At 36.8% G+C, this 72089-nt stretch overlaps 1 protein-coding gene and 1 non-coding gene across 2 annotated transcripts; both read left to right on the top strand.

Annotated features, from left to right (window-relative positions):
- Positions 1–18115: 18115 nt before the first annotated feature.
- On the top strand, positions 18116–18222 carry LOC141710310 (small nucleolar RNA R71). Its single transcript, XR_012570837.1, has one exon. It is a non-coding gene; the product is annotated as a small nucleolar RNA R71 (small nucleolar RNA).
- Positions 18223–39254: 21032 nt separating this feature from the next.
- LOC141708108 (E3 ubiquitin-protein ligase PUB23-like) lies at positions 39255–40789 on the top strand. Its single transcript, XM_074511591.1, has one exon. The coding sequence runs from the start codon at positions 39413–39415 to the stop codon at positions 40649–40651; it is 1239 nt and encodes a 412-aa protein (XP_074367692.1). The 5' UTR covers positions 39255–39412; the 3' UTR covers positions 40652–40789.
- Positions 40790–72089: the final 31300 nt, after the last annotated feature.

Here is a 72089-nt window from a genome sequence, read left to right as displayed (position 1 = left end):
TGGGAAGCTGCAGCTGCTCATGTGCGGGCCAATGAACACCAACTTCCACGCACAACTTCATCACAAAGGACGCATAGGGTATAGCACCCGTAGTACCTCCTCTCAAGAATCTCAAAATCCCTTGATAAATCACCATCCCCAAATCAACGGAATCGCCTTGAAGAATACCCCAAAGCAGACGAGAACGATCCACAGTAATCTTATGCACATGCGAAGATGGCATGATGTTAGCACAAATAAACGAGTTCCAAGCCCATGCAAACCTGTTCATGCACGACGCAGGGAACGTGGAGTAATCAGTAGTGCCCCTCTTAAACTTCCAGTGAGTCTTAGGCACACACAGAGTCACAATGATCAGATCCAAGTTGAAGTCCTCGGGAGTCTTATCGTTCCAAGTATCCTGACCGGGCTTCTTTGCAGGCTACTCAATCACCCTCCTAATCGCATCAGCACTGTACTCTACAGTCATCCCCCTAACCACCGTGAAGCCATTCTTCTCCACCTTAGCGTTAGCATAGAACTCCCAAAAACACTCATGAGCACAGCAGCGGGAGCCTCACAAAAATGAACCCAGCCCATCTCAAGAATCATCTCCAACAACTTACCATCCTTCCCTGATGGCAAAAAACCTCGCTCCTTGCAATAGGCTTCGAGAGAAACCTCGTGTATTCCTCTTCAGCCTCAGGAGTGGAAAACCATGGCCTCACACCACTCGTAGATGAAGAATCGGTGGTGCTGCTGCCTACTTGCCTTCTTTGTCTCTTCGTTGCCATTGGGATTGAATAAGAGAAAATAAAAACTAAGTGTTTGAAAAGGAATTAATGTTTAAGAATTTGTGAAGTGGTGGAGAAGTTTGTGTATAAGTGTATGTATTTATAGGTGGAGAGGTGAGAAATACATAAGTAATAGAAGTGGGAATTGATTATGGGAATCGTGGGAATAATGGTTTTGATTGGGAGAGGGAAATTTGGGATGTGGAAGAGTAAAAATCAGGTGGGAATTGATTTTGGAGTAAAAGTCCCGATTTTTCTCTTTATTCTATTGTTATTAATTTTTTTTTCGAACAGAGACCCGGCGCGGGCGCGCGCTTGGACACCGCGGGTGCGCTCACATTCTGGAAAACTGGCGCGGCCGCGCGCTAGATCAGCACGGGCGTGCTTAGCTATTGGAAAAATAGCATGGCCACGCGCTTGATCAGTGCGGGTGCGCTTAGCTACTGAAGTTGGCCCTGAATTTTTTCTTTTTCTGATTTTTTTGTGTTTTTCTCCTTTCTTCTTGCTTCCTCTACCTACTAATGTACAACAAAATTGGGTTGCCTCCCAAGAAGAACTTCTTTTACGTCGCTAGCTCGACATAGAACCTCGAGCTCAAATGGACAATGGAACGGCAGTAACCCCCTCTCGGTTTCCCGTGTCACCATAGTAATGCTTCGACCTCTGACCATTTACCTTGAATGCTTGGCCCGGATCATTCTCAAAAATTTCCACCACTCCATGTGGGAACACAGTTTTGATTATGAAGGGCCCTGACCACCTTGACTTCAACTTTCCAGGAAAAAAACGGAGACGAGAGTTGAACAAAAGAACTTATCGCCCCTGCACAAATGATTTGAGCACTAGACCCCGATCATGCCACCTCTTGACTTTCTCCTTGTACATTTTGTTGTTCTCATAAGCTTGAAGTTGAAACTCATCGAGTTCATTCAATTGAAGCATCCTCTTCTTTCCCGTCGCATCCAAGTCAAGATTCAATTTCTTCAAAGCCCAAAATGCCTTATGCTCGAGCTCCACAGGCAAATGAAACCCCTTACCATCAACCAACTGAAACGGCGACATTCCCAATGGAGTCTTAAATGTTGTTCTATACGCCCAAACAGCTTTATCAAGCTTTAAAGACCAATCATTCCTCGATGGACACACTACTTTCTCAAAAATGCGCTTGATCTCTTTGTTAGAAACCTCAGCTTGACCATTTGTCTGAGGATGATAAGCCGTGGCAATGTGATGATTCACATTATACCTTTGCATCATAGCAGTGAACTTGCGATTGCAAAAATACGACCCCTCATCACTGATTATGACTCTTGGAGTTCCAAACCTTGTGAATATCTACTTCAGAAGAAAATTAAGCACCACTTTCGCATCGTTCATTGGCAACGCCTTAACTTCAACCTATTTCGACACATAATCAACCGCCAACAATATATACTGATTGTTACATGATGAGACAAATGGCCCCATAAAGTCAATTTCCCAAACATCGAAGATCTCAACCTCTAGAAGCACATTAAGAGACATATCATCCCTCTTAGACATATTACCCACATGTTGACATCGATCATATTTCAAAACGAACTGGGGAGCATCTTTAAACAAGGTCGTCCAAAAGAAACCTGCTTGAAGAATACAAGATGTTGTCTTTTCTCCACCGTAACTGTAATAACCTCAATTTTTGGAAATTTTTGAAACCCTGATGAATAGTAACTTTTGGTGACTATGCTGATTAAGGAAAATTATCAGACCACGCTATATAGGAGTATTGTTATAAAAATTCTAAGATCGTATTAGTATTCCATAAAGTAAATGAGCGTATGTAAATCTACCAAATACCGAAAGAATTGAGTATAAGGTAACATGATTAAAAGGATTTAAATTCAAGGATTATAAGAGAGGATCATAAAAGGAATATAAAATATTGAGAAAGGTTTAGGGGAACCCAAGTAATAAGATCCCGGATATGATCCCTCAAACGACGAACAAAAATGAAAGTTAAGCGAACCGTATAACAGATAAACGGTCATTAGCCAAGTAATTAAGCACTAATCAAGGAATTAGCACAAGATGAGATCATCAAGACTTAGGGAATTGACATGTGGAAAATTGATGACATAAGGAAGGTGATGTAAGCATGGTTAATAGATATTTGTGCAAGTTCGCAAGTAACCAAGCTAAACACCACACAAATCACCAAGACAAATCAAAGAAGCATTCTACTTCATTCTTCTTCTCTTGCTCACGGTTTTTCTTCAAAAAACCAAGGAGAAATTTCCAAAGTTCATCATCCAAGCAAGCATAAATTCTTAGGTTGGTTTGGTTGGATTTTATAATTATAAACTTAGTTATACCATAAATCTAAGCTCTTGATTTCAAGGATTTCATGGCTAATCAATTCTCTAAAGTTTTGAGTGAATAATGATTTCAAGTATGAGTTTTAAAACTTCTACTTCAATTATTTTTATAAATAATATCCTTTATGGGATATTAAATATTTTTTATTTGCATTCACGACTTTTGGAAAGAGCTGCTATTAAATAATAATATTTAGATATTTTCTAATATATCGAGACTGATTTATTTTATTAAATCATCATTACTCAAAACATTCATTAAAATGTTTTCGAGCCTTCAAAATGATTTTAAAAGTTAGAGCGGATCCCAAAACTCGTTTTCAAATTTAAGATCTCCCTTTCGAAGGGGACTTGAATTCTCGCTCAAAAATCTAAGGGATCCGGCTCTGTGGTTATTTTATATTCACAACGAGGTTGCTGTTTTGAGAAAACAATTTGATTACTTGCCCAATGTTCGGGAAGTAAGTCCATCTAATTGAGTCGGCATAAGCGAAAGGTCGGAGTACGGTCAATGAAGGTGTAAGAGGCTGGGTGACAGTCCATTCACGCGTGAGTGGCCGGGTAACGGTCTAGCACGAGGTCCAAATACGGCCAGGGTGCTGATTGGCGAGGAATTCATCCATCTACAGTAGAAAAGGTTACCTAATGGGTATCTTTTCCTGATCAGCAAGATATCGGGTTTATGCCAAAGTTTTCTTCTTTCCAAATTCATTGGGTAATATAGCTCTGTTTATACTTTTCATAACAGAGGGTTTCAAGGAATGTATGAGATATATATAGGTGTATATATATATCGGGAATTATTGAAGTATCTAGTAACTTTATTTCTTTAAATGATATTTCAAAGATTGAATCTATTCAAGTCTTATATTGTAGTCTCATCTATGTGATGAACTTATGAAAATGATTATACCTTGAACGGTGATAGTTCAAGTAGTATTCAGAAAAGATATAAGTATATTGGAGTATCTTGTAACTTCATCTTTTCAACTTATATCTAGTAAATGATTATCTTATGCATGACAAAGATTTTCAGAAAAAACATTGAGACAAGATTAGATATATGAGATCACCTTGTAACGATATTTTTATATAGTTATAAACTGGAACTCTGTGTATATTATGCATGGAAGATGACTTCCGAGATTTTGAAAAGTATATATACATATATACTGAATATTTTGCGACTTGGTCGCGTTAAGATATCAAACTTGGTTCATTTCTGCTTGACCAAGACTTTCATGAGTACCATGAAGATGCTCTTATATTGTTAATTATTATACATGTTATTTCGGTGGGCTTGTTGCTCATCCTTTCTTTATTCTTTCATCACACAACAACAGCTAGACAAGATGAACAGGACCAAGCTCCCAATTCGCGAGCGGATAGGAAATGTTCTGCAGTTTCTTATAGGCATTGATGCCGCTGTAGCTGAGGTAGGAACTACCAATAGGCTAGGTTTTCAACTGTTCATGTACCAAACTTATGTGTATTTATGAACTGTAATAATGGCAAAGAAAATGTAAATTTAATTAGAAACCCTTTTAAGGTGTAATGGTTTATAATTGTGGAATAAAATGACTTGTGTTATTTTTGGTATTCATCTCTGAGAGTATCACTTGTGGTGTGTGTATATTGTGGGGTCACAGTACACAGTAGTTGGTTGTTTATTAAGATTGAGTGTTATTAAGGGAAATGGAACTCGTGACAACCGGGATCCCCGACCCTAGATTTGGGGATGTTACAGAAATGGTATCAGAGCTAAGAGTTATAAACCTCAGAGATGATGCGTCATTAAAATGATATGTTCACTAAGATAATAAGAACTCTTGCCAAGTTTATAGTCAGACTACCTAACATAGTACTGACAATTAAAACCCTTATGGGAACCCTTATAAATATCTTGATAGTAACATAGTTCATTATCGTATAGGGAAGTGGGGCACCGAACCCTGAGGTTCAGGAGCATCAGCATGAGGATATTGTACTACATGTTGGAGATCAGATTGTGAATCCGATAGAGCACCCTAACGAGGGACCGGATGAGATTCATATTGAGAATGTTGCGGTTGAGGATGTTATCCCAGAAGGGATTGTTGTTGAGGAGGATCTCGTAGAGGATCCTGATAAGACTGAAGAGATGATCGTTGAGGAATTGAGGACCGTAGTCAGGGCAACTACCAGAGCTAGGATGGTCGCAAGGGTGGCACGAGAGGATGGAGAGTTACCAAGGGCACAATGAATACTGAGGGCAGATGGAGCAGGGCCTTCCATGGCACCAGTTATGCCACTATCTGAACCTCTCCAGGAGGTTCCTGTAGACATCCATGAGGTTCCACTAATTCCTGTTTTCTCCCTTATACAGAGCCCATCACGTATTGAGGAAATGCCATATTTATCTCCTGCACCATTGTCACCTGATACCGTGCTTGGTTATCCATTTGGATCTCCTGGGTCTGCACCTCCTGCACCCCATGGAATGCTAGATGCTACCGTTCAGGCTTCTCTTATCGCTGATTATCATATGACTTTGGGTGGCCTATCTGAGGCCCGTAATGTTATGAGTGATCTGTTGGATCAACTTACTACTCCAAGGATTGAGGGCGGGGTACTTCCGATAGGATTAGCTTATAGCATGGAAAGGATTGAGGCTACTACCCGAATTACAGCTAGAGGCCATCTTGAGGGTTAGATTGATCCAGCTCTACTTGCGACTATCTTAGACCTCATCACCTCTTTGATGGAGCAGGTTAGGGATGTCGTGCATGCCCGCATTTCTTGATCCATAGTAGTGTGTAGAGCCAGAGCGATCAGACAAGAATTTTCATGCAACCCCACTTTTGGAGGATTAGCCTAAGTTATGAATGATTAGTTTTTAATGACTAGATGATTATCTGTGGTAGTACTTTTGGGATAGAAGCGATCAGATCAAATGATGTAATTCTCTTTCATGTGTTTAGTTATTGTACCGTTGAACAAATGGTTATGTATATATTCACTCCTTTTAGTTCAGATCAGTTTTCTTGTGATAAGTTCATATTGTTAATTGAACTCTTAACACTTAAAGAATGTTATGAAGTTTATAGAACTTGAGAATTCATAATTTACGATCACGTAAGAACTGTACGAGGGAAAGACTTAAGCAAAGTAAGTAAGACAAATATAAAGAGATTCTCAATTTTTTTACCAAGCATTATGCCCCTACGAGGAATAAGATTTGGGGCAAACCCTGAATGTGATAATCAGGGAGGTCGCAATCAAGATGTAAGGAATCTAGAACATAATGAAGTGGAAAATGAGTATTTTAACGTATAAGATAACCCCAATTATGGGAAAAGGATGAAACATTTAATACTGAGAAAACAGAAATCGAGCAAGTTAGGGAGAACCAGGACGGTACTCCTATGGGGAAATTCATGGACCTGCCTAAACAAAACTTATACTTTTACCCCCAACCACCACCTTGAGGAAACAATGTGGTGGGAAATTCTTTCAGGACCTTTAAGTCGCTAAGCTCTCAGAGTTCCAAGGAACAAGTTGACCCAGTCGAGGCAAGAGCCTGGCTAAAATAAATAGAGGAATCATTTGAGATTCTAAATGATTGACGAAGTATAAAAGAGTATTTTTGCCACTTACCTTCCTAAGAGAGAGGCAACCCGCTGGTGGAAGGATAAGGAAGATATAGAGATAGTGTAGAAGTTTTAAAACCAGGCCAGAGGCGGACAAGTATGATGAATCATGAATCTAGGTTGTGAAAGTCGTCAAGGTTCATCTGAATGACATGAATCCAGAATGACGGGATGTTTGAAATCAATGCTTATGTTGTGTTGGTTCATGAAATGGTTGTAATAGAAACGAAAATAAAAGACTGAAATGGGGAGGAGTATGAAGGGATATAAAGAAAATAGAGTTGAGAAGTGATAAGGGAGTTAGGTATGGGAAATCCTAAGAAACCCTTGCAATAAATATAGAGAAGTGTGTCATCATCAGCGCGATGGTGACTGATCATGAGATAAATTCAAGGTTCAAGGCGTAAGCGATACATATAATTAATCACCTTTAAGTTGAGAGTATTTGATGAAACTTTGAGATAGAGCGATGGATTAATAAGGAAACACAGATGGGGTGAGGAGACAGGATAACAAGATATTAGGAAATTGGGATGAAGAAAGTGACCTTCAAGAATGGGAAGTGTATGTAAGACCTGTGACTTGATGCACGAAAAGGGAGACACCAAGTATAGAAGATATCTCAACATTGAGATGACTATTGAGATAAACAACAAAAGTAAATGAGGTTTTAGTAAAAAGAAGTTCACGTTGAACACGACCAATATCTTCCAAAACATCCCTATTATCATTACCAAATCAGGCAAGAAAAGTGGATAACAGTTGTTATCTTTTGGAGGCCATATGGATTGACCTCATTTTGGATAAGGATATTATTGTGAAATCAGGCATAGACTATCGAGGTGAGAATGATTGAATAAAATACCCTTATCAGGGATATATGACTTGATTTACCTATGAAAGGATACAAGTACCTTTTTAAATGTAGAATTAAGGATGGAACCACAATAACTTGAGATGAACCATGGGGGAATGCATATAGGTTAGCTTTTCACCCTTAATATGGATAATATGAGTTTTGGCAGTATGAAGTGGAAAGGATTAAGGTAACACCAACCTTTAAGGATCAGTGGAGAAATTTTTCAGAAGTATATTGACAATGGTTCTAGTATCAGTAAATGGTGTCTTGATATGCCCTGTACCTAGGGAGTACATGAGAAATGATTTAAGAATAACCTTGGAGAAGTTACAAAAAGAGTGGTGATATTTAAGTTTTTACAAATAGAAACTTTAGTAAAGGAAATATGACGTAATAATAATAATGCCAAGTGGGGCACGTGTTAAACCATGAGAAAGTATGGATCGAACTAGTAAAGGTCGAAATTGTTTAAGGCAATTGGGACCTAAGATAAAAGATTTCCTAAGTATGACCGAGAGTCAGTCGTGACAATGTTAACCTCTAAAGACCGAGGCAATAACTTTTGGAAAAATGGTGATATTTTTTTCTCACCAAAGCGTAAGGAAAAGCATTTTTGCATAAGCGGTGATTGGAAATGAGGTAGAAAATTTAGTTGGAGATCCTTCAAAAGACATTGATTATAAGGAACTATTACTAACAGGAAAGGCCAATGAGGTGGCCGACACTCTAAGTGTACGAGAGCAATTATAGGCGCTCATGCCATAGGAATACAGTGATAATGGTTAATGTCGTGAAGGTTGTATTATGGTGCGAAAGATTGATATTCCTTTTGATGATTGTGCGATACTCAACCGTAATAGTAGTTTGGTAAAGATTTAATTCATGTAATCACCGTGAGTGGGCTATCTATCTTAGAAGGTCCTATCTTGAGAATAAGCCAGGACCATGTTTCAAAAAGGACTAAACAAACATTTGAGTTAAGTCTTCTATTCAAGGCATATGATTAAGAATGGTATTAACCTACTATCGTTGCTTTGATTGAAACTCTTCTGCAATTTTATCTGCTTCATGTCATGAATGTACGTCAGGATCTGGAGTGTTCTTCTTGAATCATGAATGGTGATTATATTACCTCCTTCAAAGATTTTGATACGGCATGTATGGACTCTGTATGATTAGATATTAAGATTCCGAGGAAAACGAATGACTATAGTAGGTCATCGATGGACCATAGTAATGCAGCAATGATTTTGCGAGTAATGAGCTGATTACAACCGTAAGAGTTGTATTAGAATGGATATTGAGATTGAATACCACTAATCGGGTCGTGGTGATGTATAAGTTATTATTGATAGACCAACTAAGCCGAACATTTACCTATGATATATTTATTCCTTCTTATCGATAAAGAGTAGTATTACTATACGAAGAAGGTTACGGTATAGCAATGGATTCTAGTAACTATGATGTCTAGAATAAAATCTGAGATTCGATTTTCGCTGTCGAGGGAGTTTCAATGGTGATTGTTTATAAGCTCGAGCAAGAGCATGGGCCCATAGAATGATGGACGGAATAGCAAGAATTTTTAGGCATGTGAAATACGATGCGATAATACTTGATATTGAGATATATACATATATATATTTTGTTCTCCTGTGATAAACCTCTATAGTTCAGGGGTAGACTCCAAGCCAGATGTTTTGTGGCAATATTTTTTTATATAATTCTCTTAAATTCTTTCTTTTCTCTTCTTTTCATTTTCGTGTAAATTGAGAAGAACAACCCTTCCAGAAGGGGAGGTATTGCCAAACGACTATCTATCTGTGTGATAGAAGCCTAGTAGGATACCACATGTTGTTTAATTGCTTGTCAAGTACTAAAGGCTGACCACCTTCTGTACTAACTATGCAATAGAACAAGTGTTCATGATCATAGTGATCTCTCAATAAATTCTTTTACTTCTATATGATTGATCAAACTTTGGAAGATGGAAGCAGCTAGAGATGAAGTGGTATTTGTACGGTGGTATTCCAAATCTAACGCGTTCGTGATACTAAGGTTGATACGGTTATTAAAAGGTTATAAAACGCTAACGAGCAAAAGTGTAACCAGTATAATATTAGGTACAGAAGATAGTAACGATTACGAACTAGAAAAGAGTGGGTATTGAGAAGCAAAAGCTATAATGCTAGAAGCTATGATGAGAGTCTGTGCAATAGACTTGAAAGAATTTGGAATGATCACTTAACGCGGATTGAGTTTTCTTACGATAATAGATTGTATGTCAGTATCGAGATGTCGCCTTATGAGATCCTTGAGGGAAGACAATGTCGATCTCCCTTATGTTAGGATGAAGTTGTAAAGCGCAAGATGCTCGGACCAGCAGTGGTCTAAAGGACCAAGGATATAGTAGATCTAATCAGAGGACGACCGGTAGTAGCCCAAGATGGACATAAGAAGTATGCTGATTTGACAACGAAAGGACAAAGAGTATGAAGTAGGGGAGCTAGTGCTGTTAAAGGTATCCCCTTGGAAAGCCTTGGAGGTTCGGAAAGAAAGGAAAGCTAAGTCCATGATTTGTTGGACCCTTGGATATATTAAGATGTATTGGGAAGTTATCAAATGAACTAGCCCTACCCCGAACCTGCAACAAGTTCGCAATAAGTTCCAAGTATCAATGTTAAGGAAGTATGATCCAGAGGCGAGACACATAGGGGAATATGAACACGTAAACATGCGACCAGACTTAACCTATGTGGAGCAACCAATGAGGGTTATGAATCAAAAAGGAACAAGTACGTAGGAACATGTTTATCAAACTAGTTAGAGTTTGGTGGTAGAACCACCATGTGGGAAAATTGACTTGCGAGTTAGAAAGTGCAATGCTAGAAAAGTATCCCCAACTATTTTCTATCTGATTCCGGGACGGAATCCTTTTAAGAAGGGGAGACTATAATAACCCCAATTTTTGGAAATTTTTGAAACCCTGATGAATAGTAACTTTTGCTAACTATGCTGATTAAGGAAAATTATCAGACCACGCTATATAGGAGTACTGTTATGAAAATTCTAAGACCATATTAGTATTCCATAAAGTAAATGAGTGTATGTAAAGGTCGTTATAATTCGAATCCGGACACTTTGATTTTTCCCGAAAATCCACCAGATACCGAAAGAATTGAGTATAAGGTAACATAATTAAAAGAATTTAAATTCAAGGATTATAAGAGAGGATCATAAAAGGAATATAAAATATTGAGAAAGGTTAAGGGGAACCCAAGTAATAAGATCCCGGATATGATCCCTCAAACGACGAACAAAAATGAAAGTTAAGCGAACCGTATAACAGATAAGCGGTCATTAGTCAAGTAATTAAGCACTAATCAAGGAATTAGAAGAAGATGAGATCATCAAGCCTTAGGGAATTGACATGTGGCAAGTTGATGACATAAGGAAGGTGATGTAAGCATGGTTAATAGATATTTGTGCAAGTTGACAAGTAACCAAGCTAAACACCACAAAAATCACCAAGACAAATCAAAGAAGCATTCTCCTTCATTCTTCTTCTCTTGCTCACGGTTTTTCTTCAAAAAAGCAAGGAGAAATTTCCAAAGTTCATCATCCATGAAAGCATAAATTCCTAGGTTGGTTTGGTTGGATTTTATAATTATAAACTTCGTTATACCATGAATCTAAGCTCTTGATTTCAAGGATTTCATGGCTAATCAATTCTCTAATGTTTTGAGTGAATAGTGATTTCAAAACTTTAACTTTGTGTTCTTGAATTCTTTTACAAGATCAAGCTTGTAGGAGGTTAGATCAGGGCTCGCTAAGGCTTCCTAACAACTTATCACCCACCAAGGAAGGTATAGACTTCAAACCCTAGCCTTTACTTTATTTGATTATTAAGTTTAATGGTTGGTTTTTTTGAATGAGAAGCATGGATTATGATTATTAATAGTTTGGTTTGATTTGGAAGTGATTTGGTTATTGAATCTTGGTTTTTGGTTAATGAATCTTGATTATAGTTCATAGGTCTTGTTTGTGGTTGAATGAGTTGGAAAACTTGGGATTAGGGACTAACTTTCCCTTGATCTAAGTTGTGTTTGATGTATTGTTGATGGTTGGGTGGTTGTAGTGAATTGGTAAGGAATTGGAGTAGTATAATGATTGGTAATCGCGTAAACATAGTCATCGTAATGCCCATTTTCATTCAACTTCTTATACTTAGTGTTTGGGACAGAAAGCTCCCTGACCAATCTGTAACTTTGCCATGTTTATCTAGATCATGTCGTAAGCTTCGTTTAGGTATGTGGTTCGCTTAGATCCGATGTACGGTTTAGGAGAAACGACCATTTTAAGTAACGGCGTTTCGCAAGCGAACCATTACCCCTCGCTTAACTTTGAAACCTTGTTTAAGGCCCTTAAACGACTAATTGGATTACGAAACAATTATGTAGGATTAATTGGTCAGTTAGTAGAGTATTCGCGAATGAGTCGCCTTAAGATTCGTAACGATTAATTTATTAAAATTAGTGGAGCCAAGGGTACGCGAGCGAGTAACGCAAATCGTCAAGCGTATAAGCGACCGTCAGGGTATGAGTGAGTTTTGACTAGTTTCTTAAGCGGCCATGGTCTAACGTGATCTAGGAAGAAGCCTGGTTGTCTTTGCGATGGCGGACGATGTTTTTAGTTTAAACACCCTGAACGTTCTGGCTTATGTTGTTGTTCATAGGTTACCGGACTCACTCTAAGCTTAAGTCTACCCCGGAACGCTCATGCAAGTTTTCTACCCGTTATACTGTTGTTGTGATGTAAATATATTGATGCATTATCTTGAGATAAGTGCATGACTGTTATCAGCAAATCGTGCGATATATTGAAGCATGTTGATATGGTATATATATGCATGTTGTGAAATCTTGATATTCTATTATCAATTCAAATTCTTATAAACTGCATAACACATATGCTAGAGATAAGCAGTAGTTGCGTATACCCTTAGTATAGGGGACCCAAAGGTGAACATTTTTCTAAACCGGGAGTCGATGTTCCCGAGTATAATATATGTATATTTATATATATATATAGTTTTCTATAAATATTAATCGAATAAGGTATATTCGATGATTTTGAATAATAATCAAACTTATTTTTGATTATTCAAATAAGGATCGTAATTTCGTATAAGTATATCTTTTGTTATTTATTATTCGTTTCAAGTATGAGTTTTAAAAATTCTACTTCAATTATTTTTATAAATATTATCCTTTATGGGAATATTATTTAAATAATAATATTCAGATATTTTCTAATATATCAGTACTGATTTATTTTATTAAATCATCATTACTCTAAACATTCATTAAAATATTTCCGAGTCTTCAAAATGATTTTAAAATTAAGAGCGGATCCCAAAACTCGTTTTCAAATTTAAGATCTCCCTTTCGAAGGGGACTTGAATACTCGCTCAAAAATCTAAGAGATTCGGCTCTATGGTGTATTTTATATTCGCAACGTGGTTGCTGTTTTGAGAAAACAATTTGATTATTTGCCCAATGTTCGGGAAGTAAGTTCATCTAATTGAGTCGGCATAAACGATAGACCGGGGTACGGTCTATGAAGGTGTAAGAGGCTGGTTGACAATCCATCCATGCGTGAGTGGCCGGGTAACGGTCTAGCGCGAGGTCCTAATACGGCCAGGGTGATGACCGGCGAGGAATTCATCCATCTACCGTAGAAAAGGTTACTTAATGGGTATCTTTTCCTGATTAGCAAGATATGGGGTTTATGCCAAAGTTTTCTTCTTTCCAAATTCATTGGGTATTATAACTCTGTTTATACTTTTCATAACAGAGGGTTTCAAGGAATGTATGAGATATATATATTGGGAATTAATGAAGTATCTAGTAACTTCATTTCTTTAAATGATATTTCAATATTGAATTTATTCAAGTCTTATCTTGTAGTCTCATCTATGTGATGAACTTTTGAAACTGATTATACCGTGAACGGTGGTAGTTCAAGTAGTATTCGGAAAAGATATAAGTATATTGGAGTATCTTGTAACTTCATCTTTTCAACTTATATCTAGTAAATGATTATCTTATGCATGACAAAGATTTTCAGAAAAATGTTGAGACAAAGTTAGATATACGAGATCACCTTGCAACGATATTTTTATACAGTTATAAACTGGAACTCTGTGTATATTATGCATGGAAGAGGACTTCCAAGATTTTGAAAAGTATATATACATATATACTGAATATTTTGCGACTTGGTCGCGTTAAGATATCAAACTTGGTTCATTTCTACTTGACCAAGACTTTCATGAGTACCATATGAAGATGCTCATATATTGTTAATTATTATACATGTTATTTCGTGGGCTTGTTGCTCAACCTTACTTTATTCTTTCATCACACAACAACAGCTAGACAAGATGAACAGGACCAAGCTCCCAATTCGCGAGCAGATAGGAAATGATCCGCAGTTTCCTGTAGGCGTTGATGCCGCTATAGCCGAGGTAGGAACTACCAATAGGCTAGGTTTTCAACTGTTGATGTACCAGACATATATATATATATTTATGAACTGTAATAGTGGCAAAGAAAATGTAAATTTATTCAGAATCCCTTTTAAGGTGTAATGGTTTATAATTGTGTAATAATGACTTGTGTTATTTTTGGTATTCATCTCTGAGACTATAACTTGTGGTGTGTGTGTATATTGTGGGGTCACAGTACGTAGTAGTTGGTTTTTTATTAAGATTGAGTGTTATTAAGGTAAATGGAATTCGTGACAACCCGGATCCCCGACCCCGAATTTGGGGGTGTTACAATAATGTCCTCCATAATTCGTTGGTGGAAATCTCGCAAGATCCCCCCTATTTCGCTATAAGGAATACATCTCCTGATGATTTGGTCAGCTCCTTATCGAAAAAAATGGCTCATCCCACATATACCACTTTACTTCATGTAGAAACTTCTTCCTTTGAGCATAAGATAAGTCGGGAGGCATGATATTACTCACAAGGTAGTTCACAATGTCTACAAACCACGATTCTTCTTCTTGCACTCCAAACAACTGCTCGTCGGGAAAAGACTCATTTATCAATGTCTTATTTAATGAAGTAGCATTAGGATTCTCTAAACGCGAGAGATGATCATCGACTTGATTTTAAATCCCCTTTCTGTCCTTGATCTCTAGTTCAAATTCTTGAAGCTAAAGAACCCATCTAATCAATCTAGGCTTCGAGTCCTTCTTTGAGACGATATAATGAATTACAGCGTGATCAGTGAAAACTATCACCTTAGTCCCAAGTAGATAAGATCAAAATTTCTCAAAACCATAGACAATAGCCAAAAGTTCTTTCTCCGTAGTAGTATAATTCAGTTGAGCACCATTTAGGGTCTTGCTAGCATAGTAGACCACATGAAATATGTTGTTGTTCCTCTGCCCAAGAACTGCTCCAACTGCATAGTCACTTCCATCGCACATCATCTCAAAAGGTTCATTCCAATCAAGTGCAGTTATGACCGGTGCCGTGATTAAACTCTTCTTTATTATCTCAAAATCTGCAAGGCACTCGTCATCAAACTTGAAAGGGACATCTTTTTCTAGCAAACTGCATAATGGCTTTGAAATCTTAGAGAAGTCTTTGATGAAACGCCTATAGAAACCCGCATGACCAAGAAAACTGTGAATTCCCTTAACAGAATAGGTGGAGGAAGATTCTCAATACCCCCACCTTGGCTTTGTCCACCTCAAGACCCTTACTAGAAACCTTTTGCCCGAGAATAATGCTCTGTCGCACCATAAAGTGACATTTATCCCAATTGAGAACCAGATTGGTCTCAACACACCTTTTGAGAACATGTCCAAGATTTTGCAAGCATTCATCAAAAGAATCGCCGAATACAGAGAAGTCATCCATGAACACCTCCACATTCTGGCCAATCATATCAGAAAAGATGGCCATCATACATATCTGAAATATGGCTGGTGCACCAACAGACCAAAAGAAACTAGTCCGAAGGCAAAAGTACCAAATGGACAAGTGAAGGTAGTTTCCTTCTAATCTTCAGGAGCGATGGAAATCGGATTGTAACCCAAATAGCCGTCCAGAAGATAGTAGTACCCATGACCGGCCAATCTGTCAAGCATCTAATCAATGAAGGGCAAAGGAAAGTGATCCTTCCTAGTGGCTTTGTTCAGCTTCCTGTAGTCCATGCAAACTCTCCACCCCGTGACTGTTCTCGTAAGAATAAGCTCATTCTTCTCATTTGCTACCATAATAATTCCACCTTTCTTTGGTACACATTGAACCGGGCTTACCCATAAACTGTCAAAAAGAAGATAGATGATCCCTGCATCTAGCCACTTAAGAATTTCCTTCTTCACTACTTCCTTCATGATTGGATTAAGTCGTCTTTACTGCTCAACCGTAGGCTTGCTACCTTCCTCTAGCAGAATTTTATGCATGCAGTAAGAAGGGTCGATTCCCTTGATATATGCTATAGTTCATCCAATTGCCGATTTGAACTCTCTCAGAATCCTCAGAAACTTTTCCTCGTCACTAGCTGAAAGGTCAGATGCAATAATAACAGGAAAAGTAGATGCATCACCTAAAAACGCATACCTCAAATGCTCAGGTAAAGGCTTAAGCTCAAGAGTGGGAGCTTCCTCAATAGATGGCTTGCGGCGTTTAGGAGCTTTGTTCAATTCCTCCAATCTAAGAGATTCAAAAGGCATATCAATCTTCCTCTTCCAGGGAGAAGCATTCAAATATTGCAACTGTTCTTCACCTTCGTCATCTTCACTATCTGAATTTCCCAATAAGGCTTTTTCTAATGCATTGGACCTTAGCAATTGATCAAGTTCTGAAGTAACCACAGAATCGACCAACTCCACTTTTAGGAACTCCTCAATTTTTATAGGAAATTTCATAGCATTGAATACATTAAAAGTTACATCCTGATCCAGCACGGGCATTGTGAGCTCACCCTTCTGCACATCTATCAAGATTCATCCAGTTGCCAAGAAAGGTCTTCCCAAGATTATGGGAATCTTCTTATCCTCCTCAAAATTAAGAATTACGAAATCAACAGAGAAGATGAGTTTATCCACCTTGACCAAGATATCCTCTACAATACCTCGCGGATATGTAATAGAACGGTCGACCAACTGCAAGGTCATATAAGTCGGTTTTGGATCAGGTAAGTCCAACTGCTTGAAAATTGAAAAAGGCATCAGATTGATGCTAGTTCCCAAGTCATATAAGCATCTGTCAAAAGACACTTTTCCAATAGTACACGGAATAGTGAAACTTCCTGGATCTTTAAGCTTCGGAGGCAACTTCTGTTGCAGCACAACACTGCATTCCTCCATGAGACCGACAGTCTCTAAATCATCTAGCTTCACTTTTTGAGAGAGAATACCTTTCATAAACTTTGCATAATTAGGCATCTACTCAAGAGCCTCAGCGAAAGGTATGTTGATATGAAATTTCTTGAACACCTCCAGAAACTTCTCAAATTGCTTGTCCAGCTTTTTCTTCTGCAGCCGCTTAGGAAAAGGCGGTGGAGGATAGATCCGTTTCTCCCCTGTATTACCCTCAGGAGGAGTATGTTCAACAGTAGTCTTCCTTGGTTCCACTTCATCTTCATGTTGCTCTACTTCTTTCTCAGCCCCGGCTTCTTCAGTCAACACTTGAGTTTGTTCGGGATTCGCAACCTTTCCAGACCTCAAAGTGATTACCTTTACCTGCTCCTTAGCTTTCCTCTTTCCTGGAACTTCAGTGTCACTAGGTAGTATACTAGGCTGACGATTTAGCAAGGCATTGGCAATTTGCCCAATTTGATTTTCCAAGGTCATGATAGAAATATCTTGACTTTTGCACATAAGCTTCAACTCCTCTAATTCAGATTTTTCATTAGCTTGTTGCAGTTGAAGTTGTTGTCTTGGTGTATATTGCGGTTGCTGAAAACCAGGGGGTTGTATTGCTTAGCTGGATACTGCTGATAAGGCTACTGAACCACATTTTGAGCATTGCTCCAACTGAAATTAGGATGATTGCGGTTGTTGGGATGATAAGTGGTTGGCACAGGTTGCTGCGAATGCTGAAAGTTGCTCACGAACTGAGCTGATTCATTAGAAATTATGCACTGATCAGTCTCATGGGCACCAGCACAAAGCTCATAGACACTAGCGATTTTATTAACCCCTTGATTAGCCAAAGTGTCCACCTTTATCGTCAAAGTCTTAAGTTGGGCAGCTATAGCAGTTGTTGCATCCGACTCCAGAATTTCTGCTACTTTTCCCTGAGTCAGTCTCTGGGAAGGATTCTGGTACTCATTAGCAGCCATTAGTTCAATAAGTTCATAAGCTTTATCGTAGCTTTTAGCCCACAAGGCTCCTCCTGATGCTGCATCGAGCATGGGTCTAAAAGTAGCACCCAATCTATTGTGGAAATAGTTAATAATCATCCAATCAGGCATGCCATGGTGTGGGCACTTCCTTAGCATCTCCTTATACCGATCCCAAGCCTCACACAGAGATTCTGCAGTTTACTGAGCAAACTGAGTAAGAGCATTCCTGATTGCACCAGTCTTCGCCATAGGGAAGAATTTAGTGAGAAACTTTTGAGCAAGATCTTCCCAAGTGGTGATAGACCCTATTGGTAGAGAATGTAACCAGCACTTAGCTTTGTCCCTCAGAGAGAACGGGAAGAGTCACAGCTTGATAGCATCTTCAGTCACATCATTGAACTTGAAAGTGTCGCAGATCTCGATGAAATCCCTGATGTGCAGGTTGGGGTCTTCAGTAGGAGAACCCCCAATCTGAACTGAGTTCTGTATCATCTGAATCGTGCTTGACTTGATCTCAAAAGTGTTAGCCCTGTTGGCTGGTCTGATGATGCTTGAATGAATGTCATTGATCTTAGGCTGAGAATAGTCCATCAAAGCCTTATGATTTTCTGCTTGATCACCCATCTCTACTAAAGCTGGTTCCTCGACTTTCTCTTCTTCTTCTACCTTCTTTTCTTCTTCAAAAACTTCCTTTCGAACTACCACAACTTCTTCCTCGGCTTTATCCAGTGTACTCTTGGGAGTACGCGAACGCGTATGCATACACCCTCGCTAGAGTACCTGAAATAATGCAAGAAAACGAATAAGTAATAATTTCCCAGTCAATGAACTTTAACGACCACTGATGGAAAGCACATAAACTATAAATTAACACTGCAGTCCCTGACAGCGGTGCCAAAAACTTGTTAGTCACTAAACACGCGCTAATAATACACGCAAGTATACGTGTTCGCAAGTAATATAGAATCTTCTCTAGTTCATTCCCACAGAGACTGGCTTGGTTAACTAATTGATTCACACACTTAAGCAACAATGTATGGTTATTATTCAATGGTAAGACGATAACAAATTGAGGTTGTTTATAACTAAGAATTAAGCTAACAATTATAACTAAGAGAATAAGATTGACTGAATTAATATATATGACAAACATGGGATTCTAACTTCATTAAATACTTCATTCAATAGCCTTATTGTTCTTAACCTTAGCATGCAATGGTGATGACACTAATCAGATAACACGAAACTGCTAAACGCCAACTTTCGTTGCACAAATAACATACTACCAGACATCCATAAAAGAGATAGAAGCTGAATAGACACCAATTATATTGAGACCCTATATGTCTATATAGTTTGACAACATAACGGTTTAAGCACAAGTTATCTATCTTGATTACATAAGGCAAGTAAGATGGTTAAAATTACCTACGAATCATACATAACAAATACATGAACCTATGCTAGCATGGCAAGTTCTAAATCCTTAAATTCACTTTCGCTTCATTAAGAATTAACACACTATCTTATATGTTCGCGACGCTCATAAGATGAATTTGCACAACCAATACTAGGTTATCATGCAATCATCACATACTAAGGATCAAAATATATTAACTAAGGAAATCCATAAACAAATCCGTTAGAACCTCACGATAACGATTAGCACATAATCAGACTCATCATCAATGTGGGTTCCGATGAAAGCATGGTATAACAAACATAGTCTTTATAATGAATAAACAAAACCAAGTACGAAACAAGTGTAAGGTTCACAAATAAGAAAACTAGCATCCAAGTTACAACTTAGAACAAAGATTCACAAGTAAAAAACAAGATCTTCTTCATCTTCGTTGAATCGTGCTAACATGGTCTTCTTACAACTCTCCTTCTAATAAGTCTCTGGCTTGATATATTATTAAAAATGACCTAAAGTTATTTATATAGCAGCCCTGATCAGCAGAGAAGTCCAGAAATCAGTCTTCTATTCAAAACAGGATTCTTGAAACCCGACCTAGCGCGGGCGCGCGCTTGATCAGCGCGGGCGCGCTAGCTCTCTGTAGTTCGGGCACGGCCGCGCGCTTGATCAGCACGGGCGTGCTGGATCAGCGCGGGCGCGGTGGGCTTCTTCCAAAACTTTGACATCTTTCTTTTTCTTGCAGATTTGAGCTGGTCTTCGTGAGCTTTATTCCTTAGACACCAACCTAACACCATATTAGCATCAAATCAATGCTAATTCACCTGATTCTCAGATTAATGCCTGAAATGCAAAAACACTAGAATACACATTAAAACACCAATAACTTGAGTACAATTACACCAATTCAAAGCTTTACGGAGCGTAATAAAGTGTCATAAATGCCACTCAACAAAATTCAAAGTACTTTTTTTTGTAATCCATAGCCTCAAACTTCTTTTTATCGGAATCAGGCTTTCTGTATTCATTTAAAAAATTACCACTAAAGCCACATTTGAAATACTTGAATTTAGATTTGTCCATCATGTTTCTATTTGGCTTGGTTTCTCCAAAATTCTTTTTGAATTTGAGATTTGAATATCTTCTTGATAGAAAATCTAGATGTTCATCTATGTCCTCCATTTCATCCTGACTGAAATGATCTTCATGCTCAGCCATTAGCCCTTTTCCTTTGCCTTCACAAACCCTTGAGTTTGGTGCAGATTCTATAAATTCAACCTTCATCTCTTTCACTCTCTCTTGTTCAGCTACCAATGCAATATATCCTCCCTTATTCCTTCCTTTCTCTATTTGCTCATCTTATTCCAACTCAAGCTCATAAGTTTTTAGAATGCCGTATAGTCTCTCCAAAGTAAACTCCTTGTAATCTTGAGAATTTCTAAGAGATGCATTCATAGGCTTCAAGTCTTTTGGTAGAGATCTAAGGAATTTCAGGTTTGAATCTTTTGTCTAGTATCCATGCAGCTTCAGTGCATTTAGTAGTTTTTGAAACCTACTAAAAATGTCACTCAAAGATTCACTGTCCTCACAATGAAAGTGCTCATGCTGCTGGATTAGAAGTTGCATCTTGTTTTCCCCCACTTGTTCAGTTCCATCACATATAATAGGAATTATATCCCAAATGTCCTTGGCAGATTTATAGTTGATGACATTATCAAACATATCGCCATCAAGACCATTGAACAGAATGTTCATAGCCTTTTCATCTTTGTGCACGTACTCAATGTCTTCATCTGTCCATTCTGATTGTGACTTTGGAATGCTTTGTTCATTTCCAATAGCTCCTTCAACATCTGTAGCAGCTCTTCGAGGAATATGAGGGCCTTTCTAAATGCAATCAACATATCTTTCATCTTGAGAGAGAAGATGCAGGCGCATTTTCACCTTCCAATGGTAATATTTGTCTTTGTCTAGAAAAGAAATCGTTACTCCAACATCCTTCATACTCATATTGTTAGTTGTTTTGATCTTTAAACTCTTAGTGTCTCAAGAGCTTGCTCTGATACCAATTGTTATTCCCAAACAATCTAACAATAGAATTACAGAAAGGGGATTGAGTTTAATTCTTGGTTTTTTTTGATGTTTAGGAAAATTCTTTACCAAAATATATAAGTGTTTGAATATGCAAGTGTGCGGAAAGGAATATAAACGTATTCAAGACACAAAGTATTAAACACAAATGTTTCTAAACTTTCTGGTGGATTGATCTTTTCCACCAAAGATATATTAATTGAGCTCTGTGATGCAAGAATGCACAGAGCTGCTTACAAGTAGAATTACAATAAACAGAGAAATTCCTAACATATGTTGCTTTTTCTATTTCTCAGTTTAATTGATAATTTATCTACTTGCTACTCTTGGTTTATATATCACCAAGTTACATTTGAAAAAGACAAATATATAAACAAACTGTCTAAGTCTTAATCACATATTTCTTCATTTCTTTATCCAGCATCTTTTATTTCTTCAAGTAAGCATGGAAAAGGAAATGAATCTTTGTTCTCATAAACCTGCAAATAGGCTGCTACATTCCTTTTTATATACAATCAACCCATGTGACTGTCAAGTCACTATCAACTCCTATTTGAATTTGATATCCGACGAGACTTTGTAGATTATCCGTTGAGTCTCTATTGGATCATCCATTGAGAGTAACTTGGGTCATCCGTCGAAGCCTTGTACAATCATCTGTTCAAAGTATTTTTATAGCAGTTGACACCATTTGATTTATGCAAAATTACAAGGCATCTAATATTTACACTTAGCCAACCTATTTTGCATATCATTCTAATAGTCAATATAATATAGAATATCCTTCAACCTCTAATTTTCTAAGACATTATAGTATACAGAAATGTGCTATAAAAACTTATTTAAACAAGCTACTCTTTCAACGGATGACCGAGTAAGATTATCCGTTCAAAGTTACAAACACACTTAATTAAATCTACTAAGGTGTTTTGGTAAAATATCTTCAAGCCTACAACATATTCCTAACAGAATATTTACACCTAGCCATCCTATTCTAGATTATCTATTGAGTCAACATGACTTCTGAATGAATAATTGCACTACTATCTATTTATTGACTTTCTCATCGAAGATGTTACAATGACCACATCATTTGATGGGCTACTCCTTCAATGGATATCCCTTAGGACGGCTAGCAATTGGAGCTTATATTTTATCTTAACATAATTATGCAAATGTGATTTTCTTTATAATCAATATTTAGGATTGATTCCTAACACCTTTCAAAATTTCTGATAAAAGGCAGGGTTCAACCCATCTGGGCCGCTGGATTTGTCAGGATTCATTTGATGTATTGCCTAGGTGAACTCTTGAAAGGTTACATCATTCATTAACTGCACATTCTGATCTTTCGTTACTCGTCGTGGACTATTCATGTGAGTTTCCATAGTAGTACTTCCTTCCTCCATAAACACCTTCATAAAGTATTCTTTTACTAGCGTGCACATGTCTTCCTTGCTCTCAACTCGGGTACCATCATCCCTTTCCAGAAAAGAAATATTATTTGCCTTCATCCTCATATTGGGCGTGAAAGAATTTCATATTCTCATCGCCCTCCTGGGGCCAAAATAATTTTGCTCTTTGCTTCTAATAATTTTCCTCATGAGGGAGAAGATCATTTAGCTTATCTCTTTCAACAATAAATTACTACACCCCTATCATTAGTTCTTTCTTTCAGTTCATTAATCACCGTAACGCCCCCAAATCCGGGGTCAAGGGATTTGGTCTTCACTATAAAATCTCAATACAAAATAACATGTTGAATCAAAATGCAAATGCCAGCGGAATATATTTATCATCTATGACCCCAATTAATCCAAGATCTTTTAAGGTTACAGTTCTAGAAACAAGATATCCAAATTCCACAAATAAATTTTCATTTTCCTTTAAAACTCTTTTCAACAAATTCCAATTCACTACTAACCCGCTAATATAACTTCGAAAAGAAGTATACTAGGCCCAACTATAAAATAATATAATTATAATATAATATAATATAATATAAACAACTTTTCATAACAGAACTTAAACTAGCCTGCAAACCCTGGACCAACCACCTTCCAAGAGCTTCTTCTTTACTTCTTTGAATTACGCGGCTAAGCAGCGCAAGTTAATCCTCACTGGTGGTTAAATTTAAAAATGGGCAAGTATGAGCGAAAGAAATGCTCAGCAAGATTATTGTAATATATATATATATGGTCGTTTTGATATAAAACCGACATTTTGCAATAACGCAGTTCATTTTAAAAACATAATTGCTGAAATAGAAAAATTTATTAAAGAATCAGATAATTGTTTCTCACTGTATGCAAAACTCTTTTTGATATTTTCGAGCGAAATGCTTCAGCAATACTTTGAATCTTGACGAGAATAAAACTCTTAAAACAGTGTTTACGGAAATATCGTAAACAACAATAACAAGAAGCAATGATTATGGATTGAATCATAAACTTTATTCAAAATCGAACTCTTGACATTAATATTCATTTTGTTGTCATATCAAATTAGATATCAATATGAACTTTGATGCTCACAACCTACCCGCGCTAAAATATGGAAGTCAACATCAATCACCTACATTAATACCACCTTTGATATTTAACAACAACTTAAATATCAACATCAATCAGCAACTGAATTAAAACTGTATTTCACCTTTATTCAAAACCAAAACACTTGATAAATCATTCCTTATAAGATTATCAAAAGCAATATAATAATTTAGATTGGAATCATCGAACGACGGTGTGTTGTCGCCGGTGATCAGCCGCGGAGCAACACCGGTATGTCAAAGCATATCCAACTAAACAAATGGGGCGCCCAAGGCACATATTGGCCTAATGGTATTATATCCTGTATAATACCTAAATCTCCGCTGGACCACTGCCACGGCCTCTTACGCAACCAATCTTAAAACATTTTATTGAAAGGGGTCATAATACTCGACACCCTTATAAACTTTTATTTGCCCATTTACTTGGGCAGGAATACTCGCAAAACCAACTCATTTTTTCACAAAACCCAAAACATTTATAAATTCATTCATTTGATAAGTAAAATCACTTAGCTATTCTGAACATAAAATAACAGAAGAGTATTTGCATAAACAAAATCATTTATTTTAGCGATGTGTAAAACATTTATCTATTTAGAACTGAGAATAGGGAAAACAATACTTGCATAATAGGATTCAAAATATATATCATTTGAACAATAAGTGATGATAGGGATACTTACCTTTGAGTCTTTAGCAGTTAGTCACACTCGCAATAACACAATTATCTTAGTCTGACATCTCAAGGCATCAACGTCCATTACTCCGCTAAATCTATGATCTACTGCTCATGCAGTGCTGCAACCCAAGATTCCATTCTATTCAAATCTACTCTCCATCCATTTCATCTGGTCCTCATCGCCTTTAAAGACTCGTATCTATAAATTAAAAGATTACACTTTAATCGTCTAAATGATAATTACTCGACGAACTGCGCGTCAAAACCCTATTGTCAACCCATACGATAGCCCGCGCATAAAGAAGACAGACAAACACAAGACCATTGACCCACTTACACACGTAATTCATATAGCATGTACGCACATAATTCACGTATCACATAATTCATATCACATATGACTCAGTTCGTTTAAAACTAAAATCGGGTCAAAATATAATTCATCGATCAATAATCACCTCATAATGATACGTAAAACAAGCGAACTTTCGAAACAAAAGGATTTGGGTCTCAAAAGTATTTTTATTGAAATCGGAATATTTTTCTGAGTCTATACGCGTTCGTTTCGTATTAAACGAATTAACGGTTTATTTATTATGAATAAAATAGAATTAAATCAATTAATAATAATATTAATTGATTTTTATATACTAAGATATAATTTTTAAAAGTTTAAAAATAATTTTAGAAATTATTTGAATTAATTATAAATAATTTACATTTATTTAACTATTTATAAGTAAAATTAATTGATTAAATGATTTAAACAATTAATTAAACTCATAAATAATTAACTAAAATAAATTATAAATAATCAAATCAAATTGGATTTTTGAAAATTGTAAAAAAAATTAATTTCTGGAATTTAAAACAATTACGAAAATAATTTTTAGAATTTAAAATAATAAATAAAATAAATGATTTTTGGAAAAACAAAATGAATTTTGAATTATTTTAAAACTGAAAATTTGGAAACAGAATGTGAATCAGGGGTTAGGGTTCAAGCGGATCAAACCCGGGTCAGGATTAAACCCAACCGGGTCGGTAGGAACCCTAACGGGTTCATATGAACACCGCCGGAGATTCGCGTCGGTTTCTGGGAATTCCCAGATTCCGGTCACTGGGGAATTTTCCGGTGATGCCCAATTCCTAACCCAAAACACTCCTTTTAGATTCGTTTTTCAGCCTAATCAATTCAACATAGTCCCAGCAACACCAGTTATTCCAGAAACACAGCAACAATAACAACTCGACAATTTCCGTCGAGGTCTTGACAAAGTCCGGCGAATAAATCCGGCGAAACAAGATTTCATCCAATTCGAAACCAAAAATCAAGTTTTAATAACCAAAATAAAGCCCGGAATCAGTACAATCATTACCAATAATCATTATCAACAATCCTCTAACCACATTTCTGAAAAATCGAATCAAAAATCCAAAAAAATCAAGAACTCGGTTCTTACACCTCCTGGACTAAAACGCACAAGTTAATATCGTAAATCGATCGTAATAATCTTACTAAAGCTTATTATAACATCATAAACACTCGAAAATCATTCAAAATCAACAACCCAATTCGAGGAAAACCAAAGAAAATTGAAATCACAAAGTAATTGACCTTTGTTGATGTTTTTGATATCAATAGATAGAGCATAAGAAAAGCTTCAATTCGAGTATCACAATGTCAAAAATGGATCACCATAGCCTCCAGAAACATCAATTTAAGTTTGAGCAGAAATTTCACCCCCCATAACTATGTTCTTCAATATTTATTTTCTGGAAAAAAAATTAATAAAAAAAAATAATAATAATAAATATATTCTTCAGCTATTTATATTATTACAAAAATAGACACCCCAAAAATCAAATAAGGGTGTTTTTTCCCTTAATTAAAATAATTAGGCCTCAAAATAACAATTACGGGGAATAATTTTAAAAGCGGTAAATTATAAAATTTGTATCGAAATTTCCCAAAAATTGCGAATAATTCAAAAATGCAAAAATATTGGCGGTTTGAAATACGTATAATCTTATAAAAATAAAAATACGAATTTTGTGGACTTTGACGTCCCGGTGGGGTCCCGGTCCGTTGATTTTTGAAAACAAAAACGATACTTAAATTAACAGATAATTTCAAAACACGTAAAATACAATCAAATGTACATACATCGAGATAAAACGAGTACCTCGATAAACACACAAATAAACACGCGTCCAAATTACGGATTGATTCATATAAATGCATCTTAAACACGTAATTAACTATAAAATGATACAATTTAATATCAGATTTGGATAATTATCAAAACCGGGCTTCTTATAAAACACCTTATAAGAAAATAACGTAAAATATTCCATCTTTCGAGAATACGGGTTTTGTTGGTCTATCAAAACACTTATCGTATCGAAAATTTTACGTCGGGACGCATACGGGTCAAACCGTAATTCGGATCGAAAAAGTTAAAATACGAAAAATGTCCAGAATTACCATATTAGGTTAGGAAGGATTTTTTCGAAGAGTTTCGGGTTATAAAAACGCAAAAACGGTTGAGGTTGGACGATTCCCGACTTTTATAAAATAGTTTTGTAATTATACAAAAAATAATTATTCAATCCATAAATCATTATATATCATATAACAATCCAAAAATTACCAGAAAAATATCACAATTATCTATATTTTATTCTGGACATATAAAAATTAAAATACTCAAAGAATATCATTTATAAACATCCAAAACATTAACTCCAATTACCAGATAATTCACTAAAATTCACATAAAATTACATAAACAATTCCAAATAATAATAATAATATCTGAAAATATGGGATATTACAATCTACCCCCCTTATAAGGATTCCGTCCTCGGAATCAGCAGAAGAAAGCACTAAGGGTCTTCTTACCAACATTCCAATCTTGCATATGCAACTTTTCTTAAAATTTCCAATAACACTGCAATTCCTTATACCACGCAGTTATTAAGGGAGCTTCACTCTGAACCATTGTTCCTTCCACATATCATTGACCAATTTCTCAAGAAAATCACTTTTACTGATCAAGAGAAAGAAGAATAGAGAGAAAGATAAAGAGAAAGAAAAAAAAGAAATAAATAGAGAGAGAAATAAAGAAACATACTGACTTTGTAGTACGCCACTGATACTTTAAACCCATTGCAATCCACTGTTGCTATTGGTAACTCCTTCACATAGCCTTACTTTGCTCGACCATGATTAATTAGCTTAACTTGATTGGCATACCTTCGAATGTTTGAGATGATAAGATCAGGGAATTTCAAAGAGAAAAGAATTTCATATCATAACGGAACCAAAATCTGAATTTGAGAAAAAAGTATTGTTAAAATAAGAGAATAACTGAGAGATCAATATGATCAAATGAACTTGGTATTGCCTGTCCAAATTAAGACACTACTAAAGGTTGTTAACCTTCTTGTAGTCACAACACACACAAGTGATGGCGTCCCATCCAACTCCTATCACACAGACAGGTATACCTTGTGTCCCCTATAGTTAGGGTTGTTCATCTCAGTCAGAATAAAAAAATATAAAAGAAATTCAAACTTAAATGAATAAAACTGAAAAGATCTCAAAGCTGATATTTCTGGAGAAGAATGAAATCCAGAATACAAGATTCTGGCACAAAATGATTAAACGAGTGTTAGGGAATATATCTTTTAATAGATACCTCTTTTCGAGAGATGTCAAAAGAATTTATAGAAAGAGAAGGTATTGCCATGGTCTTAATACTTACCTTCTATTTGAACTCTTCTGTTGACTCGTCAATCGATTCTAGACACTTCTTCATGTTCCAAGGATATCGATAATCTCCATCGTCATCGAATCGTAGTCTCGGAAAATTCCACAATAGAAGTTTGCAGCTACTACGAGTTCTATCCAGCTCAGCACAACCAACTCAACCAAATGCGCTTATCTTAACTTACTCGTTGGTACTATATCCAATAGTCCAATAGGAACTCGATATGAGCTCAAGCGTCCTCACATAGCTATACACAGTCCTACACACTCTCTTTTCTAGTTTACTACAACCTCAGCTCTGAATCCAACCTGTAACGCCCCCAAATTCGGGGTCAAGGGATTTGGTCGTCACTATAAAATCTCAATCCAAAATAACATGTTGAATCAAAATGCAAATGCCAGCGGAATATATTTATCATCTATGACTCCAATTAATCCAAGATCTTTTAAGGTTACAGTTCTGGAAACAAGATATCCAAATTCCACAAATAAATTTTCACTTTCTTTTAAAACTCTTTTCAACAAATTCCAAATCACTTTTAACCCGCTAGTATAACTTCGAAAAGAAGTATACAAGGCCCAACTATAAAATAACACAATTATAATATAATATAATATAAACAACTTTTCATAACAGAACGTACACTAGCCCGCAAACCCTGGACCAACCACCTTCCAAGAGCTTCTTCTTTGCTTCTTCGAATTACGCGGCTAAACAGCGCAAGTTAATCCTCACTGGAGGTTAAATTTAAAAACAAGCAAGTATGATTGAAAGAAATGCTCAGCAAGATCATTGTAATATATATATAGTCATTTTGATATAAAACCGACATCTACAATAGAGCAGATTATTTTAAAAACATAATTGGTGAAACAGAAAATTTATTAAAGAATCGGATAATTGTTTCTCACTATATTCAAAACTCTTTTTGATATTTTCGAGCGAAATGCTTCAGCAATACTTTGAATCTTGATGAGAATAAAACTCGTAAAACAGTGTTTACGGAAATATCGTAAACAACAATAACAAGAAGCAATGACTATGGATTGAATCAGAAACTTTATTCAAAATCGAACTCTTGACATTAATACTCATTTTATTGTCATATCAAATTAGATATCAATACGAACTTTGATGTTCACAACCTACCCGCGCTAAAATATGGAAGTCAACATCAATCATTTGCATTAATACCACCTTTGATATTTAACAACAACTTAAATATCAACATCAATCAGCAACTGAATTAAAACTGTATTTCACCTTTATTCAAAATCAAAACAATTGATAAATCATTCATTATAAGATTATCAAAAGCAATATAATAATTTAGATTGGAATCCTCGAACAATGCTGTGTTGCCGCCAGTGATCAGTCGCGGAGCAACACCGGTATGCCGAAGCATATCCAACTAAACAAATGGGGCACCCAAGGCAAATATCGGCCTAATGGTATTATATCATGTATAATACCTAAATCTCTGCTGGACCGCCGTCACGGCCTCTTATGCAACCATCCAATCTTAAAACATTTTATTTAAAGGGGTCATAATACTCGACACCCTTGTAAACTTTTATTCGCCCATTTACTTGGGCAGGAATACTCACAAAACCAACTCATTTTTTCTCAAAACCCAAAACATTTATAAATCCATTCATTTATAAGTAAAATCACTTAGCTATTCTGAACATAGAATAGCAGAAGAGTATTTACATACACCGAATCATTTATTTCATCGATGTGTAAAACATTTATCTATTCAGAACTGAGAATAGGGAAAACAATACTTGCATAATAGGATTCAAAATATATATCACTTAAACAATAAGTGATGATAGGGATACTTGTCTTTGAGTCTTTAGCAGTTAGTCATACTCGCAATAACACAATTATTTTAGTCTGACATCTCAAGGCATCAACGTCCTTTACTCAGCTAAATCTCTGATCTGCTGCTCATGCCGTGCTGCAACCCAAGATTCCATACTATTCAACTCTTCTCTCCATCCATTTCATCTGGTCATGATCGTCTTTAAAGACTCGTATCTATAATGAAAAGATCACACTTTAATCGTCTAAATGATAATTACTCGACGAACTGCACGTCAAAACTCTATGGTCTACCCATACGATAGCCCGCACATAAAGAAGACAGACAAACACAAGACCATTCACCCACTTACAAACGTAATTCATATAACATGTAAGCACATAATTCGCGTATCACATAATTCATATCACATATGACTCGGTTCGTTTAAAACAAAAATTGGGTCAAAATTTAATTTATTGATCAATAATCGACTCAGAATGAGTTGTAAAACAAGAGAACTTTCGAAACAAAAGGATTTGGGTATCGAAAGTATTTTTATTGAAAGAGTAATATTTTTCTGAGTCTATACGTGTTCGTTTCTTATTAAACGGACGAACGGTTTATTTATTATAAACAAAATAAGAATAAAATTAAATTAAATCAATTAATAATAATATTAATTGATTTTTATATACCAAGATATAATTTTTAAAAGTTTAAAAATAATTTTAGAAATTATTTGAATTAATTATAAATAATTTACATTTATTTAACTATTTATAAGTAAAATTAATTGATTAAATGATTTAACCAATTAATTAAACTCATAAATAATTAACTAAAATAAATTATAAATAATCGAATCAAATTGGATTTTTGAAAATAATAAAAGAAAATAATTTCTGGAATTTAAAATAATTATGAAAATAATTTTTAGAATTTAAAATAATAAATAAATGAATTTTTTGGAAATAAAATAAATGATTTTTGGAAAAACAGAATGAATTTTGAATTATTTTAAAACTGAAAATCTCGAAACAGAAAATGAATCAGGGGTTAGGGTTCAGGCGGATCAAACCCAGGTCAGGATTAAACCCAACCGGGTCGGTAGGAACCCTAACGAGTTCATATGAACACCGCCGGAGATTTCCGCCGGTTTCTGGAAATTCCCGAATTCCGGTCACCGGGGAATTTTCCGGTAATGCCCAATTCCTAACCCAAAACAATCATTTTCGATTCGTTTTTCAGCCTAATCAATTCGACTTAGTCCCAACAATACCAGTTATTCCAGAAACACAGCAACAATAACAACTCGACAATTTCCGTCGAGTTCTTGACAAAGTCCGGCGAATAAATCCGGCGAATAAATCCGGCGAGTTAATATCGTAAATCGATCGTAATAATCATACTAAAGCTTATTATAAAATCATAAACACTCAAAATCATTCAAAATCAACAAATCCAATTCGAGGAAAAACAAAGAAAATTGAAATCACAAAGTAATCGACCTTTGTTGATGTTTTTGATATCAATAGATAGAGCATAAGAAAAGCTTCAATTCGAGTATCAAAATGTCAAAAACGGATCACCATAGCCTCCAAAATCATCAATTTAAGTTTGAGCAAAAATTTCTCCCCCCACAACTATGTTCTTCAATATCTATTTTCTGAAAAAATAATTTAATAAAAAAATAATAATAATTAATATGTTCTGCAGATATTTATATTATTACAAAAATAGACACCCCAAAAATCAAATAAGGGTGTTTTTATCCCTTAATTAAAATAACTAGGCCTCAATATAACAATTACGGGGAATAATTTTAAAAGCGGTAAACTATAAAATTTGTATCGAAATTTCCCAAAAATTGTGAATAATTCAAAAATACAAAAATATTGGGGGCTTGAAATACGTATAATCTTAGAAAAATAAAAATACGAATTTTTTGGGCTTTGAAGTCCCGATGGGGTCCCGGTCCGTTGATTTTTGAAAACAAAAATGATACTAATATTAACAGAAAATTCCAAAAACACGTAAAATACAATCAAATGTACATACATCGAGATAAAACGAGTACCTCGATAAAGACACAAATAAACACGCGTCCAAATTACGGATTGATTCATATAAATGCATCTTAAACACGTAACAAGTATCCTATTGGATCATATCGGATCTGAAAATACATTACTTAGCCGCTAAATAACTATAAAATGATACAATTTATCATCAGATTTGGATAATTATCAAAACCGGGCTTCTTATAATACACCTTATAACAAAATAACGTAAAATATCCCGTCTTTCGAGAATACGGGTTTTGTTGGTCTATCAAAATGCTTATCGTATGGAAAATTTTATGCCGGGACGGATACGGGTCAAACCGTAATCCGGATCGAAAAAGTTAAAACACGAAAAATGTCTGAAATTACCAGATTAGGTTAGGAAGGAGTTTTCGAAGAGTTTCGGGTTGTTAAAACGCAAAAACGGTTGAGGTTGGACAATTCCCGGCTTTTATAAAATAGTTTTGTAATTATACAGAAAATAATTATTAAATCCATAAATCATTATAAATCATATAACAGTCCAAAAATTACTAGAAAAATATCACAATTATCTATATTTTATTCTAGACATATAAAAATTAAAATACTCAAAGAATATCATATATAAACATCCTAAACATTAACTCCAATTACCAAATAATTCACTAAAATTCACATAAAATTACATAAACAATTCCAAATAATAATAATAATATCTGAAAATATGGGATAATACAATCACCATCTTCTGAGCCTGCATTTTCTCCTTAAACATGTTGAAAAAATTACGCCGCCACTTCTCCATGCACTTATAAATTGACAAAAACTTAGGGAGAAGGCTGGAGACAGGAAGCTAGTCCCAAAAAGATGACACATCTGCAATAAATGTTTCTCCTTCAACCAGGTGTTCTTAAATCTAAACCTAAACTCCCTTTTTGATTTCATGACATGAACTAAATCTAGAAGAATGGGGTCATGGTCAGACACGGAAGCTTGGAACATGGATAATTTGCACAAAGAGAACTTAGAGTGCCAACTCCTTGAAGCAAAAGCCCTATCAATACGTCCTTGCACCCAGTCTTCTTTACTACGACTCTTCTCCCAAGTATATAAGCCACCAAACAACTTTATCTCTATCAACATACTCTCCTCAATTGCCATCCTAAAATCCTCCTTTAGCGACCTAGGATGCAAGTGCTTTCCTTTTTTGTCACACTGATATATCATATCATTAAAATCACCCATGATGCACCTAGGCAACGTTGAAACTTCATATAATCTTCTAATTGACTCCGAATAATTTTTCCTTCTATCTCGCTCAGGATAACCATAAAAACAACTTAATTTCGAAGCTTCTATATTCCTTTCATTAAAAATAACATCTATATGAGTATGAGAATGACACAACATAGTACAACATTTAATTCCACAAACATAAATGTAATACGATTATGTTAAGAATCAAGCCTTAATTCTGATGATAAACAAAATCACATTTGTATAATTATGTAAAGACAAAATGTAACCTCCATTTGTTAGTCATTACAAGGGATAACCATTGAAGGAGTAGCCCATTAAATGATGTGGTCATTGTAACATCTTCTGTGAGAAAGTCAATAAATAGATAGCAATGCGCTTATTCATTCATAAATCAGATTGACTCAATGGATAACTAGAACATGATTGCTAAGTATAAATATTCAGTTTCGTGTAATTCAGATTAAGTTAAGTGAGTCATCAACGGCCGGAAAAGATAAAGCATCAAAAACTATCTACATCAGTCCATCAACTGCTAAGAAAATGAATATCAGTGGCTAAGGAAGGAAGCCTGTAGTAAAAGACCTTCAACGACTATAAAATTTTTCTTCGAATGGCTATTCACAACTATGAAGATCTATAGCTACTGATAGTGACGTGACAGTGGTCAAAACCTAGGACTGTCCCAACACATGGCCTAATAGGAATTTCAGTAAAAGAATATGAGTAACCAAGACAAACTTGCATGCGATCTTGGATTCTGAAGAAGAAGAAGAAATATTCCATTTTTATGCATGACGAATTAGAGAGATATTTAAGGCAGTATATCAAGATAAAATCCATCTTCATTTGTCAAGCATCACGGGAAAGAGAACAAAGAAGCAACCTTGCCAGACCTCGAAGACTGCAGTATGTATTGTCTAGCATGCCTTGTAACATGGTGATATATAAATCAAGTAGTAGCAGTGTTTCACTTAAGAAATAGATTCTTCATTTTCACAAGGCTTTAAAGAGATATCCTCCTCTAAATGAAACACTGAAAATCGCAGCTGTGAGATTACACTGGTAATTGCAATAGATTATTTTTTTCAAAATAAATCTCAGGTGGCAAGTCGAAAAATAACCCACCTGAAATTATAAACATTTGTCTTCATATTTCCTCACCCTTGCACAAATTAACTTAAAATTTTTAATTTGCATTCAACCCCTTTTACAAATTAACCTAAGTTGATTGTTAGTGAATAACACTATATATAGATGTAAATTGATTCCACAAACATATATTTCTCAATATAAACATGTTTGTGTCAACAAAATATTAAAAATACAGATTACAACATATGTTTAGGTTATGCTGATAAAAATTAGAGTATATATGTTTAGGTTATGCCCTAGAGGGTTTATATAATACTCTTTAGGCGGTTACAGAAAATCCCTGAAAATAGGTCCAAAACCGATAACCCTCTAAAAAATAGATTCAAGGCATATTTTAACAAATCTCCACCTTGACTTGAATCCTCTCACAAAAAACAGATGTATCAGATGCACCATAATAATTCCAGACGTACTAAAAAAAACTCTTCTGCCTCGGATTTTACCCTAAAAGGGTGACCAACAACTCCGAACATATAATAAGTTCAAACAATGTTGAAACTTGGTATATGGAACCAGCTTGGTGAGCATATCAGCTGGTTTATCAGCAATACCCACTTTTATCACCTTGATTCTCTTCTCACTTTTTAGAAAATGATATCTCACATCTATGTGCTTAGTTTGCTCATGATGGACCTGATCCGTGGCTAAACAGATTGCACTGAGACTATCAGAATACACTGTAGCCTGATCATGATGTAGACCTAAATCACTGACCAAACTTTTCAACCAGATTCCTTATTTTGCGACTTCTGTCAATGCCATGTATTCTGCTTTTTTAGTAGACAAAGTCACCGTAGGTTGCAGAGTAGCTTTCTAAATGACAATTGAACCACCTAGAGTGAAAGCATAACTAGTCATAGATCTTCTAATGTCAACATATGCAATATAATCAGAGTCTGAATATCCTGTCACCAAACACTCTATATCACCTTCATAAATGAGATCAACATCTGACGTACCTTTTAAGTACCGAAACACCCTCTTCACAGCATGCCAATGCTCCTTGCCTTGATCACATATAAATCTATTAACAATACTGACAGATTGTGCAAGATCGGGTCTAGTATAGCCCATTGCATACATCAAGCTTCCTACTGCACTATCATAGGAAACTCAAGACATGTACTCCTTCTTCTGAACAGACTTAGTACATGTAACTGCTTCGTTATATGTGGATGGCTCATCAGAGCTAGGATCCACCTCTTCAGCAACTTATAGTGCATATGCCAGCATATCTTCAAAGCCATATTTCTTTGGAGACAACCCATAATTAGCTCTCCTCGATCGATCAAGAGCCAAAATATGCTGATTTACTACTGGTAATGATGAAACTGATGATTCTGATTCTGACTATGTGTTGAGTGACTCCCTGATCCACCTATTTATCAACCCCACCATTTTCTGTGTGAGGTCCATGCTTAATTAATAACATGATGTACTAACCACTTCTGGCCAGATTCTTTATGTTAGTCCAACATTAGAGATCATGCACCTAGCTCTCTCCAGAAGTGTCTGATTTATATGTTCTTCTATACCATTCTGTTGTGGTGTATCCCTGACTGTATGATGCCTAGAAATCCCCCCATTCTTGCAAAATTCTTTAAACTCAGATGAGCATAATTCCAGGCCATTATCAGCTCGCAACCTCTTAATCTTCTTCCATGTTTGATCTCCACTAACGTCTTTCATTGCTTGAAAATCTTAAAGGCTTCAATTTTATGCTTTATGATGAACACCCAAGTCTTTCTCGAGAAATCATCAATCATTGTTGTAACCCCCTACAAACTCCACCGAGAAGGACCCCAACAATAAGAATGGATGTACTCAAGTGTGCCTTTTGTTTTGTCTGTTGCTTTAGGAAACTTGCTCCGATGTAGCTTTTAAAAAACAGAATGTACATTAAACTCAATACCTATGACCTTATGACCACAAAGAAGATCAGTTTTTGACAAAAATTGCATCCCCCTTTCACTTATGTGACCGAGCCTCATGTGTCACAACCTGGTCATGTTTGCCTTTTCAATCTTAGACGATATAACAACAACAGAACCTCTGAACGTAGAACATTGAAGAAGATACAAGGTACCATGTTTAACACATTTGAGGATCACATCAGAACCCTTGCAGACTAGTAAAACTCCACCTTCAATTTAAAACTGAAACCCTTGAAGTCTAATATACTCAGAAATATCAAATTCTTCGTCATCAGTGAGACATGCCTAACATCATTCAATGTGCAGAAATTATCATGTGTCTGAAGTTTAACTAAGCTTATTCCCACCGCCTCACAAATAACACTATTAGCCATAGAAAACTTTTCACCGTCTACTTGCTCGTAGGTTGTGAACCACCCCCTACGCGGACATATAATGTAAGAAGCTCCAGAGTCAAGAATCCACACATCACAGTGATGCGTGTGATTAGTACCAACTAGAGCGATATCTTCTTCAGAATTATCATCAGCTACAGTAACAGTACCTACAGTAGTACCCACCAATTTATCATGTTACTTCCTTTTCTTGTGATAGTCAGATTTTCCGTGCCCATTCTCTTTACAATAATTGGAGACATCATTAGATTTCAAACCCTTAGGAGCTGGTTTCTTGGATTTATTTTCCCTCGATTTTCCACATCTTGTACTCCCGCTGGCTACCAACACAACAGCCTGATTATCTGCACCTGTATCAGCTGCCTTATGGTGCAGCTCTCTAGAATGAAGAGAAGATCTAACCTTCTATAGAGAAATAGTATCTTTACCAACAATAAACGATTGCACAAAATTCTCATATGATAATGGTAAGGAAGCTAACAGAATTAAAACTACATCCTCATTTTCATCTTTAACATCAATATTACACAATTCTAATAAAATTGTGTTTAACTAATCTAAAGGATCTCGAAGAGGCGTACCTTTTTGCATTCGCTGACTAAATAGATGTGACTTCAGAAATAACTTATTTGTTAAAGATTTTGCCATGTAGAGATTTTCAAGCTTCAACCATAAACCGACGCGGTATCCTCCTCCGCGATTTCAATAATAATATCATCTGCAAGACACAACATAATTGTTGAATGTGTCTTTTCTGTGAGAGTGGCCATCTCAGCGCTTCCAGAAACAGCCGATTTCATGTTCAACGACGCCAAGAGCCCTTGTTGCTTTAACAAGGCACACATCTTAATCTGCCATAGACTTAAACTGTTTCTCCTGTAAATTTGTCGACATTCACGATAATACCACCGAACATCTTTCTCCCGAACCGAAATTCAAACTCTAGAATTAGAACTAGGCTCTTGATACCAGTTTGTTATAACGGAAGTAAAAAAAATTATAATAAACATAAAGAAAAGAACACAAATAGCCAAGAAAAGTTTTATTAATCTTGAGGATACAGATTACGGCATACGTTTGGGTTATGCTCATACAGATTACAGACTATATGTTTAGGTTATGTCCTAAAGGGTTTATATAGTAATCTCTAGGCGGGTACAGAAAAACACAGAAAATAGGTCAAAAACAGATAACTCTCTAAAAATAGAATCAAAACATATTCTAACAGAACGAGTGTTATTCGTTAAATATACTTTACAAAATAATATATTTAGTAATATTTTGATTGCAAACATAAGTGATATTTAACGTGTCCCATAAAATCGGGGTCTACATAAAAAATTACTCATTTTTGTAAATATGAGCGACTCATATATGACTGAATCATTCATGTGTAAAATTTTATCGGAATGGTTCATGTGATGCTATATTCCCTTTTTTATCCATCTTCAGTGTTCATTCAAGAAGTATTCAGGGGCCAAACAGGTCTAAGTTTTAATTAAACATTGGCTAAACAATGGCAAACTCAGCAGACTCAAGGGCATCCTACGTAATTAGCTGAATAATTAAGTACTGTGTATAAAGATTGACCATGTTTTTCAGAAGCTAGCCGTATAATTTAATCCTCCTGTGCTGTAAGCGTTAAAAACACAAATGGTTTTTAGAACCGTCATTATTGAATAAATTAAACACCTTAACTGTAACAGAGATGTAACATGTCAGAAGTAACGTTCGGGGATTAGATTCAACGAGATTCACATTTGAAGAATAGTCTTACAAACATGCTAAGCCACTAAACGGTCGTAAAGTAACAGCCAACTTAGATATATTCCGCCACCACAAGTTGTCGGCACCTTTCAACTTTACAAGTAGTTGCCCACTACTCTAATTTTAAGCACGAGTTTTAGACCTTTTAATCAACTTGTTTTTTTTATGAGAAAGTCAAATCCAGCGTTTTGATACGACTGGTTACAAACAAGACAAATTAAGTTTTGTACAACTTATTAAACTGTTCGTGACCTAGTATTTAGTTGAGAAGTTAATTGTACTTGAAAAGTCTTCTCTAATTTGTGACACTCTCTCTACACACTATGTGTTTTGCGTGTTTTGACTTTTTTTTATGTTTGATTTCCAAACTTCTCTCCAACCACAACTGGATTAACATATATAACCATACCATCTCTACTTCTGGTAATCATTTCAAACCAATTCTCAACTTCCTCTACCTTATTATTTGATCAAATTTGTCAACTCTAAATAAACCTTGTTTCTTGCTTCTTGATTGATTCAGATCTTTTTGTAAAATATTATAATGGACGAGCTTGATATTCCTAACTTCTTTCTGTGTCCGATTTCGCTGGAAATCATGAAAGATCCGGTGATTCTTTCCACGGGGATAACGTATGATCGGATGAGTATCGAAAAATGGATATTTTCGGGGAAAAACGATACATGTCCTGTGACGAAACAAAAGCTTGGAGATGCAGAATTGACGCCGAATCATACACTACGACGACTTATTCAGTCTTGGTGCACCCTGAATGCATCGTATGGGGTTGAAAGGATCCCAACGCCAAGGCCTCCGATCACCAAATCACAACTCATGAAGCTTCTTAATGACTCCAAGTCCCCGAAGCTACAAATGGAGTGTCTTAGAAAGCTTAAATTAATTGTTTCAGAAAATGAAACAAACAAACGTTGCATGGAAGATGCAGGTGCATCCGAGATCTTGGCTTCGATTATCACAACCTGCAATATTGCATCGTCAAATGCAAACGAAGACGAGTTTGAACTCAGCAGACCTGATGATGAAGCACTTAACATTTTGTGTCACCTTCAATTATCAGAAAAAAGCCTCAAGTCTCTTAACGGAGAAAAAGGAGAGTTCATTGAGTCATTGATGCGTCTGATGCAATGTGATAACTACCAATCTCGAACTTACTCAGTAATCTTGTTGAAATCCATTCTCAAAGTCGCTGATCCACTACAAAAGACGGTCTTGAAACGTGAATTATTTGTTGAACTAGTGCAACTTTTGCGTGATCAGATATCATCCAAGGCCTCAAAAGCTGCATTGCAACTATTAATCAATATATGCGCTGTAGGTAGAAACCGGATCAAAGCTGTAGAAGCCGGGGCAGTTAGCGTAATGATTGATTTTCTCTGCGACCATTCATCGCAGAAAAGAGTGTGCGAGATGGTTCTTGTAGTGCTGGATCAGCTTTGCCAATGCGCGGAAGGACGAGCAGAGCTATTGAATCATGGAGCTGGATTAGCAGTTGTGTCGAAAAAGATACTTAGGGTTTCGCAATTGGCTAGCGAGAAGGCTGTAAAGATTTTACTATCTATTGCAAAGTTTTCAGCAACTAGTCCAAATGTTCTTCAGGAGATGTTGCATCTTGGAGTTGTCGGAAAGTTGTGCTTGGTGCTTCAAATGGATTGCGGAGAAAAGATTAAAGATAGAGCTGCTGAAATACTCAAATTGCACGCTCGGGCATGGAAGAACACTTCATGTTTGCCAACGAACTTGCGTACTTCATATCCTTCTTGAACTCAAGACTTGCATGTAGATAGAACCTTATACATAAACGTAATTTGATGTACGATACATTTCCTGCAAAAATTATGCAGGCGCAACTTTCTTGTAAATTTAATTTATATTTATAAATCAATATGATAGTTTGATCCGTTCCTTCGGGTTCTTATTATATTTCTTTTCGCAAACCACTTTATGGAAAAAACTATATTCAAAAGTAAATTCCAGCAAAAAATGATAATTTTCACAAAAACATATTGTTACGCCCAGATTTGTGCGCAGATGCAAGAACATCCTTCGGTCGTCCAAGAACAGCCTTCGGCTTAGACCTGAAAGTGAAGAAAATGCGAGCGTTTGTCTCCCGATTTATCTCCTATGTGAGAATCAGTAATCAGAGTGTAGAAGTAGGTTTGAGAATACGAGAAAGTAGAGAGAGTTTGAGTGTGTAGAGAATTGTGTGTGTTTCTTACATTCTCTGGGGTACTTATACTAATACCTGCAGTTAATGTTCGTCCGTTATGAGAAGAATCCAGAAGAACCTTGGAGGAGAGAAATAGGGGCAACCGTTTTGATTTTGTGTTTATGAACAACTGGTTGAAAGCTAAGTGGGCCTTCGTCCTTGAAAGCTATGCGGTCCTTTGGCCCAATGATCCTAAAGGTCGATGGGGCTTCGTTCATTGGGCCTTATTGAGCCTATAGCTAACATGTCCCTGTCTTTCATCCGGCCCATCAGTCGATCGATAGACATCATCCTTGGCCCATTTTGGGGTAAAAATCCTATGACATTCCTTCTGTTTTCACTTTGGTTCGACCGTACACGTGGCAATATCATGGGGAACTCGAGACCCATTAAGGTGACAATTGTCCCATCATGTGTATCCACTATCTCATCATGGACATAGAATCTCAAGCGTTTTCATCTTGGCTGTCGATTTCAAAAATGCCCAGAGACGGTATTTTGGCACCCAATCGTTCTTTTGGGCGCCTATATAAATACCCAAGCCTTTACTTGCTTTCATTTTCTCACCCAAGCACTAAAGAAAGTTCAAGCACCAGCAAACAACACTCCCAAGTTTCAGACAAATTCAAGACAGGCAGCGTTAACTCCATCTTTCCAGACCACCCTATTTCTCTCGAGCAACATCTTAAAATTAGTAAGTTGTGGTTATTTTTATTTCTTTGAATGTGCTTTATTTTTCTTGAATACTTTTCTTTAACTTTGGATCCTTTTGTGGATTGCGAATGGGTAGTATCTAGGAGTAGTATAAGGGTTTTTTTTCCTTTTTTTTGGGTCTACTGGGGTTTGGTTGTTCTGGAAATCTACTGGCTTTAAAGATGGAATGCAAGGTATATCTTGGAAAGAACTTCCTTCGGGATATTCTTTCCTTGGAATATCCTTCGGGAGCCGACCCTTGGTGTCTTTTCAATCTTCTTCTTTTTTAAAGTCCTGGGTTTAAAGATGGCAAGCGAGGTGTTCTTGGGGAAGAACTTCGTTCGGGAGGATCTTGATTTAGAACACCCTTCGGAAGCCGACCCTGGGCACCTTCTAGTCTTTAGTCTAAGAGTAGTTCATTCGGTCTTGGGATGTGGACTCGGTCCATTCTTTATCTTTAGTTTTCTTTTGTTTATTCATCCGAGTACATGGATTAATTAGTTTCCTTATTTTTGAATATAGGGACATGGACCGATCGAACACCTTAGCGTGGACTTTTTAGCTCGGTCGCTTCGTAGCCTGCGACTAACAACTCAAGCAATAAAACCAAACATCAGTGGGCCAAAGCACGTCGAGTTTTCGGTATGACGCGGGGTCGATCCTCCCAAGTTTTTGTGCCCAATCTGAGCGATGAGGAGAAAGATCTTTAAGCTGTCTTGATCGATACAAAGGTGGATAAGTTCATTGCCGAAGAGTATAGGGATAAGAATTGGCTGCTCATTTTGTGTGGTGGGGGTAACTGATTTCCTTCGTTCTTCTTTGTTTTGTGTTTTTCATATCCTGCATCTTCCTTCGTCTTTCTATATATTTTTTTCACCTAGTGATTTTAACATTAGTTTCTTCAAATCCTTCTTCTATTTTCCTTTTCAGTGTCCTCTAGGGAAGCATTGATTCAGAGGAAAAAACTTAAGGGCGCCCGAAGAGGCGAAGCTAGCGGAGGCAGCCAAGAAGAAGGATGTCCTTGATTCTTCGGCTGTTGTAGGGAGAGAATGTTGATGGAGCGTATATTGCTCGCCAAGAACCACCTGCCTTAGAGGAGACTAGGGGGAATGCCTTGAGTTCTTGGGCGAAGGGGCCCCTGGTAGAAGGCTTCGGAGCCGAGATGGGGTCGTTCAGACATGTGTCCCAAATTGAGATGTATTGATGAGCGACCATATGATGTACCCGACCATGGAGGCCATGAAGGAATTTGCTTCTGATTCTCTGCCATGGGCTTCAGCCATTCGCTCTTCGTTGTGGCCTCGCTGATGGAGGCTTGCACAGAGATGATGTATTTCCTCTCCCTGATAAGTGTTGATTTTTTATGTTTGGTTCGTTGCTTTCCCACTTGTTCTTTTTGTTATTCGCACTAATTGACCATTTACCTTGTGTATTTTTTTGGCAGGCTACTCATTGGGCCACTGCTTTTGAGGACAAGGTATAGGACATGCAGGCCCAGATGGCTCAAATGGACGATCTAGAGCAAAGGGCCTGCTGAAGAGGAGCTCAGGAGAGTCCAGCTGCAGAACGAAATTCTGGTCAGCCATGCCACAGTAATGTAGGATGACAAGTAGCGGTTGGAGGGGGACTTGGCGTAGGCGAACATGCGCATCATTCATCGGAATGATTAGCTGAAGAAGTGTTTGCAGGAAAACACACACAAAAATACACACAAGCTTACGCGATCACAAGTAGTATAAGATTTAAGTCAAGTTCGTTCCTAGAGAGACTGGTTTAGGTTAAGTTTAAATTATGCACTTATGCAACAATGTATGATTATCGTTCACAGCTAAGACAAGTAACAAATTTGAGTTGATTAACTACTTAAGAGATTATACTAGCATGCATTAACTAAGAGATTAAAAGTAAATTACTTATATGAGAATAAAATATGGGATTCTAACTTCATTAAATACTTCATTCAAAGTTTATGTCTTTATCAATAGTGTGTGATGGTGATGATCACTAATCAGATAAAACGAAATTAGTATTCGCTATCTTTCGATATATGTTTACCCTATTACTGAGCATCCACAATCAAGATAGAAGCCAAATAGACATCAATTATGCTTAGACCCTATATGCACGGTTTAAGAACAAGTTATTTATTATGATGACATATAGTAGGTATAAGATGGTTAAAATTACTCCACGATTTATGAATGTCAATTTATACATAAACCTATGCTAGCATGGCAAGTTCTAAACCTCTATATTCAATGTCGCTTCAATAGAGATTAACAAACAATCTTCGATGTTAGCTACGCATCAAAGATGAATAAGCACAACCAAACTAGAAAATCATAAATCACCACACACTAAAGATTAAAACAATCAACTATTGAAAACCATAAATAAATCCGCTAGAACCCCATGACAACGATTAGTTCATGATCGAACACATCGTCACCATGGGTTCCAATGAAAACATGATACTAAATAAGTTCAGAATACTACGCAAGAATATAATAAGTACTAGGGTTTAGAATAAATCAAAAGCAAGCATCCAAAAGTATCGCCTAAATCGAAGAATACAAAAGAATGAACTAATTATTCTTCTCATTAGCCGTCTTGTGTGCTTTTGATCTTCTTAATGTTCTCCCCTAACTTCCTTCTTAATAAAAATGTCTTCTTAACATTATATATAAGCCCCGGTTGACCCGGACTCTTCAAATCACCCAATCAGGCTCAAATCAGGATTCTACAACAGGTGTCAGGCGCGGGCGCGCTTAGTTGGGCGTGGGCGCGCTCCCTTACTAACATAACTGGCATGCTATAGGGCGCGGGCGCGCTGTCCTTCTGGAGAATTTTCTACATTTTCTTGATTCTTGCTCTGATCTTCGTGCAAACTTCCGAAACTCTGTTCCCTGATCTCTTATCAACATAAAATCATTTGAAAGCTCAATTCCATCTCCGATTAGTGCCCTTCTAAACACAAAACACAACAAAAATCCCAAATACTTGAGTCCAAAACACCAACTTAAGCCAATATGAAGCGTTCCAAGTGGATATACATTCCACTTATCACACCCCCAAACTTAAATCGATGATTGTCCTCAAGCATAAATAGACTCGAAACTGAAAACACAATGAATGCTTGAATGCAACTAATATGATAATGCAACGATCCCCTAAGAATAACCATAACCAATCAACAAGCAAATGTCGCTAAGAATGTAATGACTCTAAATAGAGCTCGACTAAATCCCATAAACCAACTTATAAACCAGAAACGTGCGTGTGCGAAATGTTTATCAGATATACTCTCAACACTAGATCAATAATCATATCCTATTTTTCGCCAAAACAATCACAAGTTTATAAATAGAATGAACGTTAAACACATAATGACTCACAACACCTCATTTTTACTAGAGTTATACAAGGATTCATGTTATTATACTGAAACATAAACACAAAAATGCTTATTTGACCGTGCAATAAATGAGGTCCCAAAAGACTTATACAATAATACCCATATAGCGAGCGTTAGGTTATCGGATCCCAGACTATACAAGCCTTAGGTCACAAGGAACAAAGTCCCCCGGAACTTAATAACTCGAGTATTAAAGAGCTCACTCGTGGCCAATTCTGCATAAACACATAACAACACATTTTTTTTCCTTTTCTCTTTTTTCTTTTTTCTCTTTTTTTTCTCAATGATTCTGAATGAGTGCGTTTCGGTCCATATCATTCAACCCTAGACTACTCGTAAAAATATGAGCCTATTAGTCGCTAAACACGTGCTAAAATTCACGCAAGTATACGCGTTCACAAGTAATATACAATTATTTCTAGTTAGTTCCCACAGGGACATGCTTAGATTAACTTGTGATTTATGCACTTATGCAACAATGACATGACTATTATTCAATTCTAAGATGAATAACAAATTGGGTTTTCATTATACTACGATTAACTATTGAGAATTATACTAAAGAACATTAACTAAAGAGAGTAAAGAGAGTTGATCAATATATAACACAAACATGAGATTCTAACTTTATTAAGTACTTCATTCAATAGCCTTTTCGTTCTTAACCTTAGCATGTAATGGTGATGACACTAATCAGATAACACGAAACAGATAAAAGCCAACTTTCGTTGTACGAGTACCATACTACCAGACATCCACAAAAGAGATAGAAGATGAATATACACCAATTATATTGAGACCCTATATGTCTATAGAATTTGACAACATAATGTTTTAATGCACAAGTTATCTATCGTGATTACATAGGGCAAGTAAGATGGTTAAAATTACCTACAAATCATGCATAACAATAACACATGAACCTATGTGTAATATCCGGGATATCGTGTGTAATAATTTTTATCCATAAATGATTATTATGTGATTATTATGTGATTTTTGGTGAATTATTGGATGATTGGTCTGGATATGTGGATGCTTAACTGTGGAAAAGTATAAGTATGTTAATTTTATTATGTCCAGAATAAAATAATTAAGGTATTTTTCTAGTAATTTTTGGAGTGTTATATGATTTTATATTGATTTATGAATTTATTAATTTTTTTCTGAATAATTACAAAATTATTTTATAAAGCCGGGAATCGTCCAACTTCAACCATTTTTATGTTTTTACAACCCGAAACTCTTCCGAAAACCTCTTCCTAACCTAATATGGTAATTCTGGACATTTTCCTTGTTTTGACTTTTTCAATCCGGATTACGGTTTGACCCGTGCGCGGCCCGTCGCAAGATTTTTGATACAATAATCATTTCGGTGAATCAACAAAACTCGTATTCTAGAAAGACAGGATATTATTACATTATTTTCGTGTAAAGTATTTTATAAAAAGCCCGGTTTGGATAATTATCCAATAAGGGTACTAAATCAGATCATTTTTGCAATTACTTAGCGACTAAGTAACTAATTTATTGATCCAAAACGATCCAACACAAACCAATATTCCATAAATATATATAGCCCTTTTATTATTTCATTTTATTCGTATAATTATAATCGATCAGTAGAAATATAGAATTTATAGAGAAAATCCTTAAAAACGTTGCGTTCTTCATAATCAAACCCACGAACGAAGGCGTTATCGAACTCCGATTCGGGCGTGCAATATATCAAATAGAAGCTCTCGAAAAGCTCTTTCTGAATCAATCCATTCTTTTAGTGCAAAAATCAAGGTATTTTTCTTATTTAATTATTTTATTTCAAATTATTTAAATAATAAATTAAAAAAATTTGTTCTTGATGTTGTTTATATGATTTGATGCTAGAATCATGTAGATCTTTTCTTCCTGGTCATTTTGGTATATTATATGAATGATTTGGAGTTCAATAACATGTTCAAATTGTTGTTTGATTCTCGAATAATAAAATTAGGGTTTATGAAGTTTGAATGTTCTTAATTGGAAATTAGGTGTTTTTACTCTAAGGGTTATTAGTTTAATCGGATGATACGATTAAATAGATCGTGTAAAAATGGATTGATTGACGATGGTCAGCAATACGGAGTGTAACCGAAGCGATTTCGCCAGAAAATAATACCTCGCCGGCGGCGGAAAACTTCGACAAAGTTTTCCGGATTGTTCAGGCGTTATTTGAATGTTTGGTTGCCACCATTAAATTCCTGGTAAGCAATAGAGTAATTCTGGAGGTTCTGACCGGATTCTGGGTGATTGAACGCCTCTAGCGTCGTCTCCGACGACGTTTTGCGGCGACTTGGGGGTGGCGGTGGTCAAATACCCGTTTAGCCCCCAGGGTTTTACAAGTTATACAGTTGAACCCCTATAGTTTGCAAAATTTGCAAATTTTGTACTCCTGTTTCGAAAACTTTTAGAAATTTCATTTCTATTTATTTTGAATTTCAGAAAATTGTTTTTAATATTTAAAAATTCTAAAATTCATTATTTTTAATTCTAAAAATTATTTTTTAATTCAAAAATAAATCAAAATTATTTAATTAATTAATTTTAGTTGATAATTAATTATTTAATTAGTTAATTAATTTAAATATTAATTGATTAATTAATTTAATTAGTTATTTATTAATTTTAATTATATTTAAATATTTATTTTAATTTAAAAATTCCGAAAAATAGTTTCAAGGTTTAAAATATTATTTAAAATTATTTTCAAAGCCCAATAATTAATATTTAATTATTTTAAAGTCAGATTTGGGTGTTTAAACCCTGTTATTTAATTATAAATTAATTCAGAGACCCTTTTAATTCCAAAACATGTTAAAAAATTCGTATTAAATACTTGGAAAATTATTTCAACCCCGAATCTTCTTTGAAAAATTATTTTGATCGAATATCATGTATGCTATATGCTACGTGCTATCAGATTGATATGTTATATGCCTATGTGGTTATTGTTTGACTATTTTAGTCATAACTTTCAATCCGTAAATCGGATTTGGGTAAAACGAAAGGTAGATAAAAGCTTATGACGTCTATATGACGATTAGAATGATATGAGATTATGTATTGATAGATACTTGTGATGCCTAGAAGAATAAGCGAGACATAGAAAAGAAAGCCAATGATCAATAAATAAAAATGAACTGTAGAAAAAGAAAGTAAGTGATCGATGAATAGAAGCAAGACATAAAAAAAAGAAGGAAAGTGATGGAAAAGTAAAACTGTTAGATGGGTACGAGTAAAGTTGGAAATCATCGGTGATAAGGAAAGTACTTCTGAACCTTTCTTCAAGATATATTACATATATTTTTAAACTTTCTCATAACATGTTGCTAGTATTCAAAACAACTCTTGTTTTATATTGAAATCGCTTTAAACTATTTGATAGGGATAAATAAATCCTGATTATGTAATTAAATATTACAGTAATTATACATGATTTGGGCTGCTAGGCCCAATAAAAAGATGTATGACATTCAGACCAAAAAGGTCAACATATTGATCAGGCCTGATGGACCAGATCAGGCCTGATGGAACAAAGAAGGCCCAAAAACCCTGATTATTTATTAATTTCGTAATTAATAAATAAGGGAGGAAAACAGCTATTAAGATAAGTCCTAGTGGGGATATAAATCCTTGTAGATTGGCCTCCAAGGAACCTCATGGGATAAGGAATCAACTTCCTACTTCCTAGGACTCCTAAGTCTATCCTAATTCAGAGACTTGACCACCAAGTCTCCTATACCAAGTCCAATTCAAGGACTCCCACATCTATATAAGGGGCCTCACCCCACAAATCAGAACTATGTTTTTTGGCTTGATTCTCTAATTCACAGAGATACGTAGGCATCTCGTAAAGGCAGAGTTAAGCTACGAAACACGAGAGCAGCCATTAAAGGCCTTGAGCTCCCGAACCTTAGTAATAAATACAGTAAATAATAACCTTAGTTTTTTATCCATAACATTTGGCACCGTCTGTGGGAAAGCACGACAATAACCATGGCGAGAACACGGAGAAAAATTAGAGCTCTGGAGGAAGGAACACCATCGGGGACAACCCAGGTGATTTCGTCAACCGTGGAGATACCTCCCCACTCAACTTATGCATCTACTCAAGGGGAAGCCCAGATTGGGGCAACTCAACCTCAGCCACAAAAGACGACTCCCTCGACTATTCAAGGTACGAATCCTCAAGTTCAACAAGTACATGTACCTGTGAGTTCTCGATCCGTCGGGTATGAATATTCAACTATTGTTACTACTAACCCCCCTTATGGGATGCCCCTTTACCCCGAGGTTGGAGGAAGTGGACATGCTGGGCGAAGTGAAGCATGAGGGCAATCGCCCCCTACATACGAGGTTTGGCTCCTATCCCCGAGGATCAGGAATTTTCTTGTCCTTACACTGAGAGAGACTCCGAATCTTCGGATGATGAAGTGGCCCCAAGAAGGAGGCGTGCTGGCAAAGAGCCGATGGCTGATGGAAGTCAACGCCCTCAAAGCACCCAAGGGGCGAATCCCCAAGAAGTGCAGGAAAGGATCAGGGCTCATGAGGCTGAGATTCAAAGGCTGAGGCGCGACGTGGAGGCGCACCAAACCACCAGACCCCAAGCACCTCCTAGAGGGAGAAATCCTCCTCCCATCATAGACCTGGACGGTCCGGTGCAGAGAAGGGCTGTTGTCCCAAGGGCTGATCCGAGCAATCTTCTTCCCCTTGGAGATCCTGATGATCCTACTCCACCCTTCACTGAAGGAATAATGAATACCCATATCTCAAGAAAGTTCAAGATGCCAACTATCAAAGCTTATGATGGCACGGGAGACCCCGCTAATCATGTTAGAACATTCTCTAATGCACTGCTGTTGCAACCCGTGAATGATGCTATAAAGTGCCGGGCCTTCCCTCAAACCCTGTCGGGTATGGATCAAAGGTGGTACAGTCGCTTGCCCCCAAACTCTATTGGGTCGTTCAGAGAATTAAGCCAGGCTTTTATTAAGAAATTCTTCAGTGGGAGAGTTCATGAGAAAAGTTCTGCATCTCTTATGAGCATTGTACAGGGGGCAAAGGAATCCTTGAGAGATTACCTGAATCTTTTCACAAAGGAGGCTTTAAAAGTCCCAGACCTTGATGATAAGTTAGCCATGATAGCGCTGCCACAAGGAACTAGGGATGAGTTTTTTAAGATGTCCTTGGCCAAACGTCCCCTGAAAGTATGTTGCAGCTCCAGGAGAGGGCAGGGAAGTATATCAAAGTCGAAGAAAGCATGAGGAAGACCGTAGTGAGTAATGAGCCCACTGTAGGCAAGAAGCGAAAGACTGATCTGGAGTATATCGCTAAGGACAAGTATCCTAGAACCGAGAAAAACCCTGACTCAACCCCCAAGAAGGGAGGACCTGGGCAAAAGTTCACCGAATATGCTAAGTTGAATGCTCCTAGAAGCCAGATCTTGATGGAAATCGAGAAAGATCGAGATATTCGTTGGCCTAAGCCCCTAAAGGCTGATCCTGCCAAGCTAGACAAAAGCAAGTATTGCAGATTTCACAAAGATGTTGGTCACGACACCGATGAGTGTAGGCAGCTGAAAGATGAAATTGAGTTCCTCATTCGAAAAGGAAGATTGAACAAATACACTGGAGAAGGAGGGGACAGGAATAATAATGGAAGGAAGAACTTTGAAGATCGTAGGAGGGACCAAGACGATCAAGGGCGAAACCCCCAACCTAGAGGACCAGTTATAAACACAATTTATGGAGGGCCGCGACCTCGAGGGCCTGTGATAAACAAGATCTTTGGAGGTCCAACTGCTGCTGGATTGTCCAAAAATTCCAGAAAGGCATATACTAGAGAGGTTATGCATATTGTTGGAGAAGCCCCGAAGAGGGCCAGGACAGAAGTAACATTGGCTTTTGATGATTCTGACCTAGAGGGTGTGAAGTTTCCTCATGACGACCCGCTGGTCATAACACCGGTAATAGGAAATAGCCCGATCAAGAGGGTCCTTGTGGATAATGGTGCTTCAGTGGATATCTTGCTCCATGACGTCTTTCTAAGGATGGGGTATAACGACTCCCAGTTGACACCAACCGACATGCCGATATATGGATTTGCAGGAGTGGAATGTCCTGTGGAAGGGATAATCAAGTTGCCAACCACCATAGGTCAGGATCCGAGGCAAGCAACGCAGATGTTGGACTTTGTGGTGGTAAAGGCTAGTTCAACTTATAATGCTATCATGGGGAGAACAGGGATACATGCCTTCAAGGCAGTCCCTTCTTCCTACCATTAAGTTATGAAGTATCCCACCCGGAATGGGATTGGAGAGGAGAGAGGAGATCAAAAAATGGCTAGAAGCTGTTATGTGGCCTTTTTAAGGGCAGATGGAGTCGGGGGGCAGGTTCTTCCTATTGAAGATATGGATGTCCGAGAAAATGATGAGAAGAGAGGAAAGCCGGCAGAAGACTTGGTTTCAATTCCTTTAGACCCCGAGAATCCTGAGAGGATGACTTTCATTGGAGCCACATTAGAGGAGCCCCTTAGAGGGAAGTTGGTGAAATTTTTGTAAGAAAATAGTGATGTGTTCGCATGGTCAGCAGCTGATCTTCCAGGCATAGACCCGGAGTTGATTACTCACAAGTTAAACATGGATCCAAGCCGGAAGACAGTGAAACAAAAGAAAAGAAACTTTGCCCCGGAAAGACAAGAGGCTATAAAACAGGAAGTAGAGAAGCTCTTAGAGGCTGGTTTCATTAAGGAGATTCAATTTCCGGAATGGTTAGCAAACCCTGTAATGGTGAAGAAGGCTAATAGAAAGTGGAGGATGTGTATAGACTTCACTGATCTGAATGATGTATGCCCTAAAGACTGTTTTCCGTTGCCAAGGATTGATACTTTGATTGATGCCACTGCTGGGCATGAGATGCTGAGTTTCATTGATGGATTTAGCGGATACAATCATATTAAGATGCACAAGGATGACATTCCAAAGGTATCATTTATCACTAACATTGGTGTTTATTGTTATCTTGTTATGGCATTTGGTCATAAGAATGCAGGAGCCACCTATCAAAGGTTGGTAAATAAAATTTTTAAGGATCTTATTGGTAAGACTATGGAAGTCTATGTTGATGACATGTTAGTCAAGAGTCTGGTAAAGACTGATCATATAACCCATTTGAGGGAAGCTTTTGAGGTCCTGAGGTACCACAAGATGATGTTAATCCTACAAAATATGCTTTCGGGGTAGGAACTGGAAAATTTTTGGGATTGATGGTCTCCAAGAGAGGGATAGAGGCTAACCCCGATAAAATAAAGGCAATCCTGGACATGGAACCACCAAAAACTGTCAAGGATGTTCAGAAGCTCACATGAAGGGTTGCTGCGCTAGGACGATTCATCTCCAAGTCAGGAGACAGGTGCCTATCATTCTTTAAGTCCCTAAAAAATATTAAGGACTTTGTATGGAGTGAGGAAAACCAGAAGGCTTTCGAAGAATTGAAGAAATAAATGGCACAGGCCCCATTGTTGGCCAAGCCAGCTTTGAATGAAGTTTTATTCTTGTACTTGGCTGTTTCAGAGAGTGCCTTGAGCGCTGTGTTGGTTAAGGAGGAACTGAAAGTCCACAAAACCCGTATACTATATCAGCAAAATTCTGCATGGTACTGAGTTTAATTATTCAACTATCGAGAAATTTTCTCTAGCCTTGGTAATGACTTCGAGAAAGCTGCGTCCTTACGTTCAGGCTCATCAGATTGAGGTGCTAACGAATCAGCCCCTGAGAAATATCATTCACAGTCCCAAGGCAAGTAAGAGATTGATTAAGTGGGCAATAGAGCTGGGAGAGTTCGATCTCAAGTATAAGCCACGAACGGCAATAAAAGCCCAGGCACTAGCTGACTTCGTGGTGGAATGTACCATACCCAACCAAGAAGTCGGGGGGCAGGAAAATACCATACCTCAAGACAAGGAAGTCGATAATGGGCACAAAGAGAAGGATGATAAGGAGAAAGAATATTGGGTTCTCTATTTTGATGGAGCATCAAAAACGAATTCAAGTGGAGCAGGTTTGGTCTTACAAAGCCCTGATGGGTTCTTAATTGAGTATGCTATGAAGCTGGACTTCCCAACCACAAATAATGAGGCATAATATGAAGCTCTGGTAGCTGGTCTTGGCCTAGCTGGGACACTTAGAGTCAAAAACTTAAAGGTCCGTGGAGACTCGAAGCTGATCATATCCCAGGTAAAGGGAGAATTTGAGGTAAGGGATGATACAATGGCTAAATATGTCCGTTTAGTAAGGGCGGTGATGACCCAATTTAACGAATGCCATGTTGAGCACATTCCAAGGGAGGAAAATGCTAAGGCAGATGCATTATCAAAATTTGCTTCATCTGAGATAGAAGAAAGTTCAGGGAGTGTATACTATCGCGTTTTGAAAACACGGAGCATTGATGTTAAGCTTGTGGCTCTTATAGGCCTGGGGACGTCATGGATTGATCCTATTAAGGCTCACATTCAAACCGGCTGATTACCAAACGATGCTGCTGAAGCACGAAAATTGGTTGTTCGAGCACTAAGATACTCTTTGATAGATGGAATTCTGTATAAAAGATCTTTCGTGGTTCCCTACTTAAGATGTCTCAGGCCTGATGAGGCTCGCTTGGCTCTTGAAGAAGTACATGAAGGCATATATGGACAACAGTTGGGGGGCAGGGCCTTGGCTCATAAGATAACCCGTTTAGGCTTTTATTGGCCAGAAATGATGGCTGATGCCAAAGAATATGTGAAGAAGTGTGACCGCTGTCAGAAGAATGCACCTGTTGTTAGACAACCCCCCGAGATACTGACCTCTATCAACTCGCCCATCCCCTTTGCTATGTGGGGAATGGATATTCTGGGGCCTTTCCCCATGGCCATGGCACAAAGAAAGTTTCTGATTGTAGCCATTGATTATTTCACCAAATGGATTGAAGCCAAACCCTTGGCCAAAATCACAACTAAGCAGGTTGTACAATTCCTGTGGGAAAATATTATGTGCCGGTATGGAATTCCACGCATCCTAGTTACCGACAACGGAACACAATTCAACAACGAGGAATTCAAGAAGTATTGTGAAGAAAATGAAATTGAGTTACGGTTCACCTCTGTGGCTCACCCGCAAGCCAATGGGCAAACGGAGGTAGCAAATCGAATAATCCTGGATGGACTAAAGAAGAGGATCCAGAAATCAAGAAATAATTGGGTGGATGAGATACTTCCAATATTATGGGCCTATAGGACTACCTGTAGAGTCACGACTGGAGCAACTCCCTTCATGTTGGCATATGGGGCAGAAGCAGTTGTTCTCGTGGAGATATCACATTCCTCTCCAAGGATTCAAGCTTTCAATGCTGGGGAAAATGAGGAAGGACAAAGGTTGGCTCTGGACTTAATTGATGAAGTGCGAGATGAGGCACATGCAAAGATAGTAGAATATTAGAAAAAGGCTTCATTCTACTACAACCTAAGGGTTAAGGAAAGGTTTTTCAAACAAGGTGACCTAGTCTTGAGGAAGATAGAAGCGTCTGGTGTAGGACAAAAAGGGAAGCTTGCCCCGAATTTGGATGGGCCGTAAAGAGTCAAGAGTGTTCAAGGTAGAGGAACCTACAAGCTAGAGACTATGGATGGTTTTGAATTCCCGAGAACTTGGCATGCACAAAACCTGAAGGTTTACTATGTATAGGGCAGTTGGATACGATTCTCACTTGTCAAGATGGCAAGTAGGTTAAAAAGCACCTTGAAGCTTTGCTTGCTTAGGATTTATATGTTCTAGTTTTATTTTGAAGTTTATTAAGTGTGGTGTAAGGGATGAATCCCAAGAGTTGCCATAAACTTGTTTTACAATTATTTAGTTCATCTTATTATAGAACTATTTGGTGCATACTATATGTGATTAAGTTTGCTTATCTATTTTAGTACAAGTACGAGCAAAATAGGAGATAGCTTTTAAAAGGCTAGCAAACTAACAGTACAAGTACTTGAAAATGATAGTAGAAAAGCAAACAAATAACTTAAAATAACATAATAAACCCCGAAGGGTAATAAATTCTGAATACGACTAAGTCAATACATAGAAAGCCACGATTGGCCAAATAAGAAAAACAAACTACTCAAAGATCCTTGAAAAAGTCATCATCAATGTTTCCTTCATCGGCAGCAGTAGAAGAAGGAACTGGCGTAGGATCAGCATCTCGAGGAGAAACAGTTGCGGCCTCTGCAGAAGTAGTAAGAGTAGGAGAAAGAGGAATATCATCAAGAAGAGGCTCTTTCCCAGGAATAACAGGGACTGGATAGGCGGTGAGAGTCACCTCCGGAATCTTCTTCCCAATCTCCTCCACTATCTGCTCCCAACAGCTAGAAAAGGTCTCCGGGAAGTTAGCATCGTACTCAGCATTTAGGACATCCTAAAAGTCCTAAGATTCCTTATACTCAGCTATCACCTCAGCCCGGGCCCTCTGAGCATCCAGCTCCAGCTTACGAACTTTCTCCTTTTCATCTGCCAGCTCCTTCTCTACCTCATGGAAATGAGTGAAGTTGGCCTCGGAAGACTTGAGGTACCTGTCCTTATCTCTCTCAGCAATGGTTAGGCTAGTCCTCACATCCTTCAAATTGTGAAGGGCAGCCTGTATATAGGTATTCATCTACACGAGCATATCCAAATAAAGTAAGTAAGTATGAAAGAATTAAAAAATAGTCAAAAAAGGAGACGAGGAAGAGGCTTACAGAAGCCACGACCTGAGCACCCAGACGCTCAATCTGTAGGTCATCAGAAGACTCTACTATCTCAGCCCTGTCACGAGGCGTAATCACACTCTCAGACCAAACAGCGGCAGCCTCGGAACTCCCTACCACTGTGTCCCTCCTCTGAAGGCCCCAAGTGACGGTGAAAGGAGAGGTATCCTCATCAAGGCTAAGAGGCCTCTGGGATAAAAAGGTAGGGACGGCCTCCTGAACTGTGACTGAAGGGCCGTCACCAATCCTAACCCGCTTGTCACGGTGGGTCTCAACAGCAGAGCCCTTGGCAGCACGGGCCTCTCGCTTCTTGAAGATCATGTCCAAAGCTGCCCTAGCTGCAGAAAGATACAGGCACGTAAGAAGAAGGACAAATAAGGAATTAAGAAAATGGAACAAAAAGGGGAAAGAAATACCCTCGGGACCAAGGTCACTTAGACCTAAACCTTGCAAATTACCCTCTGAAAGGATGAGAGCGCAATGATGCAAGTTATCAACTGTGATGGCCTTGATGGCCGCATCCTCATATATCCCCAATTTTAGATCTCTTAAAGACCCGTCTATACTTTTTGAGAAGTTGGGCCTGAAAAATGGTCCCAACCCTCCTCGGAATCCAGAAAAACATAAAACCACTCATTCTTCCATGTTGGATACGAGTCAGGGTTGGTGCCAGAAATAAAGCAGGAGCGGGCCAAGGATCTATGAACTATTTTGACCCATCCTTGGTCCTCAAAAGCATTTACAAATTTGAATAAATAACGAAAGACACAAAAATTAGGCTCAAAACCGTGTTTACGAGATTGGGGCATATAACAGTGAATAAAATGCCAAGAATTGGGTGTGAGTTGGGTCGGACAGACTCGGGCCTCAGCCAAAAGGCGAAAAATGAAAGGATGAGGAGGAAGGCGAAAACCAGAATAAAAGGTTTCCTTATAGACCCGAATGGCCCCAGGCTTTGGGTAGCAGGCCCTATCATTTGGGCCTGGAGCCTCGGCCCTATAAGGGTGAGAAATGCCAAAAAAGGCGGGTTATGGTACCTACTTGTTCTGGACCAAATCTAGAAGGATAATTATATGCATCTAAGTGTAACATGTTAGGAAAGGCTTTCCCGAATTCGGTTGAAAGATCCCTAAGAGAAATAACTGAGGAATGTACAAGAGATTTTTTTACCTCGGCTGGCCCTAGATGGACGGGCAACAGCTTGGGGAATATGGGAGTGAGATGAATCAGAATCCGCCATGGATGAAGACAGAAACCCAGGAAGCTCTTGAAGGTAAGTGAAGAAGATGAAGATTCAAACAGAATCTTCAAAATAAGCCCAGAAAGTGGTGGTGTAGAAAGCCCGAAATCGCTTTGAGGTGGCGATTCTTGAGAGAATAATTGCAGAGTAGAAGTGAAGAAATTTTATGAAAGTGAAGTGTGAGAAATGAACTCACACTCCACCCCTTATATAGAAGAGCTTAAAGATGCACAAACATTTCTGGGCCTAAAGAAATGGGCCTAATAAAATCGGGAAGCCCATAAAATTTAAATTTTGAAAAGATCAATAATCAAAAATCAAAGTTCATTGAATGAATCAAGGCTCGAAAAGCCTCAACCACGCCCAGAGTGCATGATTCCTAGGCGCGGTACCAAACCTGTCTCCTAGGCATGGGTGCACAACTCCTAGGATCTATGAACAAATAGGCCTTCAACAACGCCTAGGGTGCATTGTTCCTAGCCGTTGTTAGAAGTGTGCCTCCTAGGCGTGGATCAACAACGCCCAGGAAGCATCAGCCTTCAACAACGCCCATGACGCAAGTTTCCTAGCCGTTGTTAGAAGTGTGCCTCCTAGGCGTGGATCAACAACGCCCAGGAAGCATCAACCTCCAACAACGCCCAGGACGTAAGTTTCCTAGACGTTGTTAGGAAACTGTCTCCTAGGCGTGGATCAACAACGCCCAGGAAGTATCAGCCTCCAACAACGCCCAGGACGCAAGTTTCCTAGACGTTGTTAGGAAAGTGTCTCCCAGGCGTGGATCAACAACGCCTAGGATGTATTGAGCAGCAAAAGTTCTATTTTTCTGATTATTTAATTAATTAGAAAAATGGGTTAAAATAGGGAAAAATTGCTAAAATAATTCCCAATAAATAGGGAAAATAAGCAAAAAATCCCAGAAATTAAGGGAAAAATCCAGAAAATTAAGGATAAATCCCAGAAATTAAGGGAAAAATCCAGAAAATTAAGGATAAATCCCAGAAATTAAGGGAAAAATCCAGAAAATTAAGGATAAATCCCAGAAATTAAGGGAAAAATCCAGAAAATTAAGGATAAATCCCAGAAATTAAGGGGAAAATCCAGAAAATTAAGGATAAATCCCAGAAATTAAGTGAAAAATCCAGAAAATTAAGGATAAATCCCAGAATTAATGGAAAAATTCCCGAAAATTAAGATAATTCCTGAATAAAAGGAATAGAAGTAAATCATTGTAAATGTGTAGGTCACTCCACAATTTACGCAAAAACGGTACCTTGAAAGGGAATGAACGAACTTAACTTTTGTGAAATCTTATACGGTTTCCCAAAAGTTGGGGGGCAAATGATGGGGATAAATAAATCTTGATTATGTAATTAAATATTACAGTAATTATACATGATTTGGGCTGCTAGGCCCAATAAGAAGATGTATGACATTCAGACCAAAAAGGTCAGCATATTGATCAGGCCTGATGGACCAGATCAGGCCTAATGGAACAAAGAAGGCCCAAAAGCCCTGATTATTTATTAATTTCGTAATTAATAAATAAGGGAGGAAAACAGCTATTAAGATAAGTCTTAGTGGGGATATAAATCCTTGTAGATTGGCCTCCAAGGAACCTCATGGGATAAGGAATCGGCTTCCTACTTCCTAGGACTCCTAAGTCTATCCTAATTCAGAGACTTGACCACCAAGTCTCCTATACCAAGTACAATTCAAGGACTCCCACATCTATATAAGGGGCCTCACCCCACAAATCAGAACTACGTTTTTTGGCTTGATTCTCTAATTCACAGAGATACGTAGGCATCTCGTAAAGGCAGAGTTAAGCTACGAAACACGAGAACAGCCATTAAAGGCCTTAAGCTCCCGAACCTTAGTAATAAATACAGTAAATAATAACCATAGTTTTTTATCCATAACACTATTCAACCTTGAACCTTGATTCGTATTGATCTTGAGCCATACGCCTTATTCTTCATAAACCATTGATTTTTTAATTCTCAGATACGAGCCAGACACATACGATACTATTCCACAAATACATATCTACCACATACTGATTTCTGAAATTGAATTGCTTGACATACCAACCCTTATTCCTTATTTAACAGAAGACCAATGCTTGTAACCCATGAACCCTTGGTCTTCTACTTTCTGATTCTTTCCTTGATCGAAAGCCAATCTTTTTGAATTCCTTGTTATACCTTCATGGTATTGTGAATCACCCTATGCTTCAAGATAAATGTTGTTTATGATTCAGCTTATTGAATTACATTGGTTATTATATTGAATTGTTTTAGAGTTGGATGGTTTTATAAATGTGGACCAGATTCGTGGTCGGACCAGATTCGTGGTCGGACCAGATTCGTGGTCATAATGGGCCAATACGTGCCTTGGATCCAGTATATAGAGCAAAGCTGGGAACCTTGCTCGGCTTGGTTTTTAAAATGAAAAGTGAATATCCAATTCTAATCATTGATTATTCTGAAAATTGATTCTTCTGAATCATTGCAATTGGTTATTGTTTAACCTTAGTTATTGCTATTATGACTTGTTGAGCTAGTTAGCTCACTCTTGTAAAGTTTTTTATATTTTTAACAGTTGAAAAGGAAATTGTTGGTAACGAGGATTCTTAGTGTGCAAGCTAGGATTCCATGTTAAGTTGGATTGAGCTAGCAGAAGCTTTATATTGTAGATGAGTTATGCAAGATTGTAAGAACGATATTATTATCAGTTGTAAGTTGAACTAATTGGGATTTGGTATGATGTAATAGAAGATAAGGTTGTGGCTTGTTTTCATACTTGAACCTGTTGCGATCCATGGTTGTGAAAAGAAGGGTCAAAGCATATAATATTTTATATACAGATTTATTTATGGTGTGTGTGTGTTGTAAGCCCCAAACTTCTAACCCGGGTTCGGAAGGCGTTACAGTTTTGGCATCAGAGCCACAAGTTATAAGTCACTGAAACAAGCCTAGATTGTCGGGAATGGATAGAGGGTTATGATTAGGATTAAGAAATAGAAAAAAAATACGATGTCGAGAGGTTGAGTGCGACTGTATAATAGGTTTTGTTATGATTCGTGATGAGATTATAGATTCTTATCTGGCAACACGATTTTCAGATATCAGCGATGGCAGATTCTTTTATTCCGGTATCGTCTGATCAATCAGAGCATTTAGTCAGAGGACCATCATCTGATTCATGCCCTGCTCATCCACCGGTTTAGCCATGCCACATCCTGTTGCGGTGGTTGTACCTTTTCACGTTATTATCTCATCCCTTGATGCGAGACTACCTATTCGAGAATCCCCCATATGCTGATTCTGATTCTACCGGATGTTCAGCTGTGAGTGCATCTTTTTTATCTACTCTACACCTTGTTCTATAATATATTCGTATAAAACTCGTCTTGAGAAGTAATAGCACCTATGAGGATGGATCCGAGAGCTACAACATATGATGAGTACACAAGATATTAAGAAGGGTGAAAAGAAACCTAGAGAGGGGATTCAGGTATTTCGAAGGATACCCGCTACCAGGTTATATGGAACTACTAGTAAGTATGCCACCCATGATTATCTTGTAAAGTGAGATAGTTGGATTTCAAAGGAGTTTTTGAAGATTGGAAATCGAGCATTTTTTTAGAATTAGATGATGATGTTATGACCAAACATGATACGCATAGTAGCAATGTGATGTGATATTAGTCAACCTTGTTTTATAAAATAGATTTAATGATTTCTGAATAGATTCGTTATACTTAGTAATCGTAAGAGATGATGATGGGAATGTTACTAGTATGGAAGACTTGAAGTGAAGTTACGAATAAGATAATATCCAACAGTAACTGAAGTTTTGTCGATCAATGAAGGCAAAATGGACCCAATAACGGGTAAAAGATATATGGAAATGAATAAGCTCTTATCTGAGTGATTCCCTAATTTGATGCTTCGTAGTGGTTGAGAAGGACGATAACCAACTCATATAGTAATGACGACCAGGTGTATGATTTTAAAAATTTTAAACAGTTTTCAAAAGAGATTTTCTTAACAAAATTTTTCTAAAAGTCCTTTGAACAAAACAAGTTTTAAAAACTTGGTTGTCAAACTACTACTTGAGTTTCTTGTTTGTTATAAGATTCAAATTATCTAGAGGAGTACTTGTCCTAGAAGTTAGTATGGTTCATTTAGAAGGCCAAGTGGACCCGCTATTATGGAGAAGATTTGATTGTTCCTAGCAGAAGGATTCGAATATTGCTTGATAAGTTTAAATGACAGAACTAATGTTTGGAGAAACTATTCATCCAATTTTTGAGATTATTAGAGTTTAAAGGGTACGTCGATTTAAAAGAAGCCGACTAGGATAAAAAAAGATTGAGAAATTTCCAGAATTTCCTAAAGGAAGGTTATTAGCAAAGAAGGCGATATGTTGAACGATCAGCAGCATAAGCGAAATTTGAAGTTATAATTGTAAATCTCGTAAGACTGCAAATAGAGTCAAATTATAAATATGGAAGCGCGACGCTAAAGATACAAGACCTAGTACAGGGGAATTTATTCTAATGATCGATTAAGAAGGCATGCTAGAGAACTTTCTAAAGTTAATATATGACTCAAATTGGAATATTTTTATCGAATCAGAGTTGAAGCTGTAAATAGATGAAACGTGGATGGTGACCAATGCTATCATTCTTTTCTACAATACCATTCATTCTTATGAATCCTGAATAAAGTATGAACTTCTTTCATAATCAGCTCCATGAGGTGATAAGAAAATTGTTGTATTCCTTTCAAAATCATTTTTCCCTCAAGTCTTATCTTCTGATTGAGAAAAACAGTGTAATAGTGTGACGCTTTGTCTAAATGATAAAGAATCTGGTAGGACGCCACCTAATCATGTGTTGTATGCCATATAGTATGAAAGACTGGCCATCTTGAGTACTAATATGGTTGTCTCATTCATATCTAAATCATTATTCATTCTTTCTTCTTCAATTATAATTTGTTGATTCATGTCACCTTCCGATTGTTTCCTTGTACTCTTATTCCTTACAAAAGGTTTCCAATCTGAATCATATATACAAATTCCTTCTTGTGTAAGGTTTATCCTTTGAAAATTTTAAAAAGGACGTGAAATGAACCCGTGTAGAAAATGGAGTTATATAATGAGTATGGATAATTGCAAGCCAATAAATGGTGGACATTTACATATAGAGAAGAACCATATGCCGATAACGGGATTGTTGTGAGGACATCACATCAGAGGCAGAAATCTGTATACACGATACGTTGCAAATATGAGATTTTAGCATGAATTGGAGTAGTTAGAGAACCGTATAAAGTAAATTAACTAGAGGAATAAGAAAGTAAAGCTGCGTATACTGGATAAGGCAAATGATTGATTGGACAACGGAAGCAAATGAAGAAATTCTTAATAATAACCAGATGCTCGATTAATACGTTGTGAAGATGAAGCATACCTCAATCATGTGGGAGATATTTTTCATGAAGATTCAAGATCGAAGAAAAGATAGTTACGAATAAACTTTGAGTGTGTTCATCAAGGGATGGTTGGGCTTTCCCACTCAAGTAAGTGAGTTATGGTAAATTTGATGCTCATAACTGGGCTAGCAAAGAAGGTTCGGTATGGAAAGACATAAGTAGAGATGAAGATATGGTGATTCAACTGTGAATTGTTTTTAATAATTCTTTAAAACCAAAGAAATTCTTTCACAAGATTATACGAGTGTTGGTTGAGACCATGTGTTGGTTATCAAAAGTTGAACAAGTTAACTAATAAGAATAAGCGTATGTTTTCAAGAATGGATAAATTGTTAATTAAAGAGCTTGAATTGAAACACAAACTAGAAAAAAAAATCTAGAATAAGTTATAATGATACTCATTAGTGATATTCTATTATAATCAGAAGATATGAGAAAATGTATGGTATAATAAGAATTGTTCGCTATAATATTAAGTTGAACTAAAGATATGAGTTATACTAATTAGTATTATGTATGGTGGTGAAATGGTGAGTTTAGAAGGCAGAAGTTGATTGGTCTACTTTTGGGTTAATTGTTGGTTGTGTGATTGATTGTTGGTGGTCGTCTTGAGTCCGACTGGTAGTCAATAATATAAAGGAGATGTTGCCCAAATTTTCGGAGAATACCTTACTATTGAAGATAGAAAGTATACTTCTGTGTGTTATTGATATTCTTGTTGATACTCCAAATAATTGTGATCTTGGTTCTTGAAAAAGGATGTTACATCCAATCCGACTATATATAATTGGTCTTTGATTTCATTTAGCTATTCATCACTTGGTGCAATTGATCAATTAAGTGAGTTAATGGCTAATTTTACCAATTAATGGTCAGTTAGATGGAGATCGATTCCAATTGGATTAAGTCAAATTTTGATGTGACTTTCAAATCTGAAATAAAAGCAATGAGGAATTTGGAGAAAGTAAGGACACCAGTAGAATTCAGAAATTGCTGCAAGTGAATGAGGCTTTACTTGGATGAATATGCCCTTTATAATGGACAAGAGAAATAAAAAGTTAACTGTATAGACAAGTGAGAAGAATGTTTTCCTGAACTAAAGATTTAAGATGAGCAAAGAGAAGGAAGGAAGGAAGGAAAGGAAGAAGGGAGGTGGAATAAAGAAGAGATTAATAACTACACCAATACGAATTTTACTTGATAATCAAAGAAATTTTATCATCTACAATAAAGTTTATTAAAAGATGTCTTATTTCTAAATTGTTTTGATAATCATACAACAAATGATTTATCAAGTTTTTCCGTTTCGGATAAAATATGAGATACAGCTTCAATTTAGTTTCTGATTGATGTTGATACTTAGGTTGTTGTTAAATATCGAAAGTGGTATTAATATAGATGATTGATGTTTACTTTAGAATGGGATGTGGCGAGCATCAAAGTTTGTATTGATATCTAATTTGGTATGACATCAAAATGAGTATTAATGTCAAGAGTTCAGTTTTGAATGAGCTACGAGAATGAAGCACGAAAATAGGAAAGGAAGTGGAATCAAAAGGATGATGAAGAAACTTTATAAGATGCCAGGATATAGGTAAGATGTGGGTATTATGTGGGATTGGAGTAAAGTGAAGAGTTTGAGGAAAAATTTGTAAATTGAGATATGGAATGCATCTAAGAAATACGATTGAGTACCGAGGGCTGAAAGAATATATCTAGTGACCATACATGAAGAGAAAATAGGAGAAAAATGTAAGTAAATATTATACCTACCCAAGAATTGGGATGGAGCATCAAATGCTAGATGGATTATTATAACCGTTGACTTTCAAAAATAAAGATAGATATATTTCGCCAAGAGATGTCGTAGTGAAATTACCTGAGAACAAAAGGTGAGGAAAGCGTAAATTAAATTATTATTGATAGATTAGCCAAACCCAGTCTTGCTCTTTTATTAGTAAGCAGTTTGTCCAATAAGTGGGTTAGTTGCTTCCTGAAAAAATGCTGGTACGTCATCAGATCCAGAAATTAATTGCAGATGATCAATATTGTCTGATTCGAGATTTGACAGGAGGATTCAAAATACGATGAATTATATCTAACCAGAATAGTATATACCACTCCTAGATGAATGGGGCATCAAGTAAGACAAAAGTAAAAGATAGGAATTTGGTTAAACCTCGATAGGTCAAGAGATACAAGCTACCATGAGAATATGATACAAGACCTAGATGGCAAAGAAGACTTTCTGATAGTATGGTACAAAGAAAGAATAAACGTTATATGTGACTAGACGTCAAGGAAAGCATTGCAGTCACTTTTGTATGAGAACTTCTTAGAACCAAAACAAATGATAATATGGTTTAGAATATGCTGGTAATGCCTCCAGGTTAGTGTATTTTCCTCAAAGTAGTAAGAGATTTTCGCTCAACAAATATACTCGATTGTGATTCAAGGAAAATAAGATATCGTGATAAATTTGTGCATCAATCATATTCAGTCAAGATTTTCTCGTTGATTCTTAATTCCAAAGTAATTTCGAGAACGTCCGAAATTGAATACACCCTGGTCTCAATATATCATTCGTAGATAGAAAAGAAGATTAAGGGAACGATTAAAGAGCCTCGAATGTGATTGGAAGCGATTACAAATTAGGTTAATTGAACGAAGAAACATGTGGGAATGAGGTTCAATAACCAGTAAACTATTGGAAACGTTTATGAGAATAAATTAATAGAATTAGTAAGAAAAGATAATTAATATGCATTATGGTGGTCCTTTTGGAACAGTAAAATAGGCAGGATAATTGTAAGTGAGTTGGCTTTACCGCAACATGTATAGCAAGATCATAGGGTGTTTATACATGTATATTCATAAAAAGTAATTTAGCTCCATTATATATAAAATGGAGACTTGAGTTGAGTTAAAAATGAACAACTAATATGTAATAACCCCAATTTTTGGAATTTTTGAAACCCTTATGAATAGTATTTTGCTGAATAAGAAAACTTTTCATGCCACACTATGTAGGGGTTCTTTTATTGATCTTCTGGGATATTATTAGTACTCTATGTGGTATATAAGTGTATGTAAAGATCGTCAGAATCCAATTCCGAACACTTTGATTTTTTCCCGGAAATCCACTAGATACAGAAAGAATTGAGTATAAGGTAACAGGATAAAAAGGATTTAAATTAAAGGATTATAAGAGAGGATCATAAAAGGATTATAATGTATTGAGAAAGGTTAAGGAAACCCAAGTAAAAAGATCCCGGGTATGATCCCTCAAACGAGAAACGAGAACGAAAGTTAAGCGAACCGTATAACAGATCAGCGGTCATTAGGCAAACAATTAGGAAGTTAATCAAGGAGGTTAGGGATGATGAGGTCATCCAACCAATAAGAAGAGGGCAAGTAAGGGATGATGACATCACAAGGTGACATAAGCATGACATAGGGGAATTGAGGTGTGGATGAATGATAACCACACAAAGTTAAAGGTTAATAAGGTAATTAACCAAAATCTTATCAAAAACAACCAAGCTAAGCTAAACAAATCACAAACAAAAAATCATTTCATTTCTTCAACCATTGCTCTCGGCTTTTCTCTCCATTTCAAGAAGAAGAATTTCAAAATTCAAGTTCCAAGCTTCCTTAATTGGTAAGATAATTATCTAGTACTCCTTATGCATAGTTATAGCTATCCTATAAGTTTAAGCCTCCAAATCATTCACAATCTTCTCCAAGAAATCAATGAAGAAGATAATGAATAGTGATTTCAAGATTTTTAACTTGATTTTTCTTGTTTTTCCTTTAAGATCCAAGCATCCCTAAGACATCTCAAGGGTTCTTAAGGCTTCCTAGCTACTCGAATCACTTCAAGGAAGGTATAACATCTCCAAACCCTAGCTTTACTTTGTATATTAGGATGATTTTGATTGTTATGGTAAAAGAGTAGCTTGATGCTTGTAGGTTTAGAGTTTGGGTTGGAGTTGTAGTGAATTGAATGTTGAATCTTGTTGATTAGTAAAGGACTTAAGTATAGTTTTAAATTCATGTTGAGAATAACATAAATTGGAGAACTTTAAGTGTTGGGGCTGTTGTAGTGTGATATGGATGGATTTTGGTTGTATGAATGAATTGGGATTGATTGGTGATTAATTTGGAATGGTATAAATTTGGGAAATCGCGTAAACATAGCCGTCGTAATGTCCGATTTACTTTAGACTACTTTTGTTCATAACATTAGGACCCGAGAACTCCCTGCTAGGTTTTGACCATTGCCATGATTAGATAGTTCATGTTACGAGCTTCGTTTTGATATGTGGTTCGTTTGATTCCGATGTACGGTTTAGGAGAAACGGCCGTTTTAAGTAACGACGTTTCGCGAACGAACCATTACCCCTCGCCTTACTTTGAAACATAGGTTAAAGACCTTAAAGGACTAAATGGGTGTATGAAATAATTATGTTAAGTGTATTAGGCAGTTGATAGGGTACTCGCGAAAGAATCGCCTTAAAATTCTTAATGGTTAATTTATTAAAAATGGTGAAGCCGATGGTACTCGAACGACTTATGTGATTTGTTAAGCGTAGAAGTGACCATAAGCGAACATTAAGGTTCAATTGGTTAAAGTCTAGTTTCTTAAGCGACCGGGGTTTAATTCCGACTTATGTTGTTGTTCATAGGTTATCGGACCCACTCTAAGCTTAAGTCTATCCGGGAACACTCAGGCAAGTTTTCTACCCGTTATACTGTTGTTGTGATGTATATGTGTATATGCATTATCTTGTGATAAATGCATGATTGTTATTAGAATATTCTTGCGATATATTGGAGCATGTGATATGGTATATATGCATGTCTGCTTCGTAATCTTGATATATATCTGTTGGTTCAAATGCTTATTAGTTGCATAATACATATGCTAGAGATAAGCGGTAATTTGAATATACCCTTAGAAAAGGGGACCCCAAGGTGAACATATTTCTAAACCGGGAGTCGATGTTCCCGAGTATATTATATATATATTTATATATATATGGATATAGTTTTCAAAACTATTGATCGAATAAGGTTTATTCGATAACTTTATTTTATTTAATGAATATTATTTGAATATTCATTTGAGGATGTATGATTCCGTTTATTTTATTTAATGAATATTATTTATAATATTCATTCGAGGTATTATGACTTCGCTTATTATTTAATAATATTCTTTATTTTATTAAAGAATAATGTTTCGATAATCAAACTTATTTTCGATTATTCAAATAAAGATTATACTTTCGTATAAGTATATCTTTGGTTATTTAATATCCATTTCAAGTATGAGTTTTAAAACTTCTAATTCAATTATTTTTATAAAGATTATTCTTTATGGGAATATTATTTAAATAATAATATTCAGATATTTTCTAAATATATTGGGACTGATTTATTTTAATAAATCAGCAGTACTCCAAACATTCTTAAAAATGTTTTCGAGTCTTCAAAATGATTTTTAAAGTTAGAGTGGACCCCAAAACTCATTTTTATATTTAAGATCTTCCTTTCAAAGGGGATTTAAATACTCGCTCAAAACCTGGGGGATCCGGCTCTGTGGTATATTTTACATTCGCAACGTGGTTGCTGTTTTTAGGAAACAATTTGATTACTTGCCCAACGTCCGGGAAGTAAGTCCATCTAATTGAGTCGGCATAAGCGACAGTCCGGGGTACGGTCTATCAAAGTGTAAGTGGCTGGGTGGCAGTCCATCAACGCGTAAGAGGCCGGGTGGCGGTCCAGCACAAGGTCCTTATGTGGCCAGGGTGATGACCGGTGGGGGATTCATCCATCTACTAGTAGAAAAGGTTACTTATTGGTATCTTTGCCTGATCAGCAAAATATCAGGTTTATGCCAAAATTCTTTTCTTTCCAAAATTCATTGGATATTGCAACTCTGTTTATAATTTTCATAACAGAGGTTTTCAAGGAGTGTATGAAATGTATATATATATAGGTGTATATATATATCGGGACTTAGTGAAGTATCTCGTAACTTCATTATTTATAATGATATTTCAAGGATTGAATCTATTCAAGTCTTATCTTGTAGTCTCATCTGGGTGATGAACTTTTGAAACTGATTATAACTTGAACGGTGGTAGTTCAAGTAGTATTCGGATATAAGTATATTGGAGTATCTTGTAACTTCATCTTTTAAACTTATATCTAGTAAATGATTATCTTGTGCATGTCAAAGCTTTTCGGAAAAACGCTGAGACAAGGTTAGATATATGAGATCACCTTGCAAAGATATTTTATACAGTTATAAACGGGAACTCTGTGTATATTATACATGTCAGAGGATTTCAAAGATTTTGAAAAGTATATATGTACATATATACTGAATATTTTGCGACTTGGTCGCGGTAAGATATAAAACTTGGTTCATTTCTTCTTGACCAAGACTTTCATGAGTACTATCAGAATGCTCATATATTGTAAATCATTATACATATTATTTTGGTGAGCTTGTTGCTCACCCTTGCTTTCTTCTTTCATCACACAACATCAGATAGATAATATGAACAGGACCAAGCTCCCAATTCGCGAGTAGATAGGAAACGTTCCGCAGTTTCCTATAGGCGTTGATGTCGCTGTAGCTGAGGTAGGAACTACCAATAGGCTAGGCTTTCAACTTTTGATGTACCAGACTTATGTATCTTTATAAATTGTAATAATGGCAAAGAAATGTAAATTTAATCAGAAACCCTTTGAAGGTGTAATGGCATATAATTGTGGAATAAAATGACTTGTGTTATTTTTGGATATTCATCTCTAAGACTATAACTTGTGGTGTGTGTGTTTATTGTGGGGTCACAGTACAGAGTAGTTGATTGTTTATTAAGATTGAGTATTATTAAGGGAAATGGAACTCGTGACAACCCGGATCCCCGACCCCGGATTTTGGGGTGCTACAGAAATGGTATCAGAACTAAGCGTTATAAATCTCAGAGATGAAGTGACGTTAAAATAATAAGTTCACTAAGATAAATAAGAACTCTTGTCAAGTTCATAGTCGGACTACCTAACGTAGTACTGATAGTTAAAACCCTTATGGGAACCCTTATAAGTATCATGATAAAAGCGTAGTTCATTATCGTATATGGTAGCAGGGCTCTGAACCCTGAGGTTGAGGAGCAACAACGCGACGATGTTTTATTAATTATTGGAGATCAAATTGTGGATTCGATAGAGCGTCTTAACACGGGACCGGATGATGTTCATATTGAGGATGTAGCGGTTAAAGATGTTGTCCTAGAAGGGATTATTGCTGAGGAGGATTTCGTGGAGGATCCTGACAAGAATGAATAAAGGACCACTGAGGAATTGATGACCATGATCAGGGCGACTACCAGAGGTAGGATTGGCTGGTCACTACTGGAGGTTCGTTCAAGTTTGTAAAGATAGTAGCCATTTTAACACGGCTTACTCGTAAGACTCAGAAGTTCGAATGGACAGAGAAATGCGGGAACTGCTTTTAAGAACTAAAGCAAAGGTTGGTGACGGCTACTATGTTGGCATTTCCGGATGGAAAAGGAGATTTTGTGATGTGTAATGACGCTTCGCATAAAGAATTAGGGTGCTTCTTATACATCACAGCAAGGTAATCGCGTACGCGTCAAGACAATTAAGGGAATATAAAATTTGATATCCCCACCCATGAGCTTGGGCTCGTGGTAACAGTTTTGCCCTAAAGATTGGATGCACTACTTGTATGGAGAGAAGTGCGAGATTTATACAAGCCATAAGTGCTCTAGTGCATTTTCACGCAGAAAGAGCTCAACATGCGCCAGAGGAGGTGGTTAGAGCTAATCAAGGATTACGATTATGAGATTCTTTATCATTAAGGGAAAGCCAAAATGGTGGCCAATGCCCTTAGTGTAAAGGAGAGACTCAAGAATGATAATGTCTTTGAGAGAGTTGATAAGAGATTTTGAGGAAATGGAAATAGGAGTGAACGCAACCGGAGCCGGTACCGAAAAGCTGTTTGAGATTGTAATGCAGCCCGAGTTATTGGAAAAAGATTAGATTGTGCCAAGAAAAAAAGTAATGAATGAAGGCAGGGAGTCAATGACTGGAAAAGAGATTAATACCGAGAAAGATTAAGGGAATAATGAGGTATTCCGACAAAAAATGGGTTTCAATGTTCAAGAGTTTAAGGACGGGATCTTAGATGAAAGTCATAATTCGAGGAATAAGATTTAGGGCAAACCCTGAATGTGATAGTCAGGGAGGACGCCATCAAGATAGAAGGAACCCATAACATAATGAAGGGGAAAATGAGGATTTAAAACATGTAGGATGACCCCGATTATGGGGAGGAGGAGAAAATATTTCATACTGAGAAAATAGAAGTCGAGTAAGATAGGGAGAACTAGGACGGTACTCCTATAGGGCAATTCATGGACCTGCCTAAACAAAACTTATGCTTTTATTCCCAACCACCACCTTGAGGAAACAATGCGGTAGGAAATTCTTTCAGGACCTTTAAGTCGCTAAGCTCTCAGGGTTCCAGGGGAATAGCTGACCCAGCCGAGGCAAGAGCCTGGCTAAAGGAAATACAGGAATCATTTGAGATTCTAAATGATTGACGAATCAGAAAATAGTGTTTTTGTCACTTACCCTCCTAAGAGAGAGACCACCCACTGGTGAAAGACCAAGAAAGGCACGGAGCAAGAGGTTATGATAAACTGATTACAGTTCAGTCAATTATTTTTAGGAAAGTACTTCCCAAGGTTATGGAGATAGTGTAAAAGCTTTAGAGCCAGAACAAGGCGGACGAGTACGATGAATTATGAATCTAAGTTGTAAAAGTTGTCAAGATTCGTTCTGAGGACACCAATCCAGAATGACGGGATGTTTGAAATCAATGCTTATGTTGTGTTGGTTCATGAAATAATGATAAGAGAAAGGAAAATAAAAAGAAACTGAAGTGGAAAGGAATATAAAGGCAATAGAGTTTGAGGTATGATAAGGGAGTTGGGTATGAGGAAACCCTAAAGACTCGTAGCAATAGAAATAGAAAAGTATGCATTCGTCAGGATGAGGGTGATTCACCATGAGTTAAAATTAATGGTTGAAGGCATAAGAGATACATATATTTTATCCCCTGTAAGTTGGAAGGATTCGAGGAAACCTTGAGATAATTCGAAGGATAAATAATGAGACGCGGATAGACTGAGGAGACAAGGAAGTAAGAAATTAGGAAAATTGGATGAAGGAAGTGACCTTCAAGAATGTGAAGTGTAAGACCGGTGGCTCGATACCCAGAAAGGGAGACGCCAGGTATG

The sequence above is a fragment of the Apium graveolens genome, chromosome 2 (assembly GCF_009905375.1).
Source record: "Apium graveolens cultivar Ventura chromosome 2, ASM990537v1, whole genome shotgun sequence".
Taxonomy (NCBI): Eukaryota; Viridiplantae; Streptophyta; class Magnoliopsida; order Apiales; family Apiaceae; genus Apium; species Apium graveolens.
This window is presented reverse-complemented; position numbering and strand designations above follow the sequence as displayed.

Excerpts from the sequence above, each read along its gene's own strand:
- LOC141708108 (XM_074511591.1), top strand. The coding sequence starts at position 39,413 with ATGGACGAGCTTGATATTCCTAACTTCTTTCTGTGTCCGATTTCGCTG.